The 72089-nt window shown below is 31.9% G+C and overlaps 3 protein-coding genes across 3 annotated transcripts; 2 read left to right on the top strand and 1 right to left on the bottom strand.

The window, feature by feature from the left end:
• Window positions 1–34435: 34435 nt before the first annotated feature.
• Window positions 34436–36215, top strand: LOC131609465 (CBL-interacting serine/threonine-protein kinase 14-like). The gene has a single exon (XM_058881159.1). It carries the CDS (start codon window positions 34775–34777, stop codon window positions 36071–36073), a length of 1299 nt encoding a protein of 432 aa, XP_058737142.1. The 5' UTR covers window positions 34436–34774; the 3' UTR covers window positions 36074–36215.
• Window positions 36216–41048: 4833 nt separating this feature from the next.
• LOC131614277 (uncharacterized) lies at window positions 41049–46367 on the bottom strand. The gene has a single exon (XM_058885887.1). The coding sequence runs from the start codon at window positions 46365–46367 to the stop codon at window positions 41049–41051; it is 5319 nt and encodes a 1772-aa protein (XP_058741870.1).
• A 13914-nt stretch (window positions 46368–60281) lies between these two features.
• LOC131614276 (uncharacterized) lies at window positions 60282–60656 on the top strand. The gene has a single exon (XM_058885886.1). The coding sequence runs from the start codon at window positions 60282–60284 to the stop codon at window positions 60654–60656; it is 375 nt and encodes a 124-aa protein (XP_058741869.1).
• Window positions 60657–72089: the final 11433 nt, after the last annotated feature.

Below are 72089 nucleotides of genomic sequence, written 5' to 3'. Positions count from 1 at the left end.
GACGAAACAGCCATGAATAATACAGCCATAGGACCACCTACCTTACATCACATGTGGCTTCTAAAGAAAGGACCACGAAATTTATTTGAAGTTCCAAATTAATACTAGATAAAAACGAAAAAAAAAAATGCTTTAACGTGTAAATGTTTGGCTGTATGTGTTCATTTGAAATGATATATATATATATATATATATATATATATATATATATATATATATATATATATATATATATATATATATATATATATATATATATATATATATATATATATATATATATATATATATATATACTATCAAGCTATTAAAAAAGAAGTCCACCATTTTACCCAAATTACCCTTTTTTTTTCAAGAATTTATAAAGCAAAAAGGACTAAATTGTCTTTTCATAATCCAATCATTTTATTCAACTTCCAAACAAACCAAAATGAAACACATGTCCCTCAATCTTCCAATTTTCAAATTATCATTTTCCTTTTCTCTCTTCAATATTTTTCACTTTCATTTTAATTTTCTCTCTCTAAATTTTCTCATTTCTTTTTTATTTTTTAAACATAAATAAATTAATAAATTGAATTAACATAATTATTAAAAGAGAAAAGGGGTGATGCACTGACAGTGTAAAATATTTTTATTTAACATAATATTTTTACACTGTCAACCAATCAACACCCATGTATCTAATTAAACCATTTTTTTATTTAATAAAACTTAATGACATGACACAGTTATGATTTTCTATTGGATGACAGTGTAACATTATTTTACATTGTTAGTGCACTACCTTTTAACTCTTATTAAAAATATTATTTTTAAATATCAAAATTATTTATAATTATTAAAAAAATATTTTCAAATGTCAATATTTCTATTTTATTTAGCAATTATTTTTATTTGAGACAAAAAATTTTTATTTTCAAATGTCAAATTTTTTATTTTTCTCACGGGACAGTATCAATAAAATATCTACATGTTTATTTAAATAAAATCTATATCGTAATAAATAAATTTGTAACGGGACACGATTAGTTAAATTCAAGCAATTTTTTTATAAATATTGCTTTCAATATGCATTTGAGTATAAAACCACCATACAAAATTATTCTAACCTATGCAAATGCATGAATATAAATATCATTATTCTTTATACAGTTATATTTATCATTTAACATTATAAATATCTAAACAAATTATATATAATATCAAATAAATGTACCCGTGCGGCAGCACGGGTGATTTACTAGTATATATATATATATATATATATATATATATATATATATATATATATATATATATATATATATATATATATATATATATATATGGCATATCATATGAGAATGACATATTTATATGAGAATGTGAGAATGAATCTGAACCATTGAATTTTAAAATAAATGGTGGAGGTTATGAGTAAATCTTTTTTTCTCTCTCCTACATCATTTATTTCAAAATGTAGGAGAGAGAAAAAAAAGATTCACCCATAATCTCCACCATTTATTTTAAAATTCAATGGTTCAGATTCATTCTCATATAAATATGTCATTCTCATATGATACGCCCTCATATATATATATATATATATATATATATATATATATATATATATATATATATATATATATATATATATATATATATATATATATATATATATATATATATATATATCCTCATTTTCACACAATATCAAAACATTCGATTCAACAAAAAAATATTTTTTATATAGCAAAATATTCTTTTGATCTCGTATGTTAATCCCGAAGTTTATTTTAGTTCCTTAATTTTAAAAAGTTTTTTATTGATTTTTAAAAGGTGTCATTTTTGTCATATTAGCAAACTTATTAAGCGATAGATTTTTTTAGTTTTTCTGTTACTAATATGTCAAAAAAATTAAAAATGACACTTTTCAAAAGAGTTAAGGGATTAATATAAAAAAAATTTAAATTAAGGGACCAAAATGAATTTCGACATTACCGTACGAAAAGAAAATGTCTTTTTATATTCATTGCGTTTTCTTAAGGAAACCCAACATTTGCCACGAGGTATAAGACTCAGTACTCACCAGTATCATAGATGTCAAGATGAGGTACTCTGAAGATCCGAGTACTTGAGGAAGATCAATAAGTGGGCCTTGTGGTTCTGAGACTAAAACTCATTTTTTGTATGAATTTGAAAAGGGTGTGCATGTGAACTTGATACACTAACGACACTGAAAGATTGTCGTCGATCCACATATTAGCCTCAGTCAAACTGTGTGACAAAATGAGGTTTTCCATAATTTGGAGCAATTAAACTATATTGGCACAATCTTCAATATTGAGTTTCAACTATGTTATATTAGTTAGAATGACAGGTATGAGACCAGGATCGGATTAAGCAATAACATAGTTAGCATAATTCTTCTATAAATGTATCTTGTAATGCTTCACTATTCAAATAAGGAGAATGCTATGATTTCACAGATGCTCCCTGATCGGCCACTCAATATGATATTAGTAGAGTTTTCATAGCTACCGAAACTCCTTATCATTTTAAGATTGTGCTTCATTTTTATTCTTTTCTTTATTATCTTAATTATTAATAGGATAAATATATAATAAAATTTATACAAAAATAGAAAACAAACAGACAACAAATTGCATTGCTACTTCTTTTTGGATGGTAAAATCAATTCTCTTAAAAACTACATTTTGATTCACCTAGGAGATACATCATTGTTATTCATAAGTCTTTGGACTCTCGGTAAAAAATTCACTGTTTCTGGTGCTAGGAAATGTCAAAGGTAAATAGTATGAAAGCGTGTTGATTATTGAAACACATTTTCTCATGTTTGACCACTTTACTTGAAGCGGCTTTGAGAGTTGTCTGTCGCACAGTAAAATCTTAAGTTCTCAAACCCACAAGTGGACAAAATCCAGTCAATTCCACACAAGCATTTTTTCCCTCCTACTCACTCGTACACCAAAACATCTATTGTCCAAAGTATCGATTTCTCCTCATGTGAGACAGTCGAGAAATTCTCAAGCGCCTCTTACTTCACAGATACTTCGGCCCGCCGAAATATATCGAACAAGACATCTTTAACAAGGTTGTATCTCTATTTGAAGCCTGGAAGCTCTCTACAATGAATCGTGTGTTCCTCAAATGTATCCAAACACGCTTTACGCAAATAGGACACACCTCATCAATAAGAAATACAGGAATCATAAGATGGTGTCTTGGGATACTATGGTAATCCACCAGTCACATATGTTGGCATAACCCATAAATAGAAATAGCAAGGAGAAAGTCCTGAGCATGTGCGGTTCGCAAACAACCAAAAACTGCTTTATGTCTGGTGGTCATGTCAAACTTTACATCCATATCCTAAGCACTTTTATTAAAGAGGAAACTCGCCAAAACACGTTGTGCTTTAGATGTGACGGTATCCTTGCTAGTAAAACTGTTAAGGTCAAAATCTAGAATCGCAACATTGAGATCATCCAAAGCTCTGTCAAATTAGATTTCATACCACATACTCCAATGTCTCTCAATATATGATCATCTAACATCCAAGATTGAACCCTAGAAACCTGTTAGTTGGAGATTTCGACAAATAGAAACGAGGTATTCTAAAATTTTATGCTTCGAAGGAGAAGATGGGGAGAATAACTTTGTAAGGCTATTTTTAAGATTCTTCATGTTGAAGATTTTCTCTAGGTCGAAGTTAGGCATAAGTTGCAACATCTTCGAAGTCGAAGGAATAAAAGACTTAGGATATTTCGAGATGTTTCGAAGATACGTTTTGACAAAGTCACGTTGTTTTGCACTTCAGAACTTCGAGCGGGAATATTTTGAATTTCAAAGTGATTCATTTTAGTCAGAAGGACACGTGGAAGAATTAGGGAATCGAAACACATGCAAAAGGGGCAACATGGCATTTCATTAGAGTAAGACCGCTATGGTCGAATTAGTACAAATATGGATCTTAATGTTAGGATTTGGGGTGTTCATTTTGTACAAATTACTCAAAAAATCGCTCAAGTATCAAGTGAAAGAGAAAGAGTTTCCCTGAGAATGTACGTGTAACACCGTTTATATTTTTATATTGCTCTCAGTTTTACAAATTCAAGTAATTTACATACACTTTTTTTTTCAAGTCATGTCTTTTACATTTATTTTCGAAACCTTTTAAGTCTTTTCTTCGAATTTCATCTTTACATATTGTATTGTCTATACAGTAATTACGCATTCGAATAGCCTTTTAGAATATGAATTCAGTCATTAAAATAGAAACTTTCAGACACACGTCCTAGGCTCAATCTAGTCGATCATGGAAGTTACCAAAATACATTTAATAATTTGGAAGACTAGCGGTTGTTTACCAGAAATCACTGTAAGCAAAACCAAAAAAGAGTATGAGGTAGTCTCTTCTGCCGAGTACAAACACAGTCCCCTAACTCTAATAGGTAAAGAAGTCAACTTCCATTGAAGGTCTCTAAAGGACCTCCACCAACCACGATGTACTCAACAACCTTTTGCAACTCTTTATCAAACCAAATAGATGTTTCCTCCATATAACAAGGTTGGCATGCTCTTAGGCCAAATAAACAATTTGGCAATACCCATTTAGGATTGAAGTAGAAGAAGCTCATTTTGAGGATCTCTTAGTTGTGGTTGAAGATACATTAACTCAACAACCTTGGAAGCTCTCTTCTTGGATAGTCCCTTGATAAAGTCATCATCTCGACTAATAGCCCCTCCAAGCAACTTCTTCCCAACAATGGTCTCTTAATGTCCGACATGAATAAATCTTCACAAAGTTTACTACCATCACATGAAGGCCAAAAGATCCTAGTCTTGAGAATATTTAATTTGAGACCTAAACCTGGTCTTGTCTCTTGAATGATGTCAAGGGCTTTAGCTACCTCTAATAAGTGCCAAAATGTTGTTATTTTGAGTATATAATTGTGGCACTTATCGATTCTATTCATTCCGTTTTTGTAATAAAATCCCCACTTTTGTGTATATATTCACATTATTTAGTTTTCATATGTTTTATATACCGTTTAATAGTTTTTCCTTTGTTTTTATAGGTATTCATGCTTATTGGAGCCTCGAGGAATAAAGTGTCGAAGGCACGGCTCCGATTGCGCGATTTTGGATCAAATAAGTAAGATTTGTGCAGAGAGGTCCGCTTAGCGGCGTCTAAGCGCGCTTTCCAGTGGCGAACCAATTTTCCTGGCCGCTAAGCGGAGCCCTGTTTACTGTTCTAGATATTTTTGTAATACGTGTAGTCCGCTCAGCGAGGTTTGGCCGCTAAGCGGTCGTAGTAGAAATTGTGTTTATATTTCTTCAATTGTAACATTTCTAGGGTATGGTTTTGGAGAGTTTTTGGTTCCAACTCCATCATTTTCATTCTTAGAGTAGGATTAGCTTAGAAAACAGCACTGGGTCATGCACTTGGAAGATCGGAGGTGGATTTCTCATCAACCGGAGCTGACAACCCGCGAGATGTTTGGTTTATCTCTTCTATTCTCTGTGTATTTCTTTTGTGTTGGGTTTGTTTGTATATTTACTTGAATCTTATGTATATTTACCGATTATAATGTTATATTTAACTTTCTTTACGAATCTGTGTTGATATTATCCTGGATTTTTGCTCTATGCTGGGGATTTGGGTTGCTTTAGAGATAAACTTCTTAAATCTTTATCTAGGATGATAATCTGTTGGTTCTGAACTCTAGAGATAGATTTAGATCTAGATTTAGAGATAGATTTTGAGCGGCGCACGAGAGATCGCCGACGCGAGAATACGGATGTTCTCGCGACTTCGCGTTAGAGATAACCTTAGTTGTGAGATGATCTCGTTTGTGCTCCAGAGATGGACGCTTATGTGAGAGATACGTGATGACATAGATGAATATCATAGGTTGAGTATAACGGGTTGGTAAGTGTATGTTTGTGAAGAGTGAATATATTTACATGCCTGATAAGTTATTTCTCTTCTAAGAATGTGTTTATTCTTTTCCTGTCTATATTTTTGTTTACTTTTTGCTCATTCAATCCCGAGCTCGAAACCATAGAAATTATTGAATGGCATCTCTCCATCTCCGTGGACGATAATTCCCGGATCAATATTTCCAAATCTTTTTTGTTGCTTGCCCTATACTGCATTCAACAAAATGGCGCCGTTGCCGGGGATGGTTATGATTGCATCGCAATAGTTTTCGTGGTTTGAGCTTTGTATATAACGTATATATTGTATAGTTTCACGTGTATATATTTACTTGTACATGTTTACTTGTTTATGTTCACCATATAGTTACTTGTATATGTTTGCATACAAGTATACTTTGCAGGTGAATGTTGGTGAAACACGTTGAGATCGGACCAGTTCGTTATTCAAAATCTTCACTTTTCAACTTTTGAATCCAACATTCACCAACTTTATCTTTTTGTATGATAGTTGTTGTTTGTGTTTCATACTTGTGCATATGTGTTTGTTTATGTATATAGTTGTATATTTTCATTTTTATGTTCGTTTGATCATTGTATATATTTGCACCCGTAACGTTTGTTGAGTGCTTTGGTTAAGACACTTTCTTTAGGCTTGTGCGGTGAGACGTCACCATGGCATGATTGGAGGAAGCTACTTTCCAAACACCGAAACAATAAAGGCGTCGAGCTAACGACGTAAAACAAGCGCTTGTTGGGAGGCACCCCAACGGTTGTAAATATTGTTTATATTTCTGTTTATGAGGTATTTAGGTGAAGTGGAAAGGGCTGGAACACCTAATTATGTTCTGGTTTTTTCTGAATTTTACTGTCATCGCTTAGCGAGCTCAGCTCCGCTAAGCGAGCATAGCAGAATTTTGTTTTCCTGATTTGTACCAGTAGGGTTCCTATTCCACTTGGTTCACTCTTTTTCCCACTCTCACCAAGGCTACTTAGTAGTAGATACTAGTTTTATTTTTCTAATTCTTTTGTGGTTGTTTGTACTCGAATTTTGTCGGTAATTCGAAGATTTTGGAGGTGATTTTCCAAAGCTTGAGTGTTTCAACTTGCGGATGTATGGTAGGATATTGTTTTTGAAGTCGTATCATTCAAGGTACTCATTTATCGCTTTTTATAGCATAGCATGTTTAGGAAACTTTTCATTTGTACAATTACCATACCATTCATTCTTTTGCATTACTTGCTTGTTGATTGAATCACTTTAGTTCCCAAACCATAAATGTGAGGAAGCTTTCCATTGTTCATATATGCTGGAGGCCACAATCTTTGTTTTAACTGGATTTTATTATGCTTAATCTTTTGTTTATATTGATTTTATAAAAGCATGAAAAGGATCAAGACATTTTGTTTCATTTTGAGCACAACCACCATAACTAAATAGTCAATTCACCTTGTGAGTGTGTGATCATTTGTTAACCCTTTTGAGCTTTTTGTCAATGTCCATGTTTTTTTTTGCTAAATGCTTATCTTTGAGTGTTTAGTTCTCATTTTTGCATGGATGATTGATTCTTTGTTTTCTTGAACCCTCAACCATGATTTTTGGTATGAATTTTTACCTTGCCTTAGAAAGTAGGGAGTATTCACATGATGATGTGGTTGAATTCAAGTTGGGGAGAAAAATGATTATGTACTTATTTGGTTGTTGTTATGAGGTTGAAAAGAAAAGAGAAAGAAAAAAAAAAGTGAAAAAGTTTTGAAAAACAAAAAGAAAAAGAGAAGCGAATAATTGTGCTAATACGTTTTGTGATTGGTTTGAGAAACTTGTGGATAAGAAAGAAGTTTGATCGGAATTGTGTTGTTTGAATCTTTGGTGGATTGATCACTCCCTTAGGTTTAGGCAAGTTTTTGTTTCGATTAGCCTTAGGACATATCCCTTGTTTGTTAACCAAGCCACATTACAACCTTGAAAAGCCCTTGTGATTCTTGCTTTTGTAATTTCAATGTGATTTCTAGATGAATGCATAATTTAATCTTTTGTTTGCAAGATTGTTGGATGAGTGTTAAAAGTCCTTCACTTTGTGTGTTATTCATCCATTGATGAATTTTTGCTAGGTGTGATTCATGAAGTGAGCATGTATTGTGTTAGAATGTTTTGCATGATTTTTGTACTTAGGATTAGTTTCATTTACATGTTGTCGTTGTAGGATAGTGGTAAGTATTTACTTTGTTTATACGTTTTTGTGTTGAACCATACATTTATTTTTGGTTTTTCTAAACTTGTTGATTCACGATTCTTTGGTTTATTACTTTTGATTCTTTGATTTATTTGACATTGTTTGAGGACAAACAAAGTTTTAAGTTGGGGAGAGTTTGATAAGTGCCAAAATGTTGTTATTTTGAGTATATAATTGTGGCACTTATCGATTCTATTCATTCCGTTTTTGTAATAAAATCCCCACTTTTGTGTATATATTCACATTATTTAGTTTTCATATGTTTTATATACCGTTTAATAGTTTTTCCTTTGTTTTTATAGGTATTCATGCTTATTGGAGCCTCGAGGAATAAAGTGTCGAAGGCACGGCTCCGATTGCGCGATTTTGGATCAAATAAGCAAGATTTGTGCAGAGAGGTCCGCTTAGCGGCGTCTAAGCGCGCTTTCCAGTGGCAGACCAATTTTCCTGGCCACTAAGCGGCAGCTCTAGCCGCTAAGCGGAGCCCTGTTTACTGTTCTAGATATTTTTGTAATACGTGTAGTCCGCTCAGCGAGGTTTGGCCGCTAAGCGGCCGTAGTAGAAATTGTGTTTATATTTCTTCAATTGTAACATTTCTAGGGTATGGTTTTGGAGAGTTTTTGGTTCCAACTCCATCATTTTCATTCTTAGAGTAGGATTAGCTTAGAAAACAGCACTGGGTCATGCACTTGGAAGATCGGAGGTGGATTTCTCATCAACCGGAGCTGACAACCCGCGAGATGTTTGGTTTATCTCTTCTATTCTCTGTGTATTTCTTTTGTGTTGGGTTTGTTTGTATATTTACTTGAATCTTATGTATATTTACCGATTATAATGTTATATTTAACTTTCTTTACGAATCTGTGTTGATATTATCCTGGATTTTTGCTCTATGCTGGGGATTTGGGTTGCTTTAGAGATAAACTTCTTAAATCTTTATCTAGGATGATAATCTGTTGGTTCTGAACTCTAGAGATAGATTTAGAGCTAGCATTCACTGTGGGTATTTGTACTTAGTGCTTTCGTGTTTGAGCGGCGCGCGAGAGATCGCCGACGCGAGAATACGGATGTTCTCGCGACTTCGCGTTAGAGATAACCTTAGTTGTGAGATGATCTCGTTTGTGCTCCAGAGATGGACGCTTATGTGAGAGATACGTGATGACATAAATGAGTATAGTAGGTTGAGTATAACGGGTTGGTAAGTGTATGTTTGTGAAGAGTGAATATATTTACATTCCTGATAAGTTATTTCTCTTCTAAGAATGTGTTTATTCTTTTACTGTCTATATCTTTTTTTACTTTTTGCTCATTCAAACCCAAGCTCGAAACCGTAGAAACTGTTGAATGACATCTCTCCATCTCTGAGGACGATAATTCCCTGATCAATATTTCCAAATCTTTTTTTCGTTGCTTGCCCTATACTGCATTCAACAACCTCCCGTGAATCCCCTATGATGGTCTCATCATCAAGATATCATGAACGAAGAAGAAGCTTACAATTGTGTCTAACCTGATGAATGAGTGGGTGTAACACAAGAGCAAAAAGGAGTGGCCCTAACGGACCACCTTGTTGCACTCCAGTTGTTGACATAATATGTTTATACCCAAGGTACTACCTTGCTACCTGACCATAATAAAATTCATCCCACAAAGAAATAGTTGGGCATCTCACTCTCACCTCACTCAATAGGGATAGTCGATCTAGCATGTTAAAAATATTAGAGAAATATATTGTAAGCATGACCAAAGAACCATCTCTGTGTTGCTTTCTTAACACCCTGTTGGCACCATTCAAAATAGTCTCATCACCATCTGATACCCCAACCCCAAACTGAAAGTCATTGAGATAACATTTCACATACTTACTGACCCCTTTCATAGCAACTTTGGATACTAACCGCCTCCTAATTAAATAAAACCCAAGGAAATTGGTTATATCCCACCATTAAGCTTTAATAGCAACGTCAACGGTACAGACGCAACAACGTCATGGGACATCTTCCTCTTAGACATAAGTTTATAACTAGAGTGATTGCATATAAAATATCTCTTTCTATAATATAACCTTATACACATAGTGCATTTAATATATGTTAAGAATGCAAACCATCTATACCATATGACATCCCATTGAGAAATTATTTAACCCACTTAAAGATAATATCAACATCAGTCACTAGGGGAGCTTTGGAAAACATGGTAGTCGGCATGGAGGGAGGTGGTTTGTACGAGTGCTTAGCCTCCAAAGCCTTCATTGTATGTCCATTATAGGGAGCCACCCTGGATAACCCGAACACTTTTACACTCATTGTGAAATGGCCAACTACAACCTTGTGGAGGCATTCACTACTACAAAAAACACATTTAACCTCAGACGCAAAATGTATTTAACCTTGGCTAGAGAAGTAAGGTAACGAAGGGCGTCATGAAAAGCTGCCACTTTACCCCTCGATTATTAAAAATCAAGGGGTAAAATTATCTGGAAATGTTTGATCCTCAGCAAAAGCTATTTTATATTTTCAAAACTAGTGCCACATGCCTCTCGGTTTATGACCTTCGAGGGGAAAATAAATACTTATTTTTAAATACTTATTACATTGTTTACACATAATATCAATAAATCAATTTGTTTATAAGCTACATTCTTTACACAGAATATTAAAGTGAAAATATATAATAAATTTTGAATCTGATTCATCGTCATCAGTGAAGAACAAACAATGGAGCCTCGTTTCATTGAAATCTTGGGGAAAATCAAATGTTGGGTGCCATATATTTTCAATGGCTTTTTCATTTATTTGTTTTTGATATAAAACAAAAAAAAGGATTCGATAAATAAAATAAATATTTAGTTATATGATTATTGAAGAACACAAACCTTAAACCCAAATAATTTTTTTCTCTAATGAATTTTACCAAGCTTCTTTACGCTTCAAAATTTTCATGTCAAGTGTCTTATCATCAATTTTTTATATTCATAATGCTATTATAATGGATGTCTTTTAGATTTCACGTGAATCACTAATGGCAGTGTCTAGAGCGTTGATACTCATTAAAGGACGACAAAGAATGGTTTAAGGACGGTGAATATCCTCATTAAACACGCTTAAATATTCACTTGGTTATGACAAAAACCGAGGTAAAAGTATTTCTTTCCACATACCCCCTGTTTTAGTTGAAAACTGAGGTGAATAAGCTTTTATTTTTTGTTTTTCTTTAAATTACATTATTTACATAGAATATTAAAATACATTGTTTACAATAAATTCAGGTTTTGACAAATCTTTGCTCTTATTCCTGGAGAACAACAAGTATTTGATGTTATCCAGATTTAGTTGCATACCCTTTGTTCCCCACAAACACTCAATAACTTATCCAACTTCTTATAAGTTATTTGTTCCAAATATGAGAATTTTATTGTGTACTTGCAATCCATCCTAGAGATCTGTTCCCCAAGTTGAGCATTTCTAGAGAAAATGTTTTCATGGAAAATGATTTCACAAGAAAGAAAACAAGATATATATTGTTGGCAATATCTTGAGTAGATTTTGTTGTATACCCTTTGAATAACAACTCAGGAAGTTTATTCTAAAACAACAACATCAACATCATTATGCGGGATAGAATGCAAGGGCAGTAAAATATGTTGTTCAAGATAGAAAGAAGAACATTGAAATTTTGTTTTGTCTTGCAATCCATGAAAGAGAATGATGCGTATGATTTTGGAGTGACTACATATAAGTAAGGTTTATGATAAAAATTTATTAACGAGTTCTTTTATAGTAAAATTTGATTATATATTTCCTTGATTATTAGAAAAACCAAGGGATTGGATGATTTATTTACAAAAAAGTAAACTGCATCTGCTAGGTTTCGAAGGATGTCTTAAAAAAAATTTACCCTCGGTTTTATTGATAAACCGAGGGATAAGATGATTTGTAAAATAAATTTGCCTTTTTGGTTGTAAATGAAACTTAAAATTGCATGAGCTGGGAATCGAAGCTCAAACCCTGACCAACCTTTTATGTCGGTTTTATGTAAAACCAAGGTATAAGATTTCTGTTTTCTTAAAAAATGAAATATGGCGCGTTCCAGGTCATTTGACCTCGTATTTTTTTATGGTTGAGGTGAAATATTTTTCATGAAATGTAATATTTGTAGTAGTGATTTCTTGACATTAGAGCTCATCTTTTTATATTTCTCCTCAATACAAACTCCACTGCGACCCAAGTTATCTTTCTCAGAGCTTCCAAACACACTATCAACTTACTCCACAAGACCAAGTTTCTAAGCACTACAAAATGTGATGTTAATACAAAAACTTATGATTTCTAGACCTGGAATCCCGCCTATTATGAGGCTTAACCACCTATAAAGTACAACTAGGAAAAAGTAACAACTGAACTCAATCACCTAGTGATCTTGGCTCATCAACCACCTTATAAAGGACATCTTTCAATGCATGAGAGAAAGCAAGACAACACCTAAGAGGTATACTCTTCATGGTTAAGATAAATTCTATAAGGACTCTCTATAACAACCATGCATCCATCTTATTATACTCTTGTATTTTTTTTTACAATTTTCTACACTTTCTTTTACCAACGCAACAATGGTTCTGACATTGCTCTCAATGCAAATATTTTTCCAAAATTTGTTTTTATCTTTTATGTATCCTAGTGAAGTTATTAGAACAATAGTTTTTAAGGCTTTTGTTAGTTAGCAATTGGTTATAGTTCTTATACGTTAGTTGGTACACTTACTAGAGGGATCAAGATCTTCACTTCTTGTAATATACCTTTTAATAATTTTCATTAAATGAATATATCAAAATATTATTCAATTAGTTGCTTATGATGTATCACGATATTATTTCACATATTATTTTTGTAATATGTAATATGGTATAGTTAAACATCAATTTGAGCCTTTTAGTCATCTTTCCTTGTCTCAACACTTTAAAGATTCATCCATGACTTTTCAAGATTTTGATAATCATTATGTCAATGAAGACGATTCATCCACAACTACCATCATTATTAAATGTATGACACTCAACCCACCAATCCCCTTCTACCTCCACCACAGAGAAAATTTTAGTGTCACACTCATGGCACCACCACTGGATAATCACAACTATTAAAACTCGAGTATATCTACGCTTTGTGCATTGTCATATAAAAACAAAATCTATTTCATCAATGGATCGGTCTCAAAACACCCTTTTAACTAACTTTAATTTCGAGTTAAGGATCAATATAAAAATATGGCCATCTCCTAGATCAATCAAACACTCTTATCATGCATTTCTCACATTGCTCAAATTACGATTTGTTTCGACTCGACTTTGGAGTTTTGAAAGATCTTCATGAAAGATTTAGAAAAGGAGAAATGTTTGCTTCTTCGATCTTCTTCGTGAATGGTTCTGACTTTTGACCTTATTAGTTTTACTAGAAAGTACACCGCCCCCTAAAGCTAAACATGTTTTGGTGAGTGCACTTTTAAAAGTGTTAAGGACATGAAGTTAAGTTTTACATATATATACCACAAAATATAAAGCAATTGTTAACTTTTTGCAAGCAACATGTGCTTAAGATTTTCTTCGAGTTATTCCCATTAATGGGCTAGGCCAACATATGTGATCAATATAATACCTCGCTTTGATTAGGTATCAGCTCATGATTCCATTACTCCCTATTGATGAGATGTGCCCTATTTACCGTAAGGAGTTCTTGGATAGCTTTGGGGAGCTCATAGTTCATTGTAAAGAGATTTCAGGTTCTAAATACCAACATGATATTGTTAGGATATCCTTATTTATATATTTAGATGGGCATGAGTATCTGTGAAGAAAGGGGTGTCTGTAAACTTTTTGACTAATCAACAAGAGTGAAGATTGACATCTAAGTGAGAAAATGTTATGGTATAATGGTGGATAGGTGGAAAAAGTGTATGTGAACTTAACTTGGATTTTCCCACTTATGAATTTGAGGACTCGTGGTTTTATTATTGTGGGACATGCATCCCTCAAATATGCTTCAAGTGTTTAAACATTAGAAAGCATGTCAAAATAATCAACATGCTTTTATATCATTTATGTTTAACACTTTTGTTTTTCGTAGCACTAGAGAGTGTGAATTTTTTATAGAGTTCAAAAGGTCATGTATAACAATGTTGTATCTCCAAGGTCAATGAATGTTGTTTTTAAGAGGATTGATTTAGTCATCTATAAGGGGTTCGTGACACAACTTCTTGTCTTCTTGCCATCCATTCTTATGTAAATAATATTTGAGCCACATATTATAACATTCCATGCATCCTAAATTATAAATCAATTTGTAAGAAAGTGTGTCACAAATTATAAGTCATTTTACATTATCAACACAATATTAATGATTTTTTCCTATTCTATCCTCTATTACTTATTATACTTCATTCTTCTAATTCTCTTAATTTATTTTTCCTATGTCATTGATTTATTTTTCAATTATCATAACTGATATGATTAAATAATTATTTATCTTACAACACTATCTTATTTTTAAGTTATAAATTTATAACTTGAATTTGAGAAAGAAAAAATGGTAATCGTGATGTATAAATTTTTTATAAAACAAACACATATTAGCGACAAAGATCATTCCATTAAGGTCCGACATACAATTTTCTTGTAGATGAGAATAATCCTTTGATGACGGTTTCGCCTACAATTGTTTTATAAGCGGCGAGGATCAAAGAAGAATCATTATGTTTTGTAAAAAGAGAGTAGTTTGCAATATAGTGTTTATAACCAATAGAGATTAAGTAATTAGAAAGATTAGAATACCAATTTCTGCTAACTTGTTTAAGACCATAAATCGATTTTTGAAACTTGTAGACTTTGATAACTCCAACATTAGAGTTTGAAAGTATGAAAATTGACTCAGATATTTTATTAATGTAATAAAAGGAGAGAAAGGAAAAAGAATTATGAAAATGCACACTAAATATTATTGATAGCAATAGGTTTTACAAAGTAAATTCTTCCTGCTCTCAATAAAAGAGAAGGATAACTCTTTATATATACAAAGATAACCTAACTACTATCATATATTTGAGGAGGGTAAGACAATAAGTTGTTATTAGAGATGGTAAAGGAACATTTCTACCCTATTTAGATTTATTTAGTAAAAACCCGTAAAAAATAGAGGGGACATAAATCTATCACCTTATTTATCATGAGGAGAAAACATTTATATTGGATCAAACACCCACCTAAAGATCAAAGACTCATCCAAACAAGTGAGAAAGACACCATATATTCACCCAAAATCTTAAAGATAGATGTATGGGTAATTTGATTAGTGTTCAACCTCCATTTTTCTATCTAATATAAAATTTATATACGAATAAATACATATTTTATTAACAAATAAATATATATTTTATCACTATAATTTTACCACCCCTTAAAATTAGTTATATTGATAACTAATAAACTAACTATAAACTAATTAATCTAAAATTTCCACATAGAATAATTAGATTTCAATTTTAAAATAGTTATTATAATATTTAATTCTAAACATAAAATACACTTATTATAACAATTTTAAAATAGTAAGAATGGATTGATACTAAATGTCAAATTTAAGATACTTATACCATCAATAATCCTTTGTATAAAGAGAAATGCTAGCGAGTGCCCCATGGGCACTTGTTAAGAGTTTAAAAAGGTAAGCAATACTTGTATTTAATGTGTTAGAAATGGAAATAATTAATTTTTTTAAATAATACTCCCTCCGTTTTTTATTATAAGTCGTTTTGGAAAAATATTTTGTATTTAAATATAAATCGTTTTACAATTCCAATGAATAATTAATGTTTTTTTTCCTATTATATCCTTAAATATTTATTATTCTCTCTCCTTTCAATTATATAAATTTATCTTCCACATGTCATTAATGAAGGATAATTTTGTAAAAACTTTCATAATTTCTCATTTTCATACAACAATTATTATTTTTCTTAATCTGTGTGAAAATTCTAAAACGACTTATAATAAAAAACGGAGGAAGTAACAAAGTTTGTTTTATTGAAATTACTTGTATTCAATATATTAGAAATTAAAATAAATAATTTATTTAAAGAATGTATTATTTATATGGAATGCTTAAAGAATGTCTCTGGGACACTCGTTAGCATGACCCTTGTACAAATTAATTAAATTAATTCAACCCTTAAATTATCTAATATTAACATTAACATAATGATAAAATATATAAAATTTTAAATAATTTAAACATACAGTTATATATTTAAATGATTATATTTATATATTTTTGAATAATTATAAAAATACGTTAACGTGATAGAATATCAAATGATTTTTAAATTGCATAAAATTATTCAACAGTCAGATTAATTTACATTATCATTTACAAAGAGTTATAAATCACTATTGTAATTTACTGAATAAATACAAGTTTAAAAAAACAATAATTGAAGAGTAATAACTGATAAAAAAAACAATGTTATTATGATACTCCTATAAAAAATGAAACACCGTATCCATACTTATCAAAATACCTTGTCGGCACTTTTTGTGTAAGAGGATCAACTTATTGATAAGTGCTAAACGAAAAGGTATGGGATGGTTGGGATACCTCTGACTTTGGTACAGGCTTTAATGTACATTTATTGACAAAGAGTGGTACAATTGTGTGTACATGTTCATTCACCATTAGTCATGTGGTCACCAATCTGTCTCACACGTTCTCTTTGCATCACCAATATAAATCTTGTTTGGCTACTACTACTTCCATTTTCCATATTATCCAAATGTGTACGGCACTCATTTACTTCAACGTGTTTTCTACCTTATAACGCGGTAGCTTAACTTCTTACCATTTATTCCTACTTATACTTATGGAATATCCGAAGTTTATGTTGCGATAGAATTAGAAAAGATTTGGAGAAGTGAGTAGAAATATCTTATAGAAAGGTAGGCCATTACTTGGTCGGACATTTCCGTTGTATATTGGTATCTAAATATCGACTAGATTCTCTTCTATGATCATTGATCAACATTGGTGTCTAGATTATATAAGTCATGGTATTACATTGTGTGTCCATTGCTATTCTTTAATGCCTTGTAATTATTACTGCTAAAAAAAGACGGAACAAAATCAAACTGAAATTAAAACAACCAAATTATTATCGCATATGTATTGCATAAATAGTTTTAGAAGGGAATTAAATGACAAATTAACTGAATCAAAACTTAAAAATAAAATGTTAAAAACAGGTTTAAATTTTTTTATTTCGATTCTTTAATAAGCAGTTCGGTTTGAGAAAAACTAATTTCTAACAGTTTGATATGGTTTGGAATTCTGAACCAGTATACCAAACCAATAGTTTTAGTTAGATTCAGTTATGGATAAATTGAAATTGTTTGATTTGATTCAGATGACCTTTTACTATGGTTCGATTAAGTTCAGTTTGATTTTAGACTGAACTGTACCAGGAACAATCCTACTTGCGACAACTTCTTATTAATGTTTGTTACATGTATTTCGATTCTTTAACAAGTGGTTCGGTTTGAGAAAAGTTGTCTTTTAACAGTTTGATACAATTTGGAATTCTGAACCAGTATACCAAACCAATAATTTTGGTTCGGTTCAATTATGGATAAATTAAAACAGTTTGATTCGATTCAGATGACCTGGTACTATGGTTCGGTTATGTTCAGTTTGGTTTTCTGACTGAATTATACCAGGAACAATCCTACTTGTGTGATAACTTCTTATTGATGTTTGTTACACGTATTTAATATTTGTTACCCCTATTTGATTATATTCTTAAAAATTGTAGCTTACATGATATGGTTTCTATACACCATGCAATAACTTTTGATGCAATATGTACGCGACTTTGCAATTTTGGAGTAATTTTTCAATCTGAGTAGGAGAAACCTCTTGTCTAAGCACGAGATCGCCTTCATTGTATCCCTTGAACCACTTTGGATCTCTCTCTCTCTCTCTATGGTTCTCTACTTGGCTGCGAACTCTATGGCCTTGTTGAGCATATCAAATGTGTGCTTAAGCCCTACTTCACTCTCTTTACACACAAAAATTCAATTATACGTATGGGTGTGCCTTAACTTCTTCATTGATACTAATACATAGCCTTTCAATGACGTCCTAATATAGGATGTCAATTGAACTTCCTAGAGTTATCGATGCTCGCTTGATCTCTTAGTAATCACAATTCAACTTTATGGCCATAGGGTCATTTTCATGGGGGGCGAGGGGGCCTTTGTGGTAGAATTTGATCTCAAGGTCTAGTGGACAAATTTTATACCGCCATGACTTAGCATGCATGTCTTCTACAGGAGGCGCTAGATTCTCTGCCCTAGGAAAACCTTCTCACTAGGGTATAAAAAGTGTGGCGGACTAGCATGTTCTCCTCCCTTCTCTCCGGCTCTTTGTATTTTTTGAATTATGGGCTTATATGTCAATATTGACCTAGATTTCTATGTCTGCCTCTTTCTTGCTAATAGGTTGTGGTAGTAGTTTTTAGTGTGGTTACCCTTCACCTTGTGGTCTTTGCACAACCTGTTGAACTTGGGCCACATGGTCTTCGACTTAGGAGTTGGAGGAGGCGGGATGTCGGTAGGTGTGGAGAACTTCATGCTAGATATGCTCTCGGCGAGTGTTCAGGGGCATGAAGTTATCTATAAGCCACCGATAAGTGGTTTTAACACGTTTATTTACCGTTGATTTTAGTCGTCTTTGCTTTATATTGTCAAGCGTTTTACTTCATTCTTCTACATTTTATGCTGTGGTTGTGTATTGTACTGTTTGCAAGCTCAAAGGAATAAATTGAGACAAATCAATGCGAAAAAGTACAAAATGCAGAGTTTTTAAGGAAGTGAAAAATATGCTACAGGAGGCCTGACGGGACCACCCGTGTCACCTGACACCGACCGTGTCAGGATGAAGCGTGGCCAAGAAAATGCAAAAGAGATGAAAGTTAGTGGGCAGACACGACCCGTGTTAGCAAGTGTGAGATCTGGAAATTTTTAGCATGTTTCTCATCGTGACAGGCGTGTAGTATTTTGATCATAACTAGAGCTTCGTAACTCGGAATGACGTGGTTCCGGCGGCAAATATTTGCTAACAAAAAGGGCTACAACTTTGAAGAAGACAACAAAGCCAAATTCTGAATTTAAGAGCTCACACGGGCCGTGTTACTTGACACAGGCCGTGTCAAGAGGCCTGGGACAAAAAATCAACTTTTAAGATGACAGAAGTCTGACATGGGTGCCCGTGTTGGCTGACACGGCCCATGTCAACATGTGACGATGATTTCATGATTTTTTTTTCATATTTTGTCTATGAGTTAAGCTGCGGGGGTGTTTTGGGTACTTCCAACCGACCTAAGTGAATGTTTGCTATTTAATTGAGTTTTGAAGAAGAATGAAAGGACTTTTTGGTGGAGAGATGAAGACACGATTGAAGATTGGATAAAGTAAGGGTTTAGGAGAGAAGAAGTTTTTCATGAACGGAAGCGATTGAAGATCAACTTTCATCTCAATTCTTGTAATGTCTCTATTTTATATTTTGTTTTCTTTGAACGATATGAGTAGCTAAACCCCCCAATGTTAGGGGTGTCCCTGATTTGATTATGTAATGATTTTGAATTCCTGAGTTCATCAATAGATTTGTTTTCCTATTCAATTTAACTATACAAGGTTTTTATGCTTTCTTTGTCGGACTAAAAAGAATGATTTACGGTTAACAACCAGTGGGACCGCAGATTGTTAAGGTTTTTGTACGATTAGACTATAGTAGATATCACATAGAAATATGGATACCCTATAGTTACCGGTTAACTCTTGATAAAAGAAATGCTGGATTTCATCTTAATTCGCTAAGGAATTAGGATTTAGGATGAATGTTCAAAAGTTTTCCAGCTAAGGAATTAGGGGAAAATAATCTAAAGGGCGGTAATTAATGATTATGAACTTGTTGAAGAAATCTAGATTCAAGGTTATTACAAGGCAAATCATACACTTTACGCAATCGTTAAAACATAGTGAAATTTGGAATTTTCCTAATTAATTGAGAAAATCCCAAATTAATTTCTCAATTAATTGAAAAAATCTCAAATTAATTAAGTTCATGAAATCTTCCGTAGATGTATCTACAGAACATTCTGATGCATCTACGGAGAAAACCAAATTCTTTTAAAAAAATGGTGCTTCCGGAGATGCATCTACGGAAGTACAAGGACAGTTTTGTCAATTCGATGGTGCGTAAGAACGCCATGGGGTGAGTTAAGAAATCCTCTAAAATTTATACTATTTAACCTAAAATCATTTTTTGTAAAGTGTGACCTAAAATAATTAATAATGATAATATTAATATTATTAATTATAAAAAAATTGATTAATTTCTTTTCTCGGTCAATATTATAAATTTAAAAAATAATTTTATATTTAATAAATACTTGATATATTCAGTATGTATATAAACTAAACACTCCCATTCAAACACATATAATAATATTCAATTTTTTTTGCTATTTTCAGTTTTTTGAATCCATCTACTATTTTATTTTAGATCAGTTTAAATTTGAACACCCCTCTTAAAAAATAGGAAGATTTAAGTAAAGAAAGTATGATAGCTAATAATAAACGAAAATGACAAACTTCTAAAAATTTTAAAATAATTGATTTTGCTTATAATTTGTTAAGAGTGGATATCGATTTGTATAACACAGATTTCTGAAAAGCCGTGATTAAAAACCCATTCCTTGTTAGAGAATATCCTCGAATTGACAAGACAAAATAATGCCGCTTACACAAAGGCTATGATCACATCACCAATAATTGCATCCTGTTGAAGGACGCCATCGAGGATTTGATATCTTCTCTCTAGTCATAATTGCCACGGTCAATTACTTCGATGTGCTGTGAATACTTATTGATCACGACAACTCATGTGATATAATGTATTCAGAGCTACTTGAAAAAATGAGCCTCAAGAAAGAAAATTTGTGGCCGTATGAAGGGTCATACTTGCAAGCGTTCAACTAGACATGGCAACAATCCTCGTACCTTCGGGTACCTACCCGACCCTACCCCGAGCTTCACATGGAAAACTTGTTTCGACTAGGTTTGAGTTTATACCGATTTTAAAAATGGGTATGAGTTAGGTAACGGGAACACTAATACCCGTTCCGGACTCATCCCCAAACCCACCCTGCTATTAACTTGATGATTTAGAATATTATTTGTTTGGTTAATATATTAATATTTGATTTATAATTTATTATTTAAAATACTTGAAGTATATAATGAAAAACTTTAAGATTGTTTTAATGTAGGTTAAATACCTTTTTTTGTCCCTTATCTTGTATTCGGGGTCCAGTTTGGTCCTATAATTTTTTTAAAAACCGTTTGAGTCCCTCAATTTTTTAAAAGATATCACGTTTGTCCTTTCTGTCAAATCTGTTAGTCAAAGTCAATGACATAGCCTATGTGGAGATGATGTGATTACCATCGTGTATGGAACGTCACTTTTAGTGACTAATTTTTCTGGTCTCTAAAAACCAATTTTTTGGGGACATTTCATCAAAAACCTTTCTAGCATTGTATTTTTATGGATAAATCCACACTTTATATTTCTTCCTGCAATTAGAAACTCCCTATCCATAATATTTCATAACCAACACAACAACATTTCTCATTATCCACAACATTATCAAATTCCCTTGAATATTGAAGGCAGGTGAAATAATAACAAAACAATATTATGAACTATAAGAACTGGAGTACATAGCGCCAGTGATGAACCACATACATCAAACATTGCGGTGTTGCACCAAGACATCAATTTTAAACTATTTTCAAGGATGAGAAACATAATAAAACAAAACCAAATAATTTAACAATCAAACATTGCATCATTTCCAAAAAAAAAAAAAACACTATAGTGAAAGTTTATCAATATTCAGGACAATTAACTAGTGTGGAATTTTGTCAATATTTTGCACACACGGACATAAAACAACATCTCATTAGATTCAAGAACTTTATAAATATTCGGCATAATAAACAATAAATACAAAAACAACTACAATTTATCACAAACTTCATACCTTTCAGTTCAATATTTCATTTGAAAAATCAAATATGCATAAATAATCAATAACATAACACAAAAAAATTAATTAGGTTAGTTATAAGCACTTAACTAAATTGACTATCCTCCCATAAAAAAACTGATTATCCAATCAAAACACTTCACCTAAAGTTCAAACTTTCAAATCACCCATGAATCATCCTCATTTCTTACTCAAAGAAAACAAAAACCCATAAATCAAAACTAAAAAGAAAAATAACATTAACAAAGCAATACAACTTAAAAAGAAAAGTTGGAAAAAGAAGTGCAACGAGATGAAAAGAGAGAGATACCTTATGAGATTAATGCATAAGTGGATGTGATGCTCAATGAAAAGCTCATATACCTGACCGAGATCAACAGTGTTTCATGAGATTAAAACATTTAGTTTAGTGACCATTTTAACATCGCTAAATCGGTCATTATATGTCAATGTTACACATAATCTTCCACATAAGCGCAAATTAACGTCGTTGCTATCATTTGGACATAAAGTACTGACTTGCTACATTCTGAAAAGTTGAGAGATCAAAATTGTATTTTTAAAAGTTAAAGAAGCAAATTGAACTCCGAGTACAAGATAAGAGACTACAAATGATATTTAGCCTTTAATTTATTATTTCTAATATTTTTAGAATTCAGGCTATATTATGAGTTTACAGAAATAAACTATTTCAATTAAAAAAATTTATCCGATTTTAAGTAATAATTTTATTATTGTTATTTTAGTATTGTTTATTATTGTTATTTTAATAGTATAAGTAATTCATGTTTGGGCATTTAGTAAGGCCCATTAGGTCAGAATACTTTATTTAAAGAGATTAGTGTTTTTCTATTCATTATCATCAATAATATTCATATTTAAACATGGTATCACGAGCTCTCGTTTGAGAGGGTTTCACTTCAGCATAACAAACCCTTTAGTCTCCTTAATTGTGGTTTCTTTTTTCAAAATCCTAGCCGCCTTAATTGTGATTCTTTTTTCAAAATCCTAGCCGCTTTAATTACAGACTTGTTATTGCCTTCACTGCATTCCCCTTTAACAAACCCTAGGTATTATTCACCTGTGTTCACCATTCATGAAGCTGTAGTTATCTCCGTCATTTTTTCAAACTCACCACACACATCATTTTAAAGATCTTGAAAAAATCTGCCAAACCCTAGATTTTCATCGCCTGAAGACCCTCTAAGTGCCGCCATTTTTTGGCTGCCACATTTTTTATGAAAACAATTTCCTCCATGGCTAGCGTTAAAGATGAAATAGATTATTATAAATTATAATTACCAAATATCCTCTAGTTTACAAGTTGTACAAAAATAATTATTTGAAATGTTCTCAACTTGTGAAAACTGTTGGTGTAAGCCCTAGAGACCAATAGTTTTGGTACTTCTATAGAGTTATTTACTAATAATTAAAAGGCATTTATTTTTTATGTTTGTTTTTCCAAAATAATAAAGTTTCTATAATAGCTAATTGTTTAATGAAATGTTAAGTGTGAATTAATCATGATGTAACAGTGAAATTTGTGAGACTAAAGCTATTGATTGACTTAGGTCGGATATTTTAACAGAGTCGCCACCGCGCTTTATTATTTCCAAAGGAAATGGGAGAAAGAGCGAAATAAAACCCACTGAAGTTTCTAAAATCAAAACTAATAAACTTATCAGAGATTTAGGTACGAAGGATTTGTTATGCAAGGGGAATGTATTAGCACCCCTCACATCTACGGTACTCCGTAGGAACCTCTTTGAAATGTATATTATTGTTGTTATTGTTAAAAACTGCTTTTTTGGGTTTTGTTTAAATGGAGTGGGAGGACGCAAAAAGAAGATTTTAAAAGTGAGCTCGATAAGACATCGTATCTTAGGCCTACATTCCCCTTAAGTGCAATAGGGAAGTTGGAGCTTTTGTAGTTCCCCTTAAAAGGAAAATAAAAGGCCGAGTGGAAAAATCTTTTTGGGTGTTGAGCTTTAACAATACTCAACGGGTTTTTAAAATGTTAAGCTTTAACAATAGTTAATAAGTTTTTAAAAGGTTCCAAGCTTTAACAATACAAGGCTAGGATTTAAATAAAGAGGTTGGTTGAGATTTACCAATACAAAACCAAGAGTTGATTTAAAAAGGTTAAGCTTTAAAGATACAAAACCATTTTTAAAACAAGTGGGGTGCAAAGCTTTAACAATACTAAGCACAAAATAAAAGAGTTTGGAAAAGAGATTGAATACCTTGACAATTTTAGTCAATACATTTCTAATTCCTTTGAAATTTAGCAACATCTTAAGCAATCAATCATGTTGAATATCTCAAGTGATGTGTGTGATAACATGTGTATCATGGATACTATCAAGGGTGAGTTTAACAATATATCAAGGTTTAGATTCAAAGATAAAATTTGAATGAATAAATGGATGACATACCTCAAGATCATTTCATGTATGAATGAATATGATGTGATGATGGATAAGTGTCTCATCCATGCGGGGTTAGTTTAAAAATATATATATATATATATATATATATATATATATATATATATATATATATATATATATATATATATATATATATATATATATATATATATATACATACAAGGATAAAACCATAAACCCAGTATAATGTTCAAGGATGAAAATCAACAAGTATTTGTACAAGTATATGAGTTAGGAGATATCATAGCAACAAGTTATATCAACATAATTTTGCTAAATAATCCAAAATATTAAAGATCAAGGATTAGGGTTTTAGGTTTTTTTAGTTATGCGTTCCTAAACCTAACCATTTTTTAAAGATGCTTTAAACAAAATCCTAGGTGTTTTAACTAGGGGAACATGTTAAGATCTCAAGGTAAACTTACCCTAATTCTATTTGATTCACAAAAACATACAAGTCAATGGACAAAAATAAAATATCTATGAAAGAAAGCATTTTTTAAAAGGTATTAAAATACCATATTTTGAATTAATCAAAATAAAATATTTTGGACTTTTGAAAATATATTAAGTATATCCTTTAAACAAGGAGTGTACAAAAAATCAATTAAAAATAAGTTGATTTGGTATTTTAAGTAAATTCTTAAAGTTGCTAAAATAAACAAAATAAACTAGCGATAAAAAATTAGCTTTGGCCCTAATGAGTGTTGAACCCACGCCCTTGGGGTTACCAAGCCAAAAGCATAGCACTCAACCAACGCGCTAAGACTGTTAACCAAATGAACGCATAAATATATAATAAAATAAGTGTTCTAAACTCAGTTAGAACTTCATCTTCAACCTCTAGCCCGTGGATTTTCAGAAATTCAACATACTCAAAACTCAATCATTTTGTAAAGTGTAAACATGAAATTTTTTCAGAATTTAATCAGGATTCTAGACATGTATCATTCATTAATTAATTTATTTAGTTTGTAGCCCACGAATTTCTCAGAAAGCTGCATGAACCCTAAGTTTTCAAAATGAAATTAAATGATCTATACAATAAATAAATAAACACATATATAGGGCTTTTGGTTCTCACATGATTCTGAAAAAAATAGAATCGAGTTTTATTGAAAATGATACTTAAATCATAGAGTTCAAGTTTTAAAAAGTTACCTCTGCAAGTGGAGATTGAAGTATGCTTTAATGGAGTTCCAGAAGCAAATGAATGACCTGGATAGCTTCTTTGGGCCTTGGTGATAGGGTTAGCAATGAACTAAACTAACTCGAAAATAGTTCATAATTCGATTCTAAAATTAGATCGTTGAACTAGGTTCATGAACCAAATAAGCTAAATATGAGCTACAAACTAAGTTCGTTAACTAATTGAGCTGAACTTGAACTATACATAGTTCGACTCGTTTGGTTCATGAGTCAATTCGATTGTATATCAGATATATTATATTGTCTTTAAGAGTAGGTTTAAAGATTTTCTCTAAATCTTAGTATCATATTTTCTTTTAATCTAACGGTTTTAATTGATAATTTATATTCTCAAGTGAGCAAAATATTTCTACAAATAATTATACAAATAAAATTAACATCGTATAAATTCCAATCTTATAATTTTTATTTTATTTCTATATTTTTTAAGTCCGTGAAGTAAGCGATTTGAACCTAACAAGATAAACCTAACAAGTTGAACCGAGATGTTCATGAACTTCTAACAAGTTGAGTTTGAGCTGAAAAACAAGTTAGTGATGAACTCGAACTCGAACTCAAACTCGGCCAATTCTTAACGAGTCGAGTTTGAGCTAAAAAAAAGTTCATCATGAACTCGAACTCGAACTCGGTCAATTCTTAACGAGTCGAACTGAGCTGAGGCAAGTTCGAATCGGCTCATTTCTAACGCTAGGTGAAGCTATTTGAATGCTTACTTCACCTTGAACTGCTTTAAATTAATCTACCCAAGTTCACTTGCAAATGACAAACGTGAAAATGGAGGTTTGTGTTTGAGGTGTTACATAAGAAATGTGAATGATCTAACAGCTTCTATAAGGTGTATATGAAGTGTTTGGAGTGTGGTTTGACACAGAAATTGTAACACCCCAAATCTACCTGGTAATTATAATAAAAATCAGAGTATAAATTCCAAACAACATTCATTTGAGGTATCACATATTCGTCATTCAAAAACAATTATTGCTTATTTGCCTTCATATAGATACATAGCACGTAACTTAAAAGGGACAATTAAATCAATATTCAAAAATCACTTTGTTACAAATTAAATAATTAACTCGCAGCGGAATCATCAAACTTCATAAATATTCAAATCAAGTCGTAGCATCATTGCACGGTAACTTTAAGTTACAATTTAAAAAATAATTCACTTAAAAATTCAGCAAACAAAATAATAAATAAAACAATCGCTTTATCCCCCCCCAGAGTGCTACGTATCAGAGCAAGACACCATTTCGAATAACAGCAATTAAAGACTTCATAAAATCACTTCAAATTTCCATCGCTATCTTGAGTACCTGTCAATTTCCCATGGTAGGGAAACATCATTCAGAAGGGGTGAGATATCGAAAAATTATAAACAAAATTATGATAATTAATATGTTAGAATTAAATCATACAAAATTATCACTTTACAACTTTTAGACGACAGCTATAACAATAATTTAAAATTGTACAGATATAATAACAAAATCAACAACAACATAATAATAGTTATAACAACTATTTTTCATCTTCCAGACGGTACCTGTCACAACAAGTCATTGGCATAACAACTTATAATTACAACTTCACATTGTCACAATTCACTTCACATCGTCATATTCAACAACAACTCAAGTCACATCACGTCACAATTAAATCACACTCATGCCACAAATAATGAGACTCTACAATTGCACATGCATGTGGTACCCAGGGCTTCAGCCCCCATCGCCAATTGCCAGTTAACAGAGGCATCAAGGCATAAGCCTTCGTCACTAATTTGCCAATCCAGGCCGTCACCAAAAATGCATATGTATATGAATGCAACAAACACACACAACAAACAACATCATCGTCACAAAGGCATAAGCCTATATCGTCGATTAATATTTTTTATACTATTTGTAACATCCCGATTTGATTAATATTTTTTATTAATTATATTAGTAATTATACTATTTGGTATTTTCAATAGTTATTTATTTATTTAGTTATTATTTGATATAATAATTATTTGAAATATTTAATTGTATGTGTGTTTGTGTTATTTGGGTTGATTAAGTTGTATGAGAGATATAGTTAATTGGGCCTTAGTAGTAGAAACGTAATAGATGGATTATGGGTTAAGCCCATTAAGAGAAAAGAGATAGTAAGAGTAAAAAATTAGGGTTTTAGAGTTGGAGTCTCATAACTTATTTTTGGGGAGAAAGGAAAAATAGAAATGAGAAGGGAAAGAAGGGAGTAGCACTTGAGAGAAGAAGAAAATTATGGAGGAAGCCTTAATTTTCGCAGCAAGTTTCAACATAGAGTCACCTTGGAAAATCGGGCATATCTCTCAATCCAACCGTTGGATCATTGCGGTACTTGGACACAACGTTCCTGACTCATAGAGGTAAGTTCTGACCGGAGCGATTTTGATTTTAATGGGTTTTAAGTTTGTCTGATAAGCTGATTCCCGAACTGGTTTTTAGGCGTGTCTCCAATTGATGTTAGAAAGGATTTCTTTTGGAGAAAAGCTTAGAGCTATGGTGAAAGAGTCCATATTTACCAAGGTAAGGGTGGGGTTCGAATTATATAACCAGGAATATGATAATTGTGTGTGGGATTAGGGTGTATTTAGTTATCCGGAATTAATTGAAAATTGTAGAGGTAGTTCGTATATGCTAGTAGGTGATTGTGATCGGCTTGTTTTGTGAATTATGATGAGTACGTTGTGTTGTTATTTCTTTGTGATTTCTTAGGGACGTGTATATTGTTGTTGTTTTATGCGAAGTTGCAGGATGTTTCAGTGACGATGTATACCTCTATTTATTGGTATAGCGACGATATAGGCTTATGCCTTTGTGACGATGATGTTGTTTGTTGTGTGTGTTTGTTGCATTCATATACATATGCATTTTTGGTGACGGCCTGGATTGGCAAATTAGTGACGAAGGCTTATGCCTTGATGCCTCTGTTAACTGGCAATTGGCGATGGGGGCTGAAGCCCTGGGTACCACATGCATGTGCAATTGTAGAGTCTCATTATTTGTGGCATGAGTGTGATTTAATTGTGACGTGATGTGACTTGAGTTGTTGTTGAATATGACGATGTGAAGTGAATTGTGACAATGTGAAGTTGTAATTATAAGTTGTTATGCCAATGACTTGTTGTGACAGGTACCGTCTGGAAGATGAAAAATAGTTGTTATAACTATTATTATGTTGTTGTTGATTTTGTTATTATATCTGTACAATTTTAAATTATTGTTATAGCTGTCGTCTAAAAGTTGTAAAGTGATAATTTTGTATGATTTAATTCTAACATATTAATTATCATAATTTTGTTTATAATTTTTCGATATCTCACCCCTTCTGAATGATGTTTCCCTACCATGGGAAATTGACAGGTACTCAAGATAGCGATGGAAATTTGAAGTGATTTTATGAAGTCTTTAATTGCTGTTATTCGAAATGGTGTCTTGCTCTGATACGTAGCACTCGGGGGGATAAAACGATTGTTTTAATTATTATTTCTTTTGCTGAATTTTTATATGGTTTTGGTTTAAATTGTAACTTAAAGTTACCGTGCAATGATGCTACGACTTGAATTGAATATTTATGAAGTTTGTTGATTCCGCTGCGAGTTAATTGTTGAATTTAAACAAAGTGATTTTTAGTAATGATTTGATTATCGTTTTAAATTTATGTGCTATGTATCTATGTGAAGGCAAATAAGCCGTAACTGTTTTTGAAATGACGAATATGTGATACCTCAAATGAATTTTTTTGGAATTTATACTCTGATTTTCCGTATAATTTATTGGGTAGATTTGGGGTGTTACAGAAATGACCTAGAAATAAAAAACGTATAAGTGACAATTTTGAAGCTTTTGGATGAGGGAATGACTTTGCTTCATGGTGAAGGAATCTTGAAGTTATGGTTCCCATAGTACTTGCAATGCTTTACACATGAACCTAGGGTGGCTTCTCTGCAGCTTAGATGGTTGCTTGTTGGATTTGAAACACTTTTGGTGCAAAGCAAATAAGTTAGAAGCTCCAAGCAAGAGTTATTGGTGATTAAAGTAGCTTTTCAAGAATGGAAGTGTGATCTTTAAGCCATAAGTGGAATAACTCTTTGGTTAATGATCAAAACACTTGGACAATTCATCAAATCTTCGTATAAACTTATGATTCTGGATAAATTTGGAGATTTAGAGGTCAACAAAGCAAGATCATGCAGATTTGATTCAAAGTTTCAACTTGGTTCTTCATGGAAATGACTTGAAATTTAAGAATGGGAGCCCAACTTCAAGCCTTAGAAACTCCTAGCTCACAAATGCTATGGAGGTGTTCTAGTATTTTTTGGAAATCCCTAAACATGCTCTATAACTTTCATGTTTGGTGTTTCCTCAAATTTAACTTGCATCTTGGTGTAAAGTGCCCACAAAGTTGGGAGAAAAATAGGTTACAAAACACTTTGAAAATTTTTCTAAGTGTTTTTTAAAAAGTAGTTAACTTCTAAGCTCCATAACTTAAAAGCCATTCATCTTTTGAGAATTTGTACAGAGTGACAAAGTTGTATATCTTAACATTTTCTTCAAAATGAGCTTTGGAACAAAATAAATTGGCCAAGGGATGAGAAAGTTATGACCCTTCAAAGTAGAGTAAAAATCATGCATTTCTTCATGAAAAAGTCAAAACCCTAATCGTTGACTTTTTTATTCTTGATTGATTTTCTTGATTTTTCTTGATCAAATGACTTCAATAAACATATATTCATGATTTTGATCTTCAAACGTCCATGGTTGTGTTTATGGTGATTTCCGATAAACAACCGCTAGTCCTCCAAACTATCAAATATACTTTGGTTACTCGCAGGATCGACTAGATTGATCCTAGGACATGTATCAAAAAATGTCTTTTAATGATAATTGAATTCATACTCTTGGGTTCTTTACTTTTAGAGAGAATATCCTAATCTATGACTTGATGTAAAAGCAATGTAAAATACAATACAATGAAAGAAATTGCATGAAGTAAATCGAAAGACTAGACTGTGAAATGTAAATGATTCGACAGGCAATATAAATGTGTTTAAAAGGCTTTATATTTATAAATGGAAGATAAATATTAGAAATACAGTGGTGTTACATGTACATTTCTTAGTGAAAACTCTTTCTCTTAACGCTTGATACTTGAGTGATTTGTACCAAATGAACACCCCTGGATCCTACCACTAAGACCCTTATTAATACTAATTCGACCCTAACGGTCTTACTCTAACGAGATGCCACGTTGCTCGTTTGCATGCGCTTCGAATTCCTGGAGTTCCACGTGTCTTTTTGATTTCAAATGAAACGCTTTTAAAATTCAAATCTTCCCGCTCGAAACGCTTCGACGCGAAGCAACGTGTGACTGAAATATGTCAGAATATCCTAAGTTTTTATTCCTTAGGCTCTGAAGAGAAATTACTTAAAACTTACTTATACTTAAAAAATCTCCTGACACATAGTAACTCTAGAAATAGCCATTTAAAGGCCATTCTTTCTTCGAAACAGATGACCTCGAAGAACATCAATATTGTGTCGAAATCTTCGGCTAACAAATTGCCCCCAATAAATGACTATTTCTAAGGGACAAACAGAAATAGGCATTTCTTGAACCTTCCAGATTTCGACCTTCAAAAACTCTTGGTTTCCAAGATTCTGAATGATGTCAGAGTCATCATGACCTTTCTTTCAAAACGTCTTCTCAAAAACATGTGCCATTATGTTTGATCATTGCTCCTAGGTTCTAGGAGTGATGCCATTAATTGCGAAACCGCCAGACGGATGAATCACATTTTGACACGTTCCCCACTAACTCAATTAACTAATTTAATTAGAAATTTGAAGGGTTTTTCCTAACCCTTTAAATAGTGGGTCTAACCATTTGTAACACTTTTCCACTTCTTTTGCAATCACGTTCTTCATCTTCTCTCTTGAAAAGAAACGGAGACAAAGCCTTTTTTAACATTCCTTCATCTCTCTCAAAGAACTTCATCCATGGCTTCATCAACTGAACAAGATCAACAAATGCAAAACACAGAAGCTTCTCAACCTGTCCATCAACTTCAACATCCTACCTTGGTTGGGAATCAACAATATATACCAGAACCGTATCTAGAGGACCCATGCTTTCATGGGTCCTCTACCGGGTCCTAATGCTCATTTACAAAATAACTTTTTCCTGCTTATTATAAGACTAGGCCTTTAGTTAGCAAGAATAAGTTAGATGAACAAGGAAAACTGTTGTTTGTTGAAACAGAAGATGATGCTAGTTCTTCGACCAAGACTGCTATAGCCCAAGAGACCATTAAGCTAGAGTATATGACTAATACCCTTAAGGTATTTAGGGCTACCCCTTTAGCTAAAGATCCTGAACCCTACTTCGCCTGGTTGGCTAAGATTGAGTCGAAGAAAGCTTCACTCTGGAAAGAATTGGGAATTTACGACTTGATCCAGTTGTCGAAAACTGGGTTAGAGTATAACCAGACTATGCTGGTTGCGTCAATGTACTTATGGGACGCAACCCACAACACCTTCCATCTCCCTTGTAGAATAGTTAGCCATACTCTCTTCGACATGGCCGCTATCACGGCGCTTCGACCAACTGGGAAAGACTTCGACCCAAACCATATGGACACTGATACCATTAAGTTTAATGATAGTAAAGCCACCTACACAATCTTCATCGTGAAACACTATAACAAAGATAGTGATGAATTTTAATGAAAATTTGATTAAATGTGTTCTTAGTCAATATTATAAATTAAAAAACTAAAATTTAAATTTATGAAATAATAAATATATTTTAACATGTAAATAGACTAGATATATTAATTATTAGATGAATAAAAAATAAATTTGTTTATAATAGTAAGAGAAAGTATATGTAAATGTTGACTTTTGATATTATATTTAATAATAAATTTTAAAAATACGTTTAATTTAATTATATTGATGGAAATAAATTTTTATATCATTAATATTCATATTGAAGTGTAAAAATCAGTTACTAAATTACCATAAAAATTAATTTTTTTTCTTATAATAAGAAGCTTTAACTAGATAATAAAGGTGTTCACGGTAGGATCTAGAACAATTTCAATACATAAATTCATTTGATTTAAATATAAAACTGTTTTTAGTTCCGTTCAATTTTAAATGATTAGTTAAAACTCAATTCCACTCACTTTTATATGATTTAAATTTAAATAATTCTACTACTATCTCCCGTCCTATTTATAAGAGAAAATCTAATTTTTAGATTCATTGAATAATCAATGTATCTAGATTGTATTATGGATCAGATACAATAATTATTCAATGAATATAAAAAGTCAACTTTCCCTTATAACTAGGATCAGAAGGAGTATTATTCTTTATGGTCCTCATTATTCTTTCCGATCCTTCTTACAAGAAAAAAAAATTATTTATTCAATAATTAATGTATTTGATTCAAATATAAGCCAAATACATTTATCATTTTATAATTTTAAAAAAAAAATTATCTTATAATAAAGAAGTTAGTAGTATTAAATAATAGGAAGCCGTAACTAGAAAAAGTTTTTTTTTTTTTTGTGTTAGAAAATACTGCCTTCATTCCTATTTATAAGTAAATTTAATTTTTTTAGATTCATTGAATAAATAATGTATCTAACCAATATATAATTCAGATACATCATTTATTCAATGAACCTAAAAAATCAAAATTTGTCAAAAAAAATAAAATAACAAAAGTATAAATAAAAATAACAAACAGCATTCTAGTTAAATATAAATGAAAATAACAAACTTATAAAAAGTTTAAAATAATTGATTTTGTTTATAATTTGTTACGAGTGGATATCTTCTATACGAAGAAAATCAATTTTTTGGGGATAACGAGTAACAACCCCCGTAAAAGAAAAAACGCAACGAAGTATTGATACTACCTCCGTTCCTTTTTATAAGAGAAAAGTCACTTTTTAGGTTCATTGAATAATCAATGTATTTGGTTTGTTTATAGACTAGATACATTGATTATTCAACGAACCTAAAAAGTGAGTTGCCTCTTATAAAAAGGAACGGAGGCAGTATCTAATAGAGGGGTATTGATATGTAATAGAGGGGTACAATGGTATATTCACCATTGATAATGTGGTCACCACTCAGTTTCACGCATTCCCTTTCACATCATCAAAATAAAGCTTTGTTTGGCTCCTAGTACTACTATAATCCATTGACTATTATACCCTATCTCTGTACGGCACTCATTCATTTCAACGAGTTTTGGTCTCTTATAATTCTCCAACGCGGTACCTTAGCCTCTAACCGCATATTCCTATATACAAGCCACAAGCCACTCATTTAAGTGATTTAACACTCTAACACTCTCTTACTGTATACAAAAGCGATTTTTACTGTACCACGTCACAACACCATTCCTCTTTGTTTCCCCTTAAAAAAATAAATAACAAATTATCCTAGTACATTCAAAAGCAACATCCAAAGTAGAATCGATTATCTTTAAATAGCATCCGTATACCACTCATAACTACACACACGCAAAACATCGCTTAATACTTCCTTTTCTTTCTCCCAAAAACACTTCAACTTCAAGCCGCTATAATTTTTCAGAAGTGCTTTTTAAGATCGTTCATTAATTTTCAAAAGCACTTCTACGTTACCAATAATCAATAACCACGGCAACTCTAAATCCTACCAAATCCGTATCCATCTCAAACCAGTTGGATATCAGGTACAAAACGACACCGTCATGGCAGAAGAATCACAAATTCAAATACAAGCGACTAACAAGTCAACAAACGGCGTCGTTTTGTTTGAGAAGTACGAAATTGGTAAACTGCTCGGAGTTGGCGCGTCGGCGAAGGTGTACCACGCGACGAATGTCGAAACCGGGAAGAGCGTAGCGGTGAAAGTCATGAACAAGAAGAAACTCGTTAATGGAGGTTTCTCACCAAACATTGAGCGTGAGATCTCAATTCTCAGCCGCCTCCATCATCCTAACATCGTAAACCTCTTTGAAGTGCTCGCGTCGAAGACGAAAATTTACTTCATCATAGAATTAGCCTCCGCCGGCGAACTCTTCGAAGAGGTAGCTAAAAGAGACAAACTCACCGAAGAACACGCTAGAAAATACTTCCGGCAACTTATCTCCGCCGTGAAACACTGTCACTCTCACGGTGTTTACCACCGCGATCTCAAACTCGATAATCTCTTACTAGACGAGAATGATAATCTCAAGGTAACTGATTTCGGTTTAAGCGCGGTGAAAAACCAGATCCGTCCTGACGGTTTACTTCACACCGTTTGCGGTACACCGTCCTACGTGGCACCGGAGATCCTAGCGAAGAAAGGGTATAACGGTGCGAAAGCTGATGTATGGTCATGCGGCGTCGTTTTGTTTGCTATTACCGCGGGATATTTACCGTTCAATGATTATAATATTACCGTGCTGTATAGGAAGATTTACCGCGGTCAATTTCGGTTCCCGAAATGGTTTTCCTGTGATCTGAAGAATCTCTTATCGAGGTTGTTGGATACGAACCCTGAGACGAGGATTAGCGTTGATGAAATTCTTCAAGACCCGTGGTTCAACTCGGGTGGATATAAGGTGGACCGGGTTTTAGTTAAGGAACCGGAGTTGGAGGAAAGTCAAACCGGGTTTAAGTCGATGAACGCGTTTGATTTGATATCGTTTTCAACTGGGTTAGATATGTCTGGTTTGTTTGAGGATCAAAACGGGTCGGGTTTAGCTGAATGGGTTGTTTCAAGGGACAAACCGGAGAAAATTATTGAAAGGGTGGAGGAGGTGGTTAAGGGAACGACGGTAGTTGTAACAAAAATGGAAAATTGTGGTGGAGCAAAATTGGAGGGACAAGAAGGTAATTTGATTGGTGTTGTTATGGTTTACCGGTTAACGGATGAATTTGTGGTAGTTGAAATGAAGAAACGTGGAAAGGGGGAGGAATCTGAGGCGAAATTGTGGAAAAATAAATTGCGACCTTTGCTTGTTGAGTTGGCTAAGAAACCGGAAGAGCCGGTTTCCCGGTGACTTCTGGTGTGATTTATTAAATTTGTTTAATAAGTGTTATTTGGTATATCTATTGTTTTTAATCTACGGTACCAAGTACCAAGATCTTTGCATTGGAACTTCCGTTAAATAAAATAAATAGTTTAAAATTAATTTATTTTTATATTTTATAAGGAGTAGATGTATCTTTAATTTCCATTTAAATTCAAGTTTAGTTTCTAATTTAATGTTTACTAAAATAGGTTGTTCTTTTAAATACTCTAGAAATTTATTATGTGGTGCCTTTTTAAAAGTCCATATGATAATGACTAGAATAAATGGAAGGACCAGTTCCAAAAGAGACGAATACGTACGTTACCAAATGTAGAAGAAAAGTTTATTAGGACTGAAATTGAATGAAATGTATTTGGTGAGTATAATTGGATAAATATTGTTTTCGGTTTTTAATATAAAAAAGAATTAAACAATGAAGTTTAATTTATTCAGCTTAAATTTAGATAAAATATATACATAATACATTTTTCATGACTTGATGTTATATTTTAGGTTTAATTATAGATGTATTTGTATTTTTATTTGACTAAATCAATTCTCTATTTTAAACTTAAATGAATTTAATTTTTATATTTTTATTTTTTAAAATTTAAATGAATTGAATTTTTATATTTTCATTTTTTAATAATGTATCACTTATATTATTTATATTGTTGATATGTGACTTATATTTTATTTAAGTTTGAAGAGAGAATTTAATAACCTAATATTTCAAATATATTTTTTAATTAACTAAAAACTTTAAAAATGAACAAGATAATATTTTATAATAAAATAAATTAATTTTTGTTTTACAACTATATATGATAAAAATTTAAACTTTATATCTTATGTTATAAAACTAACTTCATACCACTATTTTTTATAAATATATTCTATATAGTCACACCCTAAAAATATATACATATATTGTTTAGATTAAGTTTAGAGCCCATGATACATGGTGAAAAATAAGTGAAATTGTAGTTCATAACATTATACATAAGAAAATGCTAACATGTAACATGTATCTTAAAGGCACATGTTAGCATGATCCTTATACATATTATTTACTATATTGATATAATACTTATATTGATATAATACTTAGTTTATTCATATGATTATTGATAGTTTTTTAGATTTTGAGTAAATCAAAATTTTTAATATCAAATAAGCGGTAGAAAAAATTTACACTTGTCATTGTTTTATTTTTTTTTATTTTTTACGGATCAAAAATAGATAAATGAATAATTAGGTTATGCATCAGAAAGGGATATCCCTTTATCGATTGACAAAAGAATATTAAGATTGAGCAGATGAGTTATTAAGATAATTGTTGTTCATATAGAAAAAACTAAGTCTAAAAAATCATATGCTCTCATTTAAATTGTTTTTATACTATATGTAATGGTTTTGCCTTAACAAAAGCTATACATGGATATACCATAGTGAAGAAAAATTTAAATCCACTAATTCTAGTAGATATATCATACTATGTTTGTTGATTTTGAAAAAAATATGTATGAATGTGATCATGCTAAAGAGTTTATGAATGTAATTGAAGATTTTTTTTTATTCTCTTAAAATATTTTGAGAAACTAGTGATGTGATGTAAAAAACTGGAGGATGCTCCTATTAAAGGTAAAGTATATGGACTCCACCATTTTTATAATCTTCTAGATATGAGAAGAAACACAAGATAGAGTTGCATCTTTTACTCTATTTCAATTGTACCCTTTATTGTATCACAAAAGACAAAAAAACGAAGTGATTATGTTGTGCTAAATGACTGACTAGTATAATATTTTGAATTGTTTGATAGTAGATTTGAAAATTATAATGTGAAAAGTTATATTTTTATATATTTTTTAATTAATTTAAAAATGAAAAATTATGTAAACTACGTTCAAATAAAAAAATTGAACTACTATTATTTTGTCTAAAGTAGCCGGTTTAAATTTAAGAACGTATTAAACTAATAAATTTAATTAATTAATAAAAAAATTACTTATAAAATTCAATATAAAATAAATAATGATTTAAAATAAAATCTAAGCAGTTTATTAAATTAATATGGGAAATGCTAACCAGTGCCCTCAGGACAATGGTTAAAAATTTTAAAATAGTAAATTTATCTCGGTAATCTGCGTATTTAATGTATTAAAAATTGAAATATTAAATTTTTTATAAAATATTTTCTTTTTTGGAATGCTTAACGATTACCCTGAGGGCACTGGTTAGAAAGACCCAATTAATATTAATTATAATTAGAATGATTTTTTTAAGATAAGAGTTTTATTGTCAATTCCTTAAATCATTATTACTCTCTCTATCCTATTTCTCTTCTTTCTCATTTATACTAAACATTACATTAAATTTATTCTATTTCTCACCTATTTCTCTCTTCGCACACTCTTTCTCACCTCTTTCTCTCTTCTCTATTTTTCCTTACAGCCAAACAAACCCTAAGTGAAGGTTCAAAGAAACATAAGAAATAGATGATTTGAATTGAGTTTCAAGATTAAAATTTTTCCCACCCAAGAACATAAACAACAAAGCTTATAGTAAAAATAAAGACATGTATTTTTATCCTGATTCGTTGTTAATTAAGTTACCTCCAGTCCACCTGCTTGAGTGATTTTGCCTTCTCAATAAGGACTTAATTCAATAATTAACCTAATTACAAACTCAATGACAACCTAGTCTCTTAAGGAATTACAACTCAAAAAATGCATTTGTTGGGAATCGAATCTATAATTATTTCAACTATCCCCTTGGTTATTCAAAAACCGAGGGATTAAGTGGTAAGTAATTATGACACCCTTCGTTACCTCGCCTCTATAACCGAAATTAAATCAATTTTATGTCTGAGCTTAAATGTGTGTTTCATAGTAGTGTATGACCCTTCTTACAAGATTATCTTTTTTGGTTAATCTATTTTGGAACAATCTTCAAGCCAAACATGATATTTTTAAAGGTATAGATTTATGCCAAATTTTAGACCATAACGAATTAAAATAGTATGGAAGACTAGACATTTGATCCTTGTAAGTCTCCCTAACAAAGTAGTACTTCATAACTTACAATCGTCTAACTCAAGATTGTAAATAGCTTTCCATTAGTTCGAACCGTCTGTAATATCTATTCTAATTGACCCCTTGTTCCAACCATATCTGTTAACCATATAATTAAACCACAAGCCACTCCTTTTTTTATTTTATTTTCCACTCCTACTTTTCTAAAAGTGCCAAATTAATTACAATTAGGTTTCTAATACCTAGTCCCCCTTCTTTAACATGCCTACACACCTTATTTCGTTTGACCCAATTTATTTTCCTCTCATTCTCATTTCCACCCCAAATAAATTACTTAAAGAGAGATTCAACTTTAGCAATTATACTGCTTTGAAGACAGAAAGAAAGTAGACTAGAAGCACATACATGACAAATTTTAAAATTACCACACCACCACCAATGAATAACTGAAAGTTCTTTCATATAGACGTACAATCTATTCCTCACGGCCTCAATCATTGGTTTTCAAATTTCTTTTCTATTTAGATTGACCCCAATTGAAAGACTAAGGAACTTGGAGGGAACTATTCCAATTTTACAATTCAATATATTTGTTGCCTCTTCAAACCACCGAATGTTTATTCCAACTAATGAGCTCTTGATAAAATTAACCTTAAGATCTGACATCACTTCAAAAAGCAACAAGCTTGCCTTATCCATATATTTGACTATTTTCTTTCTCTAACAATTAGGATGTCGTCAACCTATTGTAAATAAATGAGTGAATCTCTCTTCTCCATTCTCAAATTTGTACCCACAAATTTTTCCACTCTCTAATACTTTCCTTATCAGCATATTAACTTAAGTACAATAAGGAAAAAAATACAAAAGAGTATTTTTTTGGATGTAATTAGATTTTTAAGTTGCATTAGAAAAAGAAAAATATGAAATTATTAACATAGAATTGTTATAATTATTAGAGTCAAATTGTTGGAAATATTGTTTAACATAAATAAATATAAAAAATAATATTTTAAAATCGGACCGGTCAACAATGGAAATATTGAGTCAGTAATTTATTGGTCGAATCATTGAGTCACTGGTCGAATCACATGACTAAATCAGATAACTCGATTGAATAAATCGATCTCTATAATAAAATTATATAATTATTAAACCGGCCGGACTGGTTGATTCGGTCTCTAAAAAATATCTCGACACCTTCAAAATTTCAAAATATTATAATTTCACAAGTTTATTCTTTAAATTCAAATTTTAAATATTGTTATCACACAACAAATAATTTATTGGTTTTTAACCGTTCTAGCCAATTCACATTATTTTCAATAACTTACCGAGTTCAATAATAAGATCAAATTGATGACTCATCTGATTCCAGTTTGACTAATCCAACTAACCGGTTCGTTTTGGTTTTTAAAACATTCATAAAAAATATAAAATAAAAATATCACTTTAGTGATCAATTTATTTTTCATATATATATATATATGGTATATCATACGAGAATACTTTTTTTATATGAGAATGTGAGAATGATTCTGAACCATCAAATTTTAAAATAAATAGTGGAGATTATGTGAGAATCTTTTTTTCTCTCTCCTACATCATTTATTTTAATAATCGAAGAGAAAGAAAAAAAAATTCTCACATAATCTCCACCATTTATTTTAAAATCTAATGGTTCAGATTCATTTTCACATTCTCATATAAAAAAGACATTCTCATATGATATGTGATAGATATGTGTTCAATAACCCTAGATCTAGAAAGCATTAAAAGACAATAAGATAAAATCAACTTTTCTTCTTACTAATGGCTGCTGCAGAATACAATATAAATAGTAGGGTTTATATTCCTAAAAGGGCCATGGGCCAGCCATAATCTAAAAACAACAAAACATAAACTAAAATATTACTAGTTGCACCTTATTGTTTTAAAATAAAGTCTTTTAGCCACACGGGCTGTTTCATAATTCTCTTGGGCTTTGATTTCTTCATAACATTACTCTGGGGCCCATAAGGAACCTTGTCCTCAAGGTTCAAAGATGTTTGGTTAGGATACACAACATTTGTGTGTGGGCTGGAACGAACAACCGTGGGCCCAGAATTTTGAATTGGGCATCTACTGAAGGGAAAATCGGTGGTCACATGAGGAGATAACATTGGGGCGTGGGAAATCTCCAAGGGATAAGGGCGAATCTGAAGCAAGGGCTGAGATTGCTTGTTGGAAAAAGTGGGACTATCTCGAGCAGTGGGACAACCTTGGGGAACACGCGCATGCGCGTTACAGCTGGGTGCAGGTACCAAACAGCTGGCTGTATTGGACAAAGGGAGAGAGACGTTGGGACTTCCAGGGGTAGATTTGTCATAACCGGAATTTGTACTTGCCAAAGTATCTGAAGTGATAAGTACCCTTTGTTTACCACTTAAACCCATTTGCTCCTGCATTTGATATTTTTCCACCGAGTTCAAACTAGTTCCATCACACAAACTCTTCTTATTTTCTTCAGTCAAACTAGGTCCTTTTTCTTTCTCTCTAAGCCCAGAAGTGGTTCCGGTTCGTGAAACAGGTGAACCTTCTGCTTCGAAAGTGATGAGATCCGGCGGAGAACTTGGTTGAAAACCCATTGACGGTGGTTTTCCGTGATATGCTTTCAGTAGTGACACGTGGACGATGGGATGAATCCGGGAAGATGACGGTAGATCGAGTAAATATGTAACATTCCCGGTGCGTTTGATGATACGAAAAGGGCCAAAGTACCTTTGAGATAACTTCTGAGACTGACGGCGGTGGACTGTTTGCTGCCGATACGGTTGAAGCTTCATCAAAACGAAATCTCCTTCCGTAAAGGTAACATCCTGTCTCTTTTTATTAGCCTGTTTCTCCATCGTTGCTCTGCTCTTCCGTAAATGGTCTTTTAACTGCGTTAAAATCTGCTGTTGTTGATGTAGAGCTTCGTCAAGTGTGGAGTCTGAAACAGAACTCTGAACATAGTCCATGATGCCCGGAGGATCTCTACCGTAAAGGGCCTTAAAAGGAGTCATGTTGATAGCTGAATGAACTGAAGTGTTGAACCAATATTCTGCCAAATGAAGAAATTTATGCCAAGTGCGAGGGTGATCTCCCACAAAACAGCGTAGGTACGTTTCTAATGAACGATTTACTACTTCCGTTTGTCCGTCGGTCTCTGGATGATATGAGGTACTGTATTGCAGAGTCGTTCCATGGTTCCTGAAAAACTCCTTCCAAAATTTACTTAGGAACAGGGGATCACGATCTGAAACTATAGTCTTTGGGCTGCCATGGAGGCGAAAGACTTCCACTGTGAATCTATTTGCCAGATCTTTTGCGGAGAAGTGAGTTGGCAGTGGGAGAAAATGAACGTACTTCGTCAAACGGTCACAAATTACCCAGATCGTTGTGTGGCCACATGAACTAGGTAAGTTTGTTATAAAGTCCATAGTTATTTCTTCCCAAACTTGTTTCGGAATTGGTAATGGTTGGAGCAAACCCTTCTTTTTCTGAGTATCATATTTATTATGTTGACATGTTGAACAGTTTTTAACCATTTCTTTCACATTGAGGTACACACCTGGCCAACAAAATGATGCCCTTAATCTGGCCAACGTAGCCTTCACGCCTGAATGACCTGCAGTTGGTGTCTGGTGGTATTCCTTCATGAGCTGAAGTCTTAAATCATCTATTTCCGGTATGAAAATTCTGTTATTGTAATACAATAATCCTTGGTTCACCTTGAATGCTGGGTTCTTTTTCTCTGCTATTGCTAACTGCATCAAATTCTGACCCACACTGTCTTGTGTATAAAACTGTTTCAAGGTCTGGAGTAAATCTGGCAAAGGTGAAGACAGGACAAGTAGGACTGGTGTTGCTGGTTCCAGTTTACGACTTAAGGCATCTGCAACAAGATTCGATCTTCCAGGTTTGTATGAAATCTCAAAATCAAATCCTTGTAACTTAGCCGTCCATTTTTCTTGTTCTGGAGTTTGTATGCGTTGTAATAACATATCTCTTAAACTCTTTTGATCCGTGTAGATGTGAAACCGTTGACCTAAGAGATACTGCCGCCACTTCTTGACTGACTCCGTGATGGCGAACATTTCCCTTACATAGACCGATGAAGCTTGCATGCGTGGGCAAAGTTTCTTGCTGAAATACGCAATTGGATGGCCTTCCTGGGATAGAACAGCGCCAATGGCGACGCCAGAAGCATCAGTCTCTATTGTAAATTCCTTTGTAAAGTCCGGCAGTGTTAATACCGGCATGGTTGTCATTTTCTGTTTTAGCTCTGTAAAGGCCTGAGCAGCCTCTGTACTCCATGTAAATTTAGTGGAACGTAACAAGTCGGTGAGGGGAGCGGCGAGTGTGGCGTAATTTTTGACAAATCGTCGATAAAAACCGGTGAGACCTAAAAAGCCGCGGAGTGTCGAGAGTGAACGTGGTGCTGGCCAATCAACAATGGCTTTAATTTTGTTTGAATCCGGTGCAACACCGCCGGCTGAAATGATGTGTCCTAGGTACTCAATTTGAACTGCGGCAAAAACACACTTAGATAACTTCACAAAAAAAGCTTGCTTAGCCAATAACTCAAAAATAACCTGCAAATGTGTTAGATGATCTTCAAAATTAGGACTGTAAATTAAAATATCATCAAAGAAAACAAGTACAAATTTTCTTAAGTAGGGGCGGAGTAAGTCATTCATAGCCGATTGGAAAGTAGAAGGCCCATTTGTTAGGCCAAAGGGCATTACAAGAAATTCATAATGCCCATCAAAAGTTCGAAAAGCTGTTTTATACGTGTCTTCTGATGCTAATCTGATCTGATGGTATCCTGAACACAAATCTATCTTGGAAAAAATTGTGGCTGAATTAAGTTCGTCTAAAAGCTCATCAATAGTGGGTATGGGAAATCTGTCCTTTACAGTCACAGCATTCAATGCTCTATAATCAACACAAAATCGCCAAGTCCCGTCTTTCTTTTTGACTAATAAAACAGGGGATGAGAAGGGGCTAGTGCTAGGTCTGATGGTACCTTCTTGGAGCATTTCTTGAATCATTTTGGTCATGGTGTCTTTTTTTGTGTGTGGGTAACGGTAAGGTTTCACATTGATGGGTGGTGTATTTGGGAGAAGGGTTATATGATGGTCATGCGGTCTAGATGGTGGTAAGCCTTTTGGTTGTTGGAAAATAGATTGAAATTTTGTCAAAAGGGTGGTGAGTGGGAGTGGTAAAGGGTTTTGGTTAGATGGAGTTGAAATATTGGGTTCGTTTGTTTGGGGGGGTTGTTGGATGGGTTCCATGAGTAATAGGTGAAAAGAGGCAATGGCATCGGTGTGAATAAGTTGGCGGAGTTGGTGGAAAGTTGTATTTGTGGGTGTTGAGCTGGGGTCGCCGGTGAGGGTTAGTGGGGTATTCTGATGTTGAAAGGTGAGGGAGGGAATTGAAAAATCAGCTTGAATGGGTCCAAGGGTTCGAAGCCAAGCCATACCTAGAACGATATCCGCACCCTCAATAGGTAACAAATAGAATGGAAGGGTAAAAGGTTTGTTTTGAAGGAAGATTTGAACATTGTTGCAAATTCCCTCACATTGGAGATGAGATCCGTTTCCCACCATAACAGAAAATTGGTTGATTGGGGTTGTATGTAAATTTAGGTGATGAGCAATTCTAGGCTGCATAATGTTATGAGTGCTACCCGTGTCAACCAAAACCATCACCGATAACCCTTGGATTTTGCCTTTGAATTTTAGTGTTTGTGGGTGATAGTGACCGGTTAAAGCTTGGGGGGATAGCTGAAAATAAGTATCCTTAAATTCTGCCTCCATTGAATGTTCTTCCATGTTTTCATTTTCTGGTTCAACCATCACTCCCTCTTCCTCAGCCAAGAGTATGAAAAATCTGTTTGTAGAGCATTTATGACCCGTGATGAATTTCTCATCACAATTAAAACAAAGGCCTTGGGCTCGTCGTTCTTGTAGTTGGGCTTGGGTTAGTTTGCGTATAGGAAATCTGGGCTGTTGTGAGTTGGAGTTATTTTGAAGGTTAGGGTTGGGTTGGGTTGAAGGTGTTTGTGGTTTAAAATTCTGGGTGTTTGGGTTGGTAGGTGTTGGTTTTTGGTAGTTTGATGAGAAGGGTTTAATGAACTTTTGTTTGGTTTCTTTGAGTTTAGACTCGATTAATTTGGCAAGTCCAATGGCTTGGGATATAGATGTGGGTTTTAGGATAGCTAATTCATGCTGAATATCTATGTTTAAACCTGAGATAAAACAATTTAGAATTGCCAAAGGTGGCAGTCCCACCACTTGATTGCCAAGCTGTTCAAATTTCGTTTGGTACTCCATAACAGATCCTGTTTGCTTTAATTTAAATAATTCAGCTTGATGGTTCTCAAAAGTAGAAGGACCAAAACGTAATTCTAAAGCTCTTGTGAAAGATAACCAATCTGTTAACAAGTGATTATGATGCATCCACTTAAACCAGCCTAATGCATCTCCCTTCATATAAAAAGAAATTAAAGACAAACGATTTTCGGGTGGTAGATTATAAAAGCTAAAAAACTGATCAGCCTGAAATAACCATTCTAAAGGGTTAGATCCATCGAAAAGGGGTAGGTCCAGCTTGGGTGAGCGAATAGGTGGCAAGGGTGGTATGTGGGCTAGGTTATGATATGGATCTGGTTGGGAAAAAGGGGCAAAAACAGATTGGGGGGTGTATGGAGGATAAGGGACGAAAGGGGGGTGTAAAACGTGTGAATGGGGGTGTATAGAAATTGTTGGCTGAGTGGGTGCGAATGTGTGGGCTGCGGTTGGCCGAACTGCAGAATGATTAGGTGTAGCAGTGTGATTAATGGGTGATTGGGTGGGTGTGCTCACATGGGTTAAAGTAGGTGACCCAAAAGATAAAGAAGAGGGTTGTATACCTGATGTGCTGCCACCAGCATGTGCAGAATGGGTATGGACAGCAGTTTGGGGTTCTTTTTGAATGGAAATTTTCTGCAGAGCTGCCATAAGAGCTTGGTATTTTGATTCTTCTTCAATTTTGTCATTCTCTAACCTTGTATGCAGCTGACCCACTTGTTTGGCAATATCTTCATGAACTTGAGCAAATCTTACATCCATTTGCTCTTGTGTTTCAGCCATAGCATTGTTTAAGTGTAATGAGGACATTTGTAAAGCTTCTTCTAAAATCTCTTTAGAAGAGGGGTTTGGAGGTTTTGGAGGAGCCATGAGAGGTCTTGAGAAGGTAAAGGAAAGCACCAATGATAGATATGTGTTCAATAACCCTAGATCTAGAAAGCATTAAAAGACAATAAGATAAAATCAACTTTTCTTCTTACTAATGGCTGCTGCAGAATACAATATAAATAGTAGGGTTTATATTCCTAAAAGGGCCATGGGCCAGCCATAATCTAAAAACAACAAAACATAAACTAAAATATTACTAGTTGCACCTTATTGTTTTAAAATAAAGTCTTTTAGCCACACGGGCTGTTTCATAATTCTCTTGGGCTTTGATTTCTTCATAACAATATGCCTTTTATATATATATATATATATATATATATATATATATATATATATATATATATATATATATATATATATATATATATATATATATATATATATAACTTTATTAACTAAAAAATTTGTCGAGACAATTTCAGAAGCATGTGGAAACCATTTTAAAGAATCGTATTTTATATAAGGAGTATAGTACTTTTTCTTATCCTATACTTCTTGGGGGATGAAATTATGATAATTCAGTGTTCATTAAAAATTTGTCTACAGCATTTCTGATACTAAAGTATGTACGTCTGGATCCTGTCGATATTTGCCTCTTGAAAAAGCAAAAGACAGTAAAACCAAATTTACAACCTGGGGATGATTGGGATTTTAGACATCAATCATTATAGCGGCAAGTGGCAACAACGTTTGTATGTGGCTCATAATGACCCATATTATAATGTTTTAGTGCGTTTGATTTAGTTTCTTTATCTCAATTATTATCAAATGGATTAGTTGTGTGATGAAGAATAAAACAATTAAGAAGATGCTAACAATAATGCTTTGTTAGAATTACAGCTGGCCCAACAATTATTTTTTAATTAATAATAATTTATATAATTAAAGTAATTAACAGAACATCGTAGATTTTTTTAATTAAAAAAGTAATGTTCAATGATTATTTTTTTATCGATAATATTTTGTATTTAAATTACTCTAAGTAATAGAAAAGTGCATTTTTGCTAATAAAAAGTAATGTTCTACAATTATTTTAAAAAAGGAAAATGTTTATGAAAAAAAAAAAAAAACAGTTCGCTCTAATAGAAAACAAATGAAAGAAAAATGAGAACTCTCAAGTAGAAATTTCAAGTAAAAATTTTGAAGAATTAAAGTTGGTTGTGTAGTTTAAGGTCGAATTAAGATAGTCTTTAGTGTGATTTTTTTACTTTATCTCTATATTACTGTCTTTTATTTTTTTTCATGTTATTTATCTTTTTTTGTTGTTTATTCTCTGTTAATCTTTGTTTTTAATATAAATCATTTTAAATCAGTCGTTCTTGTGATAACACATATAAAATCATAATATAAAAGTTTACCATCCCTCTTGTGTTTGAAATTTCTTGTTCAACAAGTGGCATCAGAGTTTAACTCCATTTATATGATAAATTATTTTAGGAGGTAGAAGTGACTTCAAACGATTTACTAAACAAACCTCCATCCTTCAATGGAGAGGGGGTATGCTTATTGAAAAGAGAAGACGAAAATCTTTATATATGGGATGTGTAATGCAATATGGATTGTTGTTAAAAAGAGTTCTTTTATTCCTAAACATTTAGTTGATTGTGTTGTGGAGAACATATATAGAGAAATATGGACCAAATATATCAAGGAAAAAGTGCAACACAATTTGAAATCTAAAACCATTATCATTATCACTCTCAATATTTATGAGTTTTTTTCGTGTTTCTCACTGTGAGACTGCTAAAGAAATATGAGATGTCGTTCAACTTACCCATGAAGGTACAATCGGGATAAAAAGGACTAGGATGAACATATTGACCCATGAGTACGAGCTTTTTAGAATGAGACTTGAGGAAAATATTCATGATATGGAAACATGTTTTATTCACATTGTGAATCATATGAGAGCTCTAGGTAAAAACTTTTGAAATGGGAATTTGGTTATCAAAGTCCTTAGATGCCTAAATTGCAGCTGTTAACCTAAATTTAATGCGACATCTAAATCAAAGAGCTCGTCTTCTATGGAATTGACTACCTTGTTCGAAATTGCAGAAAACATGAAATGGAACTAAAAAGAGTAGATAAGAACAAAGAAGGTGACAAAAAGAAAAAAAAATCTAACACTAAAAGTTATAGAGGTGTTAGCTGGGATTTTCGATAAAGTCAAAAACCCAGCTAAAATCATGTGGGGTGTAGGAAGCCATTCCCAGACGAATAAGAAAGTTGATATAGAGAGGTGCAGAAGAGAAGTCGAAATACTGGCCGAAGGAAGACATGGACTTAGTATATTTCGTTATAGGATGGTGGATCAGTCGACAGAGGCAGTTTCTTAGACAGAAGCAGTTACTACGGACGAACATAATGTGGTAATCGTTCGTCATGGTATCCATAAGTATAAATACGTGCAGAGGCGGTTAACTAAAGTTAGTGGATACATGGCGCCTACTGAAGGAAGGTCTGCCACAAATCAGTTACCAATTGGTACTGTAAATAAAAGTTTCGTAATTAGATTTAGGGGTGTTCAAACTTAATACCAAAACTCACGTAAAACTCAAAGTATCCAGCGAAGCATAAAATGAGTCTGATGAGTGCAATGTACGTTTGAATCACCAACTTTCAATTAATGTCAAGTTTTTCATTTGCATTTTCTTTAATCTTTTTTTACAGTTTCTTTTCAAAGTCTTTACATTTTGAACCAGTTATTTACTGTAATTTTTCTAAAACTAGCAACGGGGTTTCGATCACTATCAAAATCAAACAAATATTTATCATTCATTTTAAGCATGGTGTCTTGAAATTCACTAGTCGATTTCGCAAAGCAAACTTCAATAAGAGACTAGCGTTGTTTACCAATTTTCATGGTAAACAAGAGGCCAAAGACATGAAGCCACAAGATAAAGACTGGGAAAGTGAAATTGACGAAGACATGGATCTCATGGATCAACCGTCTTTGCAACTTGCTTCTAGTGCAGAAAAAAAGTCACATAAAGGCAGAATATCCGCAGAATCAAAGGGAATCTAGGTGAACCTAAAAATAATGCTAAAGGTTTTAGTAACATATCCATAGAGATAAGACCTCTAAATGTAATATGCTTAAATGTGTTTATTATAATAAAAATGTCTATGGTGCTTTATATTTTTGTTATAAAAAAAATCATGAAATTAACTTGTGATATTTACCAACACATCATGAATTGCAAAAATCAGTAACATTTTAATTGCTTATAGGGATATTACACAATTGAGAGAAGCTCTTTAGAGCTCTATGATTGGCATGTCCTAACCTAGCATTCCATATGGGCCAGACATTGGGACTAACATCTGTATTTACAAATTGAGTTTTAGTATGAACATGAGAAGATAAAGTATGATTGACAATCAGGCATGAACTTTGTGACTTGTGACTCAAGTAATTCCTTGAAGGTTCCAAAGAAAGGCCGGTGAAGTAATACAAGCCACTTTCATATAGAAATCCTTCATGTAACACTGTATTATATGCCTAAGATTTAATGAAACACTTGTTAGAATGAAACTAAAAATATACATTGTAATCACTGGAAAGCTTATAAACATATATTAATTTCCTACTAATGGATGGCACATGTAGTTTATCAGTTAGATTCAACACATAATTTGATACAATAGAGGAAACTTGAGAATGACCAATTGTTTTGACCTCTAGAGTATGTCCATTAGCAATTAAAACATTGTTAGGTCCTGCACAAGAATAAAGATGGTGTAAATTCCTAATGTTAGATGTAATATAATAAGAAGCACCCGAATATGCAAATCATGCATGTGACTTGAAATCCTGATGAACTTCCAATGAGTTATGATGTGCTAAGTAAGTTGTTGCTTGTGGAGCAGGCAATTCTTAAGCCTTTGAGCTTTGCGTACAATTGAGTTGTCGCGTGTTGATCCATGGGAATGAGACTTGTGATGAGCAGGTTCAAAATTCTCATCAAACATGTGCCAACATTCAAGGACAGAGTGACCATACTTGTTACACACTTGACATGCAAGCCTGTTTCCATTGTGTAAGTTTTCCGGCCTCGACTTGGGTCACATGTGTTCCTTCCTACCACGAAAATAGTAATGGCCATTAGCATTATAGACACTATGTTTGGTAACTTCTAAGTTAAGCCAACTATTGACTGTTCTTGTCCAGCTGAGCTACTTTGACATATAAGAGGAATCCAATAGCATAGATATATGTTAGATCCGCTTTGCTATAGATTATCATAATTAAATGGTTGTACTCCTCTAGTAGCCCTTGTAATATCATCGATGGCAAGAAAATAGTATGCAATAGCATGAATATGCGAAACATATTTAGAGATAGTCTTGGTACCTTTCTTGCTAGTTTTCCGTTATGAGCGAAGTTGGTGGCATCAAGCTTTCATCTGAGAGTTAAAGTGTTTATGCACCTTGTCCCAAATCTCATAGGCATGTTTGCAAGATAAGAGGCATGGTAGAATAACTTCAGAAATTATCGAGAGAAATTGTGTGAATATAGCCTGATCTCGCACAATCTAGGCTTCAAAGTTTTCAGATATCATGTTGGCAACTCGATCATTTTCAATTTTGAACATAGGTGAGATTTCTGGATTAACAACTACTTTGTGGAGCTTGTGTGAGAGAATTACTCTTTCAACTTTTTTATTCCAAAGCAAGACATTATTTTCTTGAAGCTTAACGGACATTTTTGGTGCAAAGGTGTTTGAGGTACCTGAAAAAGTGAGTCGATTCATCGAAGCTTGTGAAGTTTGCATGCCTTGTGGAGATTCTGTTGGAGTTTGTACAAGATCCGCCATTGATGTTTCTCCGAAACTCAAGGTGCTGCTTGAATAAAACCGTGAAAAAGATTATTATCTTTTTTGAAGCTTAAAACTTGAGTGATAACACGAACATTATACAAGCCACAAATGACTCAAGAAAACAATTATGTTTTCTCTAAAACCTCAGGAATATGATTACAATTCATCTTATTTGAAGCGTGAAAACCTTCAACAATGGTGAAACGCACAAGGTTTGGAGATGATTCAGCTGAATAAGGTCTCTCGTATGCGTATGATACCATGCTAGAATGATACATTGCTCATGAAGAAAAAGGAGAGAGCTTCATCAACACCATGCAAGCTTTGCTTACTTTGTATATTCATTTGTATTAATCTCTATTGTAAGAGTCTTCACTCTTATATACATTATGAACACTTAAATGGTTGCAACTTACTCAAAGTTAATTATTCACCTACCTAATCTAGCATGGTCATACACATTGTTTAACATAGTCATGCATAATACATCATCATACACATACATGCACTATTCTAAAATTTAATATATGTGAATTTCTCATGTAAGTTATTAGGCTATTTTTTAAACCATTTTCTGTTTTGAAATTAATAATCAGAATAATCTTAGAGTTTGAAAGAGTTTTTTCTAGTTATAGTGATTTTTTGTGTGGTGGGGGTGATTGAATTTTCTGACACTACTACAAAAAACACATCTAATGTCGGACGTGAAATGCGTTTGACGTCGGATACAGAAGCGAGGTAACGTAGGTCATCATGAAAAGCTATCCCTTATCACCTCGATTATTAAAACACCGAGGGGTAAAGATAACTGCACGTGGGTTCGATTCCCAGCATCAAGATTTTTATTATTTTTAGAAGTGGATGGAGAACCACAACAACACGAACAGTAATGGAGAACAAGAACAAAAATAACATCAATGACATAATTAATTGGGAACCTACAATGTACACGTAATCACATCAAATAATGCGTAAGGAGTGGAAGTAATATCAAAGAAGGGAAAAAGAAATTTGAAAAGACAAAGAGATGTAATCATTCAATAGCTCAAGGTAGTTAGTTTATCAGAAGATCTTTCCAACTTCCAGGATAAGAAAACATGGAGAATGAAAGAAGCAGTAATTAGAAGGAATTACTAGTCGTTGACATGCATGGAATATTTTGGATTTCAGACTTCCAAAGATCAGAGAAGAGGAAGAATCAGAAGAATCAATATAAAAGCGAAAGAACTTTATCCAAAGAAATCAGAGAAGAGGAAGAATCAAAATGAGTACTTCTGCTGAAACTTTATTCAAAGAAATCAAAGAAGAGGTCCAAGTCATGAAATAACCAAAATAAAAACCGAGTACTTCATCCAATGCTGAGAGAACAGAAGCTGATGTGGATGTAGAGGTCTAAGTCGTTGAAAGAGACCGTGCTGCTACCGAGCCTTTGAGACCCAAGAGATCTCTCAAGAAGAAGAAATGTGAAAAGGTCAATCATCATCGATTCTGATGATGATGATGATGAAACATATTATACTTGGTCAAACTTTCTATCATCTAGAGGATTTAGATATGATTAATAAAAAATAAACTTTTTGTAATTTTACTTAATGGAAATTTTATTCTATGGTTTCTTATATGTCAGCTTAAGGTTACAACTAATTTAGGGGTTTCATTCTATGGTTTCATACACACTAATCTATCACCATTCATCCTATACTAACTTTGAATAATGCTAAAACAAAAATAAAGGAAATGCTTCATATTTGATAACTTACACTAAATTATCTTGGAGAGGTCCAAGTCTTTCCCATATTCATTGATTCTTGAGGCAGTTTGTACATTAACCATCCAAAACACCAAATCCAAAACCTAAAACAATTCAAAGTAATGCTTCTCAACAACAACAATAACAACATGCAAGAACAATAGTAATGGAGAAAAACAACAACAAGAACAACAATAATGGAGAACAACAACAACAAGAACAACAATAATAAAGAACCACAACAACAAGAACATTAATAATGGAGTACAACAACAATAACAACAACAACAAGAAAAATAATAACATACGTGGAGTGAGTTTTTTTCGTTCTCTATGACTCCTTGGAGAAGAAGTGTTCTTTCGTTAGGGCTCGAAAATTGATTTAGGTAGACAATTAAGGAATTAAAAAGATAAAGAGTATTTATCTCGGATAATCTAAAAAATTGAGATAACAAACCATCCTATAAAATCTACAAAAAATAAAGGCCTCTTTTAAGTTGCAGAAAAAAAAATAGGGAGTTTTTATTTCGGTTTTTACAGAAAACCGAGGTAACATATCCGTCGTAAAATCTAAAAAAAATAAAGGCACATTTTTTATTCCATATAAAATATTAAATAAAAAGAGCTGAGAATCGAACCTCAAACCTTGAACATATATAATTATGTCGATTTTATTTAAATTCGAGGTAACTGATTTATTATTTTTATTTTTTAAATAAAACAATGCGTTTCGGTCACATGTACCCGCAATTTTGTATGGTACGTGGTGAAAGTTTCGTCATAAAAAATGCTATTTGTTGTAGTGTGAGTTTGAATGAACATATAGATTGACCGTCATTGAATTTTTTTTAATTTGAATGATAATATGGATCGAAAGTGATGAAGATGAATGATAAATAATAGATTTTTTGAGTTTTTTTTATATGTTTAACTTTTGTCTTTATAACATAATTATCGTTATCCAAACTAAAATAAAATGACAAAAAAAAAGTTTAAGCCTAAATAATTTTAGCTTAACTTAAAATCTGAATATAATTTAGAGACACTTTTAAATATTTATTTTTATTTTGTATTTAATAGATTCTCCTAACACAAAAAATACTCGTATAAGAGGATGTTTATGCTTTTGGCTTTCAAAAGGGTTGGGTTAGATATAATTGCATTAAGTTTAATATTCCAAAAAATCATATTATGAATACTCACAAAAACTACAAATTAGCTGGATTTTCAAATTCATTGTTCCTATACTTCCTAATGTAATAAAAGTAAGTAGAGTCCAACTTGTTTTGAAAGTGTACCAAAAATGACTTGAGAGTTTTATATTTTTGTTTAGCTGGCAAATGTAAGCATCAATATTGGCAACTAGTACTGATATATACTATGTATTCAAACACATGAAAAGGGGATCCATGTATCATACAAGACACTAAGACAGCTAACTAGCTTATCATTATCATTTATCTATATATTTTAGGCAATTAATGCATGTGTAGCGTTTAATATCTTAATCAATTGAATCTTGTCAACATTATATTATATACTACCCCATTCATTTTTTTTTAGTTAATTTTGTTTTTCTATTTATTATTTTTAAATTTTTTAAAAAATATTAATTATATTTCAGTCAAAATTATCTCCAACTATCTATCATGGGAACAATTAATGTAATTAAATAATCCACATATTCCATAATAATTGTCAGTATAGCCTCAACAACACAGTCATTCATTAATCATATACACCCTAAGATCAAGGAAAAAAAATGAGAATGAGGTTAAGCTAGATGATAATCACGTGTTATCTTGGGAGATCCCAGATGCTTCACTCTTGAAAGAATTTTAAACTCCATTGAAACACCTCACTAACCTCAAACTCAAATAGCCATCAACAATGCCGTAAAGTCCATGAAATAACATCTTATATTGGGAACATGATTAATTGAAATTTCTTCTCTAAAAGGAGATTTTTTTTAGAAGCGCTTATCTCGACATTTAGTTACATGCTTCACCATTTTTTTTTAAAGTTCATACACCAAATATCGTCCTTGCAAACCTTTAAAAGTAACTCTTATTGACCTAGAATATCCAAACAGAAGAGATATTTGGTGAATTGTGATATTTGAATTTTAAAAATCGGGTTTATAAATATTTATGTTAATTGATAGAAATAAAGAGAGATGAAACAACGAAATAATATAAAAGAAAGTTAACAGAGAAATAAGCAACTTAGAATGCTAGATGCTAAAACCGTCAACATTCATTTGGGTTATCACACGAAGCTTTCGGTTAAACAATGTCCTCAAACTAACGAAGAAAAGAAGATAATGGAGAGTACTCCTTATGCAAGTGAGGTTGAAAGCATTATGTATGGTACGGTTTGTAGTAAACCAGACTTATCATATGCAGTCAGCATAGTAAGTCAGTTTATGAAAAATCCTGGTCAGGTTCATTGGAAAGCTTTGAAGTGGGTGCTGAGGTACTAAAATGGTTCGCTAAAGGGTGGTTTAAAGTACACAACGTCAATTCACGAGGAAGAAGATTTGTAGGTTTCGTTGATTCTGACTATGCATGTAATGTGGACACTAGAAAATCCTTATCAAGTTTTGTGTTTTCATTGTTTGGGACAACTACAGGCTAGAAGGAAAATAGAAAATCAATGGCCGCATTATCTAGTACTCAAGCACAATATATTGCCCTTGTTGAAGGGGTCAAGGAAACCATATGGTTGAAAGACATGATTGGGGAGTAAGAGATTACTCAAGAATGTGTGAAGATAAATTTTGACAATTAAATTGCCATTCACCTGACCAATCATCAAATTTATCATGAGAAGACAAAATACATTGACATTCGTTTACACTTTATAAGGGACATGATAGAGTCAAAGGAGATTCAGGTTCAAAAAGTGCCCTCGGAAGAAAATCCAACTGATATGTTCACCAAATCATTGCCAAGTTCAAGGTTCAATCATTGCTTGGACTTGATCAAATTTGTTGAAGAGTGATTCAAGCTTTGAAGAAATCGACAAGGTGTTTGGTGGTTCAATTGACATCACCATCAGTTTAAAGTCAAGGTGGAGAGAGTTGTTGTAAATATGCCTTAAAACCTCACGTGAGAAAAAGAGAAAGAAATGAGACATATTTTGGTACTAATAGTTTTAGGCTTGCTTGTAGATCCGTTTGTTAATGGGTCATATCTTGGCCAGTTAACATTTTGTTAGTTATAATATGGGTTTTCTCTCATTTGTTAGGAACAAGTTGCATAAGATAGAAATCCTATTGAGAAATCAAATGGTAAAATTCGTAGTGTAACACCCGTATTTTTGAATTATTAGATAAATTGAATTTTGGTTAATTATTTAATTAAAATTTAGTTTATGAATATTTTTTAAAATAATGGAGTAAATAAATAAGAAGAGAATATTGGACTTTTGGGGGTGTGAGGTGTAATTAGTGGCTGTATGGAGTAAAAAGCTCTACACTTAGTCCTAATTATTTTATTGTTTTATTATTGAGGAAAATAGAAAAGAAAGGAGCAAGAGAAGGTTTGGGAGAAAAAGAGTTTATCGTAGAAGTGAGAAGAGCAAAGGAAAGGAGGAAAATCCCAAAGTTCAAGGATCGATTCAAGAATATCCATCGAGGTAAGGGGGGACTCTTCCTTTTAGTATCTCTTATGTGATCTTAAGTGATAGGTATATTGATGTATGGTTTGGTTCAATTAGATATTGGGATTGTTAGGTTAGGGTGTTATAGTTTGGATTGAATTGATGCAATTTGTATGATCTATTGGTTAATAATGAGTTTAAATGATGTTTGGTGGTGTATGATTGAATGTATGATGATTGTATGCCTGTATATGCTGTTTAAACTCGATTTTGAACTGAGAATAGGTGGAATCGCAGGGTCTGTTGTAGACCAGGGAATTGGTAAAATCGCAGGTCCGCTAAGCGGAGGGGGGTCCACTAAGCGGAGGACCCAAACTGGTTAGCTTCTGTCTAACATCTCTAGAAGTCCGCTGAGCGGAGGTCAGAAGGAAGTTCGCTTCTGCCTCGTGTCGCTAGTGGTCCGCTAAGCAAACCTTGCTGTGCGGGAATTTTTCTAAACTTTTAAATAGCGTATCTTTTGATCCGTGTACTCTTTTTATGTGCCGTTTTGGGCGTTGTGAAAGTAATTAAATGTTTTATATGATGAATGATGAATATGGGCAGTGGCCGACTTTATTTCTTTAAAACTCGATTTAATTACTTGATGAGAATTGAATATTGTGTGTATATGAAATGTGTGTGACAATGTAATTGATGTGGTGATAAATTGGCTGCGATTATTATTATAATTGTGATGAATGCGTGGATATTTGAATGATGTTGGAAATATGTACATACTTATTTGGTGATGTGGTGTTGAGATGAGTTATTCATCATGATCGGTGATGTTTTAAGTATGATATGTGTGTCCATTCATTCATATGCATTCGATGATGGATCTCGGTGATGTTTGGATCGATGGTGGAAATATTTCCCATTGTGCAGAAATTGTGTCGGTGGGTCGTATCTCGATGAGGCGTAGATCGGTCAGGTGGATTAATTCCACGGTTTATTGGTACCACATGCATAGTGTCAGTTGTGTCATATGCATTCTGTTATATCATGATTGGATGAATTTTGTGTTATGTGGTGTAATCTATTATTGCACGTATTGATGAATAATAGTTGTGAATCTGAATATGTATGATCGGGTGAACGGTATATTATGATGCTTGTTGCTTATGAATTGCATAATATTTACTAATTGAGAATGAGACTCACCCTTACACGTTGTCATTTTCAGATTGAGGAGTAGCGACATTAGTGCTCGGTGAGGATGACTCGTAGAGTTTATCCGTTTATGTTGGGTCGTGTCGGTCATGCTCTGATCTTGTAACACTGGGGACGATAGTTATAGATTTTTATGAGATTACTCTATTTTATTTGGTGTTGGATTATAATTCCATTTAGTTGTATTGACGATGTTTCTTATTCCGCTGTGATAAACATGATTATGTTTTGGTAAATCGTTTCCTAATGAAGCATGACTTTGACCATAGTTGGTTTATTTGTTTTAAATAATTGTGGCACCCTAGTGTTTATGTTTTTACTCTGATTATTTATTTAAATTGCCGCGGGATTTAGAAGGGTGTTACACGTAGAGTTATATTTTAGGGATGTGGCAGTCTTTTGGGGTTATCATAGGGATTGGTAAACACTTTAAACACCTTGGGTTTATGTGATTCTTATATTGAGAGTTGGATAGTTTGAGAAACACTTGAGTAGAAAATAAGGTTTATTCTTGATAACTTAGAAGGTTATTTTCTTATAACTCATTTGTAATTTCTTGTAACAACTTTTGGAGCATAGTGAATTGGAGAGCTACTCTATCACCCAAACATAGATCATTTAATCGAACTGGATAATTTTTTTTGTGTTCTCTCATACTATTATTTTTATTTCTATATGTCATTTGATTGATTATCATTGTTCTTTTTCTCTACATATCAAATTATTTAATTTGAATTGAACGTTGTCATTATCACAACATATAGTTTTGTGTAATGCATTAGTTATTAAAGACGATTATCCATTCTTAAATATTATTCTCCTATAAAAAATATTTTTACAACTGTCAAAACCATCAACATAATTATCATCTATAATCTTTATAGTCCGTGCATCCTAAATAAGGTATAGATAATTAGTTGAAGATGTGGGTAGTGATTTGAAAGTAATTCGAAAGCATTTTACAAACTTGGTTAAATGATGAACATTATTATTAATATGTCAAATAATTGAAAATGATCGAAAATAAACTGAGGTGAAATTTAGGAAATGCAAAATTTGAAGAAAAAAAAAGTTTTTTGACAAAAAAATGAAAAACTTCATTTGAAAAATTTAGAAGAGTAAAAAGAATTGAAGTGTAATTGCATAGTTAGTGTCAATTATTAGTTTATTTTAGACCATGTGTTGGGCTTTAGTTAGTTGACCCAATATGGATTTAGTATATATTGCATTTTGCTTTGTAATTGTAGAGTAGAATCATTCAATGTAACTGTTTTCCAATTTGAGTAAAACTTAGTTACAGTGTCTCTGTTTTCTCTTTTTTCCATCATCATCTTCTTCATATTCATCTTCAACCTTGTTCTCCAACAATTGGTATCTAGAGTTGGTTCGGATCCACGGAAAGGGAAACACGAGTGTACGTGAGGTGTGTGATTGTTTTGATTTTAGATTCATTCAATTCATAGTGAATTGAAGATCAAAATCGTATCAGAATCACATTTCTTTATTTCAAGGGATCGGGAAATACAAGTGTTTTGTGAGATCTAAGTGATTTCCCGCCCAATATCAAAGATGAACGGTTGAAACAGTAGTTGGAATATGAAACTTCCAGTGTTTTATAGAAAGAATTGGAATTGGTGGATGATTCAAATGTGTGTGTTGTTTAGAGCTCAAGATGTGTTCGAGTTCATCAACAACGGTTACATGCTGGTTAGTACAGATGCAGCGGAAGCGCAAAGAAACATGCACCGAGAAACAAGGAAGAAGGATTAGAAAGTGTTGTTCTACATCCATCAGTGTGTGGATGTGAATGTGTTTGAGAAGATCTCTGATTCGATGATGATGATGAAGGCTGCGTGGGACACACTGGTATGGTGCTATGGCGATGACACATTAGTAAAGAAGGTGAAGCTTCAGTCTCTATGTAAGCAGTATCAAAATCTCAACATAAAGAACAATGAGAAGGTATCTGAGTACATCACCAGAGTGATCGTGATCACTAATGAGATGAAAGCTTATGAAAAAACGCTCTCAGAACAAGTGGTTATTGAGAAGGTATAGAAATCACTTACTCCTCTGTTTGATTACATTGTTGTAGCTATTGAACATTCTAATAATTTGAGCACCATGAGAATTTAATAGCTTCTAAGAAGTCTATAAGCACAAGAGTTGCGTCTGACTAAGAGAACCTCTGAAAGAGAGGTAGAGGAGGCTCTGAAAGGTTCTTTTGTCAAGAAGAACTAGAAGAAATCTTGATTAAAAGCCAGGAAAAGACATGGTGGATCTCAGAAGTCAGAAGTCTCATACTCTGATGAGAAGAAACGTCATAAGAGGAATGAGAAGTTTGACAAGAGAATGGTTAAGTGTTACTATTGTAATAGGTTTGGCCATTTTGCTAAGAAATTTTGGTCAAACAAGGAAAGGAAGTTAGAAGAAGAAAATATAGCAAGAGGAGATTCTGATGAGGAATATATGCTATTGATGGCTTATGAATCTAATGATGAACCTATGTGATTGATGATTTCTAATTCAGAAGGAGACTTTGAATATGATTCAGAACCAGAAGATGACTATGAAGCTGAAGTCGAGTCTGATTCTAAAGTAGGTTTTGAAGATGATTCAGAGTCAAAAGATGACTCTGAAGTTGAAGTCGAGTCTGATTTTGAAGGAGAATTTGAAGATGAGTCAGAATCAGATGATGATTATGATGTTGAAGGTGAATCTAATTCTGATCTAGGTTCTGATGATGATCTAGAATCTGGTGGTCAAATATCTGAAGATGAATCTGAGTCTGAGGTGACTCTAACGGAGACTCTGAAAGTGATCCAGACTCTGATGATCCAGAATCTGGTGGTCAAATATCTGAAGGTAGTGTTTCTGGAGGAGGGCTAGAAGCTAATACTATTCTAGGTTCTATAGAAGACTCAGAACAAGTTTAGAGACAACAAAGAATGAGACAAATACCCAGAAGGTTGGCAGAGTTTGACATATTACGCAATACTGAAATAGACTCTGAAGAAGAAGTCATTCAGTGCGCCATGTTAGTAGACTATAAACTTGTGAATACAAAATAAGCAATCAAGAAGAAAGTCTAGCTAAAGGCCATGAAAGAAGAACTTGAGGCTATAAAAATAAACAAGACTTGGGAGTTGACTGAGCTTCCAAAGGAGAAGAAAACCATCAACGTCAAATGGCTTTTCAAGGTGAAGTTGAAGCCAGATGGATCAATTGGCAAACACAAATCAAGGTTAGTAGCTAGAGGTTTTCTTCAAAAACCTAGGATAGATTAGTTTGAGGTGTTTGTAGCTGTAGCTAGACATGAAATAATCAGGTTGGTGATTGCTACAACTGCTAATAATAATTTACCTATGATAAATCTGGATGTTAAATTTGTATTTTTGAAGGGTCCTTTATAATAAAAAATCTATGTGTCACAACCTTCTCGATTTTTGAAAAAGAATCAGGAAGGGATGATGTACAAGTTGCATAAAGCCTTGTATGGATTGAAGCAAGCTCCTAGAGCTTGGAATTTGAAGACTGATTCGTTTTTCAAGAAGCAGGGGTTCAAAAATGTGAGATGAAATAAGGTGTTTATGTTTAACATACTTCTGAAGGTAATGTGATTTTGGTATGTCTCTATGTTGATGACATATTGCTGATTGGATGTTGTTCTGTTGAGATAGTCAAGTTCAAGAAGGTGCTAATGAATGAGTTTGAGATGACTGATTTGGAAAATGCTGATATTTTCTAGGTATGGAGATTTTGTACTCTGAGAAGGGTATCATTTTGCATCACCTGAAGTATAAACTTGAGCTTATGAAGAGATTTGAGTTAACAAATTGCAAGTCTGCAATCACAACTGTTAAGACGAATCACAAGTTGGATCGTGGTGCTGAGGGTGATGATGTAGATGCTACAACTTTTAAACAATTGGTTGGCTCGCTGAGATATCTCTGTAATACTATACTTGAAATTTGCTATGCAATTGAAATGGTTAGTAGGTTTATGAACAAAGCAAAGTAGTCACATTATCAAGCTGCATTTAAGATTCTGAGGTATATTAAGAGGACTATGAGGTTGGAGTTGATTTCCCTTCTGGTGCTGAATGTGAGTCAGATATAATGAGCTACTTCGACTGTAACTGGTGTGGTGATAGAGCTGACAGAATAAGTACTTATGCATATTTTTTCAGATATCTAGGAAGTCTCATTTCTTGGTGCTCCAAAAAGCAACCTATAGTTTTCTTATCAACTTATGAAGCTGAGTACATTGCAGGTGTTTTGTTTGTGTGTCAAGCTATTTGCCTGATGAATTTGCTGTAGGATCTGAAGATTAAGGTGAGCAAGCATGTGAAGTTGATGATAAATAACAAAGTCAGTTACAAGCCTTGCCAAGAATCGAGTGCTGCATGGGAGAAGCACGCACATTAACCTAAGGTTTCACTATCTGAGGAATCAAGTTCAGAATGGAGTGTCAGAAGTTGTGCACTGTAGAATCCGAAGGCAACTTATAGATGTGTTGACTAAAGTTGTCAAGACTGAACACTTCATCAATTTAAGAAATGGAATTAGTGTTGTTGATTTTAACTCTGAATGTGAATTAAGGGATGGTGTTAAAGTGTAATTACACATTTAGTGTTTGCTATTAGTTTGTTTTAAGTCGTGTGTTGGGCTTTAGCTAGATGGCCCAATATAAATTTATTATATATTGCATTTTTGCTTTGTAATGATAAAGTAGAATTATTTATTGTAAGTGTTTTTCAATTTGAGTAAAAGTTACTTACAATTTCTCTATTTTCCCTCTCTTCTATCATCATCTTTTCATCTTTTTCTTCAACCTTGTGCTCCAATAAAAATTAAATTGAAGTAAAAAGTGAAATGGAAACTTCTTTAAATATTAAAAATGTTAAGCTTGAGTTTCATCCATCAAAATAAAAGTTAAACTTGTATCAATATCAATAATCTGTACTTTCTTCTAAGATTTCTCTTTCCGATATAACCAAAACAAGTACAAACATGGTAGTACATGTGAGTGAATTTTTAAAACCAAATAATTAAACTTAAATGATTAATAAATTTTAATCAATAGTAAATAAATATCTATTATAATATAATATATTAAAATAGAATCATAAACTATATAATTCATTATCTTACTTATCATATTATTAAAAATATTATGCGACACTTTTTAAGACATAACATTTAGGCTATGTTTGCAAGTTTTGAGGGGAGGAGGGAAGAAGGCTTCCGAAAATAAAATTTTAAAAAATTATAGAAAAATATTTAATATTTTTTTTAAAAATAATTTTGTTTAGAATGATAAAAGAGTAATTATTATTACTAAATATTTAATTTTTAGAATAGTATAACAACCTAAAAAATTTTAGAAAATAATATTTTGACACTTAAATTTAGGTGTAAAAAATGATAAGTGTAATTTTTAGATGTATTAGTGTATTATTGAAATTCGTGTAAGTGTATAAAATGAAAAAGTTGAAGGGAAATGATAAGCTTACATCTTTTTTGTACACCTATACCATATGTCTATACACACAATACATAAATTTTTCATTTTAAATAATTTTTTCTGTCTTGATTTCTGTGCAATGATATTTTCCTTTGTTAATATTAATGGTGTATGATACAATGTATAAAAAATAGTGTATAAATAGCATAATTTAAAGTTGAAACATTTGTATACAATTAATCTATGGTGTCAGATATAATGTCATATATTGGATGTTCAAATAACACTCCTCTAACTTTCTAAAACTTCTATTATTCATTTATTATTCATTTGAGGAAAATTTATAACGTTTAATTTATAATCTTTATCTACTTACTATAAATGTAAAGAAGTCAGGATGACAACCCTAGTCACATGTCATCCTTAAAACAATCTAAATCACATGTCATCATGAGAATAAAACCTTAATTATACAAATATAATAATAATAATAATAATAATAATAATAAAATACTAATAATAACAATAATAATATTAATAAAATAATAACAATAATAATATATAAAATTAATGAAATCAATTAAAAAATCGTTTATATTAATACATAAAATCAATTAAAAAAATATGACTACAATATTATGATAAAATATGAGAACATTCTTTCTTATTCTTTGTTCTTTGTCAAAAAACCAAAGTTGTGCCTTTTTTCCCAGCTTCTGAAGAAGTTTAATTAGTTTCATAGGATTCACAGTACCAACAACTATTCCCTTCCCTTGATTTGGATCAATGAAAATAGATTTCACTCCTGATTTCAAAAAATTCACACTTCAATGAAATTAAATATTAAAAAAAAAATACTAAACCATAAAAAAAATCAGCTACTAAGAAAAATGATTATAGAAAAACATCAAACATACCCCTGAGTTGTTTCAACACGTTGGTGATATCTTCCGAACAGCCCTTTGTGTACCCAAAATCAACTTTCAAAGTAGAAATCTGATTGAATAAAAATGTATGAGAAAATAGTGTATGAACAAAAAATAGTGAAAAACTTGCTTGCAGGAAGATCGTTACTGTTTTCAATTTTTTTTTTTATTATGACTACACTAATTTTCTAATTTTTTGTGTTTTAAATAATTTGAATAATATTTTTATTTAGGTATTGCAACCGATTGACCAAATATTAATACATGAAATCAATTAAAAAAAAATATGACTACAATATTATGATAAAATATAAAATATTTCTAAAAACTTTTTAGTTTATGCACCATAATGACATTAATTTGAATTCTTCAATAATATTTAATGCTTTGTAACTCTCAAATATATTCCAATTACTATTCTCTCTGTCACCGAAAATTATACATCTAATGATAATAATAATTATAATATTTTAGTATTTAATAATATTTTGTAACTCTCAACTATATTGATCCATATATATACATATATTTTATTATCTTATTTTCATCATCTTATCACATGCGTATCTCTCTGAATTACTCAAAATGATCACCAATAGTTAGTATTAAAAATATAGTCACTTTACTATATTTTGTAATTTTTTACCTGATTAAATTTATGTTTTTTGTTTGTAGATATCCCTTCCATGATAACTCCTGTAGCTCAAATTTGTGGTGGCAAAATTGAAATTAATTGGAAGGTTAGAGTAATTCATCTTTGGATTATACTGGATCGCATAAATTCAACAGAGAATGGAAGTCTCCATATACTTTTATTGGATGAGAAGGTATTATTTGAATTACTCTATATGATCTAAAAAATTCTTTAATTATATATATATATATATATATATATATATATATATATATATATATATATATATATATATATATATATATATATATATATATATATGAGATAGAATCAAATGACACCAAGGTGTCAAAGTTTAATTTGACACCAAAATCTCAACCGTTAAAAGAATTGATCTAACGGTGATACTAAATGAAATAAAAAATAATAAAAAAATACATAGCATATTTTTCTCCTAAAAAATAGGCTATTTAGTATCACCGTTAGATCAATTCTTTTAATGGTTGAGATTTGGTGTCAAATTAAACTTTGACACCTTGGTGTCATTTGATCCTATCCCTATATATATATATATATATATATATATATATATATATATATATATATATATATATATATATATATATATATATATAGATACTAACATGTTTATTTTTCCTTTTATTTATCAATAGTGTGGAAAAATTCATGCAACAATTCGAAAAAATCTCATGCCACAATTTAAGGATAAAATTTTAAAAGGTTCTACGTATGTTTTTGAAATTTTTTTGGTTGATCTGAATGATGTTTAATTCAGAACAACAAACCATAAGTATAAGCTCAATTTTATGGGATCTACAAACTTATTCAAAGTGAATGCTCCGGAGATACCTATTCATCATTTTGAATTTATGTCATTTCTTAATATCCTATTTTCAACAAAAGAGGATAAGTTACTCGGTGAGATTTATTATGGTTTGTGTGATATAATATTTTCATATCTTTAAATTATAATTTATATTAATTTTTTTAAAATTTGTTTATTAGATATTATGGGTCATGTCGTAGAGAAAAACAATATCAAAGAAATCGAAAAAAATGGGAAAAAGTTATGGATATTATACTTGAAGATTTAGAGTGAGTTTTTTATATGGAGAATAACTAATTATTTTTTTTTATTATGTATTATAACCCTGTAAAATAATATAATTCCATTCATATATAATGCAGTAACAATAGAATTCATTGTACTTTGTGGAGTGAATTTGCTGAAATGATGGAACAATTTTTGGAAAAACATGACTCTTCACATAGTGTCATCATCATACTTCAAATCTGCAAGTTGAAGAAATATTATGGTTCGACTACAAATATATATTTACTATTTATTACATTTCAACTTTATATATAAATGAATAATTAATAACTGATATTCTTATTTTAACATAGGCACAATGGGTGTGTCTAACTCATTTTTTGGAACAAAAATGTTGTTGAATGCTGATATACCTGCTATTAACGACTATAAGTTGAGGTAAATTTATTTTTCATAGATAAGACCGGATCAACAACTTTTATTTTGTTTGATTGCATTGTGTCTCAAGTGTTGGGCAAAAATGTACAAGATCTACTTGATTCTATGGGTCAAGTTGGTTAATTGGAATATATATATATATATATATATATATATATATATATATATATATATATATATATATATATATATATATGAATTCACTACAAATGAAACAATCTTTTATGTCATTGATGTGCCTACATGGGAGTAATGCTAATGCCTATCCATCAGACCTGGATACATTCCTGGACAAACAAATATTATTTAAAGTTGAAGTTAGTGATGAAAACTTATTTCAAAATTGGCGTAGCTATACTGTCTAAAATTTTACCGAAGACACTGATATAATCAAACAATTCATATCCCTTCATGGGATTAAGGTATGAATACAAAATTATGTAATTTAATTTATCAATAATTATTTATAACTAATTAAATTATGATTTATCAAAGATGACTAATGATGAAGAGAAAGCTGAACATGTTGAAGAAGTAACTAGATTTGCTGATGAGAATCCAGTGGTATAATTATAACAAATATCAATTATCATTTGCATATTTTTATTTTATCTAACAATAGATATTAACACCCTTATTTTTAAAATTTAATTTAGGAGATTATTGAAAGTGGTAATTTACAGACCGAAGATGAAGTGGTGGTACTTGGAAAGAGAAATGATCGAAGTTTGGAATCATTAGACACAATTGATCTTGAGGGTGACAACACATCAATCACTGAAGACCCAAAATTTCAATGTTTGAAAACTAAAGAATCTGAATGATTCAATGTCTTTTTAATTTAATGTGTTTTTACGTCTTTTTAATATATGTAATAAGTGCAAAACATGACACATTTGTTCATCACAAAACTTTTATTAATTAATAATAATAAAAATTAACATAAATTTTTTTTATTTTAATTAATTTACAATTATACACATATAAAGTTTTAGTTATTTCAATTTAATACCAATGATAAAATAAAATTAATTACGATTATTAAAAATGATATTTAAATGACAGTTATGATATATTCATCGATGCCATTATTATTCATCCATTATAACATTTTGTGTCACATCAATTAATAGAGAGAATTTGTGATGAAATTACATTACAAATATTTATATAGAGAATTTTTATATATGGGAGTCCAACCTATTTTATTGATTATATTTTATGAAAAAAATAAATTTTATACATCAAAACTCCACGATAATAACTAATTAATCTTTTAATAATTATTTAATATATTTATTATTTATTTACTTTTTTCTTAAATTTTAAATAGTAATTTCTATATTAATATTTTGTTAAAAAATATTTTAAATAAATATTTTTTATTTAAAAGACTCACATTTTTATAATTATTTGAAAGACTCACATTTTTTACTTATTTTATATTATTTTTCAAAGTGATATTTAATTTTCAAAATAAAAATTTAGAAGATAAATTACTACTTTTAATAAATCATAATCATTTTTATAAAATCAATGCATTAAAATGACAATAATTTTTATATACATTTTTTATAAAATAAACACGTTAAATTAATAATTCCATTTGAAAAATTAATGCATTCCATTTTAAGCATAAAGTTCAAACTTCCATTTTAATCATTTATCAATTTGCCAAAATTTTAATAAATAATTATATTGTTTTAAATCATTAATAAACTAATTTATTAAAATTATAAAATTAATTTATCCATAATGATGAAGATATCACAATCAATATACCAAACAATTTTCTAATTCCAAGTTTTGGTGATCCACTTGCCGCTATTGTTCAAAACACATATCCAAATCTTTTGTAAAATATGAGTGACGAGACATTTTTTCAAGATAGGGCTATATTAGCTCCTAAGAATACAATTGTTGACTCAATCAATGATTACATGCTGGATTTAGTAAGTGGAAAAGAAATAATATATTTGAGTTTTGATTCTTCGTATTATAAAAACTCAGATGTTGACATCCCAAATGATATACACATTCCAGAATTTTTAAACACAATTATTTCTTCTAGACTTCCAAATCACAAGTTAAGATTAAAAGTTGGAGTACCAGTAATGTTATTGAGAAATATTGAACAGTCTTTAGGTTTGTGTAATGAAACACGATTAATAATTACAAAAATGGGAAAATACGTCGTTGAAGCAAAGGTCATTTCAGGAAGCAATATCGGTCAAAAAGTTTATATACCAAGGTTATCATTGACTCCTTCTGATAAGAGAATTCCTTTTAAATTCCAACGACGCCAATTTCATTTAGCTGTTTCATTTGCAATGACTATCATTAAAAGTTAAGGACAGTCACTCAAACATGTTAGAGTATATCTACCACAACCAATTTTCTCTCATGGACAACTATATGTTGCCATATCACGGGTTACTTCAAAAAAAGGATGAAGATATTGGTGACTAATGATGAATTGAAGATATAGATACAACATCAAATGTAGTTTACAAAGAAATATTTAATAATATTCTTTAGTTATTTAATTTTTCTTTCTTCTAATTTGTATATTCTAAATAATTAATAGTATAATTGCAAATATAATCTATATGGTCTATAAAATAATTTTTATGCAAATAACAAATAAATATCAACTATTATTAAATAATTATTTCTAACATACCCGTGCGAAGCACGGGTCGGTATTCTAGTATATATAAATGGAAGGTTGTCATGATGACAACTCCAGCCACGTGTCATCATGATTGCTATTCCTTAGCCACGTGTCACCATGATAGCTATTCTTAACAAAAACCCTAATGTGTTATTTATTAAATTGACCCTATATTAAAAATAAATAATAATAATAATAACATAATAATTTGTCCCTACATTAAAAATAAATAATAATAAAAAATAACAATAATAATAATAAACAAAATAATAATAATAATAAAAATAATAATAATAATTAAAATAATAATAATAATAATAATAATAATAATAATAAACATAATAATTATGATTCTAATTAAAATAATTAAAATAATATTAATAATAATAATATAATATTCATCCATCACTATTAACAATAATAATATAAATAATAAATTATAATATAATATTCATCTAATAATAAAAAATAAAATAATAACAATAATAGTCAACTACCTAACTAAGAATAAAACATACCACCAAACACCCTAAATTACCCTTAATGAAAAAATTAATTACCCTTACAAAAGCCCTTTATTGTAATTTGCTAAATCAAAGTTTTATTCCCACCAATAAAATTCTTCCATTCCTCCAAATGACACTCTCTTTTCATATACTTTTCATATACCTATTAACCATTGGATTTCTCCCTCAAACCTTTCAAAACCCAAAAATCTTTTTCATTTCCCACACTTCTTGCCCTCTCTCCCTGTCGTTCTCTCTCTTTCTTTCTCCTCTTACCTGCTTTCTCTCTTCCTTCAACGATGAATAGAGAGAAAATCAGTTCTCATCAACGATGAATGGAGACAAAATTGGTTGTCATCCCCTTTCTCCCTCATCTCTCTTTCTCCCCTTCTCCGATTCAAACCCTAAATGTGCCGACATCGAAATTCAAGGCGTGGGATGCTGAGTTTGTTAAGGTTAGGGTTTCTTCAATTCTTCTGGTTCTTGTGATTTTGATTTCATGGCTTTTTTCTTTCTATTGAGACATTTTTTATTTCTGCTTATTATTGTTGTTGATTTTTGCTCTTTACTGATTATTACAGATCCATGCTTTTGCTACACGTTGAAGGAAGAGAGTTCTGATGAAAAACCATGTGGAGATGAACTCAAGGCGTGGGATGCCGAGTTTGTTAAGGTTAGGGTTTCTTCGGTTCTTCTGGTTCTTATGATTTCGATTTCATGGCTTTTTTTCTTTCTACTGAGACATTTTTATTTCCGCTTATTATTGTTGGTTATTTATGCTCTTTACTGATTGTTACAGATCCATGCTTTTGCTACAGATAATGTTGTTTTAGAAAATAGTAAGTTTCTTACTTTCACAAGGTCTTAGATTCTTTTTTCTATTAACAAGCTCTGCATTTTAAATGTGTGTGTTGAAATTATAGGATGAAGTGGAAATTGAAATGAGGAGATTGAAGTTGTAGTTGAAGCAAACAATGAAAACTTTCACAGAAGCTGGAAATTTTCTTGGTATTTTCTTTTTATGTTTGTCAGGATATTCGTTTAGCCCTGGAAATTTTCATAGAAGCTATGTTTGATATTGTTCACAAGGCAATATATCTTCTCCTTTCCCCATCAGAAGCTTTTAGGAAATTGTATAGGTTGTTTTTATCACATGAAAGAGGTGGTGATGATGATGATAATTATTGAATTGTCTAGCTTTTAGGTATTAGTATTGTGTGTTATGTTTTGGATCTAATTATTGAATTGTTTTCATTTGTAGAAATTTGGCAATGTTGAAGACTGTTTGGATAAGACTATTTGAATGGAATGACTGAGTTTTGCTTTTTGATTTATGGAAGCTGCAGAGCCATTGGTGTATATAAAAAATTCTTTAGAAATTTATAATTTCCAAAAAAATTGTCCTTCTGTGTCCTATAATTGACTAACTTTAGACTAAAATTATTGTTAACAGGGTTATGGTACGCTTCTTATTGTTAGCGTTGAAGAAATTCTCGATCGATATATAAATCCTCCAGAGAGTGAACGTGGAAGGTAAGTAAGAGCTGCATGTTCATGCTCTTACAATGCTTTATAGTTGATATATTTTATATTTTATCATAATGTTGGTGCTACGTTTGATTTGTGACAACTTTTGTTATGGTTCAACTATGAAGGATGCATAATCATGAGGTGAGTTGTTTGTTCTCTTAGACTTTGTTACACCATATGGTATTGTTTTAATTCAAAGTCAACATTGATTTACAAATGTTGTTGGGAATATTGGTTTGTAATTACAAAATTTGACTATTTGTGCAGCATATTTAAAAGCTTCTTCGCAGGTTGAAAGCCGAAACCTATCAAATATGTCATGCTCCTGGGTATTTCCTATAGCTCTTGTCTATTAATGGTTGTTTAGTATTTCGCATAAGTAAAGTAACTGTTTTTTTGTTTCCGAAAAAATTTAATCATGTTGCATTGCAACGCGATGATTGCAGACACAAAACTCAAGGTATATGTTTATAAGCAAGCATAGTATATTATAAAAATGATGTTATGTGTTGGTGTTAGGCTAATGATAAATCTATCTTAATTTCAGGAGGTTCAAAAAGAAATTGTTATTTGCAGGTCTCAATTGGAAGATATGATGAATTGACTAAGGTTACATTCCCTTGACAATTGCTTACAAATGTCATTTTATTTATTTCAGGTCTTTTGTTTGTCTTTCTGCTTTGAATCTTTCAGTAATCCAGTAATTTTAAATGTTTTTTGTTGTTTGTTTGTTTGTTTCAGTCATGGTTGATTTGTAATGAGTTTGTGGAATTTTATATATATTTTTTATTTTTAAACCTTTGTTTTTCAGATTATGGTCTTGAGTATGCTTATGGAGCACACAAGTATTCATCAACGGGGGTATTTAAAGAGTAACCTGAGAGAGGTAAAGGGTTTAGATTTATAAATACAATTTAGATTGGAAAAAAAGATAAAGGAGTTGGTGAAGTAGGGTGTGATGGAAGAACTTGCAGCTGAGTGCAGAAGAAATGCTTGCAATCTCATTACAGAAAGTTGTAGCCATTATTGTGAATGTGCTTGTGTTAAACTCATTACATTCTATACCGGGTTTG

Source organism: Vicia villosa, linkage group LG6 (genome assembly GCF_029867415.1).
Source record: "Vicia villosa cultivar HV-30 ecotype Madison, WI linkage group LG6, Vvil1.0, whole genome shotgun sequence".
NCBI lineage: Eukaryota > Viridiplantae > Streptophyta > Magnoliopsida > Fabales > Fabaceae > Vicia > Vicia villosa.
This window is presented reverse-complemented; position numbering and strand designations above follow the sequence as displayed.

What these genes read in the sequence shown, in the direction of transcription:
- LOC131609465 (XM_058881159.1), top strand. Translation starts at nt 34,775, where the DNA reads ATGGCAGAAGAATCACAAATTCAAATACAAGCGACTAACAAGTCAACA.
- LOC131614277 (XM_058885887.1), bottom strand. Translation starts at nt 46,367, where the DNA reads ATGGCTCCTCCAAAACCTCCAAACCCCTCTTCTAAAGAGATTTTAGAA.
- LOC131614276 (XM_058885886.1), top strand. Translation starts at nt 60,282, where the DNA reads ATGATTTCTAATTCAGAAGGAGACTTTGAATATGATTCAGAACCAGAA.